The sequence below is a fragment of the Muntiacus reevesi genome, chromosome 17, assembly GCF_963930625.1.
Source record: "Muntiacus reevesi chromosome 17, mMunRee1.1, whole genome shotgun sequence".
NCBI lineage: Eukaryota > Metazoa > Chordata > Mammalia > Artiodactyla > Cervidae > Muntiacus > Muntiacus reevesi.
Window position 1 is genome coordinate 45,925,195 of NC_089265.1, and position 54,111 is coordinate 45,979,305.

At 36.4% G+C, this 54,111-nt stretch overlaps 1 protein-coding gene across 1 annotated transcript; it reads right to left on the bottom strand.

The window, feature by feature from the left end:
- Positions 1–1,560: 1,560 nt before the first annotated feature.
- On the bottom strand, positions 1,561–51,821 carry ALDH1A1 (aldehyde dehydrogenase 1 family member A1). The gene is made up of 13 exons (XM_065908211.1): positions 51,688–51,821; positions 37,358–37,462; positions 28,342–28,482; positions 25,776–25,905; positions 24,112–24,173; positions 22,455–22,583; positions 21,020–21,133; positions 16,629–16,731; positions 14,670–14,854; positions 11,386–11,550; positions 7,733–7,890; positions 6,375–6,449; positions 1,561–2,184 (listed from the first exon to the last, which is right to left on the bottom strand). Exons 1-13 carry the CDS (start codon positions 51,751–51,753, stop codon positions 2,112–2,114), a joined length of 1,506 nt encoding a protein of 501 aa, XP_065764283.1. The 5' UTR covers positions 51,754–51,821; the 3' UTR covers positions 1,561–2,111.
- Between the last annotated feature and the right edge of the window lie 2,290 nt (positions 51,822–54,111).

Below are 54,111 nucleotides of genomic sequence, written 5' to 3' on the forward strand. Positions count from 1 at the left end.
ATGTTCTGGTGGAACACCATTACAATATTAACTTGTCTATCAATTTATTTGTGTATGACTTTAAACATCTTTTCATAATGTAGACACTGTCTGGTTTTTGGAAAATACAACCCTCCTCTGTATTTGGCTTTTTTCCCTTCTCAGTGTCCTAACATCTTTCAATTCTCCCTAGACTTTTAATTCCTCCTATTTTCAAAATGGTCATTATGTCCCAAATTATGTAAAACAGACTGCAAATCTTACAGACCCATACAAATTATAGAAACTCTTGCAATTAGAAATGAAATTATTTCAGATCTAAGAAGGTAGTAAATTTCATTCATTCACACATTGTTGCACTTGACCATGGCAGCTATTACAATGTTCTAGTAACAGTGTCACTGAGGAATCTGTTAATGTAAAATGACAAGCTTAACCATTTATATAAAATTTGAATCTGGAAAAAAGGTGTTATCCTTAAGATTACTAGGCTTAAATTTTAAATTGCTGAACTAAGAGTTTTATAATATGTATGAAAGTGAAAGTGAAAGTGAAAGTCGCTCAGTCGTGCCCAACTTTTTGTGACCCTATGGACTATATAGTCTATGGAATTCTCTAGGCCAGAATACTGGAGTGGGTAGCCTATCCCTTCTTCAGAGGATCTTCCCGACCCAGAAATATACAAAAAACATTATATTTGGACTTAAGTCACTTCCCATGTGGGAGCATAAAAAGAGGCTCTTTGAGGGCAAAAATACGTAAATATGGTCCAGTTAGTTTTACAGATGATATTTTCCCTGCTGCTTCCCTGTGACCCCTAGATCTCTGATCAGAACACTCAGCACTACCTTGTTGCATAGAACAGCATCTTCCAACACGGGGTTCCTAATGTTCGTTGATATTAAATGAGTGAAGGGAAAGCAAAGCATTTGGTTAAATAAATTTGGGGAAAAAAAACGTATTAAACAAATCTAAACAAGTTGTAGGACTTCTCTCAGATCTTAGACTATACCAATGTGCAATCAGCAACTCCAAGAGGGGAAAATATTATATAGAATTTTTTTGATGGAATATGTCCAGAGGTACTATTTTGTAGGACTTCTTCCTCTTTATTCACTGCAAGTTTTCTCATCATTAATATTCATATTCAGTCAAATTTCCTTCATGCCATTCCCTAGTTCATCAGTATTGGTCACCACTACCCTTTGGCATCTTACTATAATCTTATGGTCTTTAATCCTCATTTACATTACATGCCCCATCTTTTTTTTTTTCAGACAGTATCTTTGTTCTCTACATATTAAAGCGTTTTGGATAATGGACCATCCACTATTAACCTACTTTCTACAACACCTAACCTAGTGCCCAGAACTCTATAGGAATTCAGTAAATGCTTGCCGCCTATCTCAAATGTTTGCTATTGATTTCAAAAATTCTTTCAGAAAATAAAATTTGTTTCTTTACTTATTTGAGAATGAGTAGATTAAACTTTATTTTTAAATACATCTTTATGCTCAATTTAACACTGCTTTTGAGTGACAGGGAGAGTAAATCTTTATAGCCAAAACTCTACTTAAAAAATTCACACTGAACAAGAATCATGCAAGGTTGTTTTTATTAAGCTGTATGTTTAGGTTACATCTAAGGATTTCAGGCATTTCTTCATTTGACAAGCAGACATGACATTCTAGGAAACATTTCAACAAATTCCAAGGACTGAACCACTATGGAGAACAGAGCATACCTAGTCTGAAGTTAACAGGTATGGTAAGTACTTCAAGGGGTCATCAAGAGAAAGATGCTAAATGACAACTTGCCCTCCTCTATAAAGTGATTATCCTAGGCAAGTAGCTACAAAGAGAAGCACATGACTATTACAGAGCTAGAGCAATTGCATCCAAGTCCATCATCTTTATTTCAGGGAGGACTTGGGTGTCATATCAGAAGGCTGATGATTCTTTTAGAGTAACGTACATGTCAAGTTTTCTATGTGTAGTATTGATGCTAATATGATTAGCTTATGTTTAAAGAATCAAGGAAAGAACAATTTTGCATTTAAAACCACCAAGATTTATTAGCCACTGAAGGAGATATGCTTAGCCATTGAGGAGTCCTCTCTGTACTCTCATAGTTTATGAGTTCTTCTGAGAAATTTTGATTGTGACCGTCTTGACTTCTGTGTATTCATGGAAACCATATTCTCCGCTAGAGAGTGGAGAAAAAAATGCACAGAATTTAGCAGAGTTGTACAAATACACTGTGGTCAATGACTTTGTACAAGTTTGTTCCTGCTTATCCGGCTAGGGACAATGGAAAATACTTTCTGTGGTCTGTGTACAGAAGCATTTCAAGAGGTAGCTAGCCTACCATAAGATATCTGGTCTTATATAAATCCCCTTTGGGAAAACTTTTTACATTTTTTTTTCAGGCTCTAAATTATCATATACACTTAGTTGACTTTTAAGGAAACTGTTCATTTTTGACATTTTTTTCTACTTGACTATGAAAATGCTCACCACACATAAACACAAGCCCAAGAGGAATTTTATAATTTCTAGTTTAGGTTCTAATATATAAGATAGGTATATTACTAGAGGAAATGTAGTTATATTCAAAATATAATCACCTGGGTAATATGGAAAAATTGTAAATTCAAGTTGTTTAGTGTATTCATCATTTCCAATTGGTCTAGAAATGAGGAAGTAGCTAAAAATGACCAGGCTTCTATTTTCATTCTAACTTACCCTAGTAGTGGTAGCAGTGGTAGTTGCTCAGTCGTGTCCGACTCTTTGCAAACCCATGGACTGTGGCCCACCAGGCTCCTCTGTCCATGGGATTCCCCAGGCAAGAATTCTGGAGTGGGTTGCCATGCCCTTCTCCAGAGGATGTTTCCCACCCAGGGATCGAACCTGGATCTCTTGTATTGCAGGCAGATTCTTTACCATCTGAGCTTAGCTTAAAACAGAATAGAATATTTTCTAGCTGTAGTTGTAGTAATATCTTTTGATTCTTGGCAAAGGCAAAATCGCCCCAGAATAAAGTAAAACAAAAAGTTTGACCTTATTGTTACAGGTTTTTATTTGAATGTAGGGTTGATTGTTTTGAGAGGGGGAGAGGGTTCATTGAGCTAAAATGTGGGACTTTTTTGTGGATTTTTTGATTCATGAACCCCCTGTCATTTGCTGTATAACTCTTAAATTCAACCCAAATGATCAGTAATTAAACTTGAGTCAATCAATCAAAACCCTGATATCTTGCTATCAGTTTTATTGAGACCTCCTACCAGTTTTAGAAACTGATTTACCCTTCCTTAAAGAGATAACTAAAAAAATTAGGTTAACTTACTCTCTATATTGTTTTGATGAAAGGATTAAATTACATGCACATAAGAGTACTCTTAAAATCATAACACTCATGCACATGTAGACTTACAGAGGAAAAAGATCTTGATCCTTTTCTACCCCTCCCCTTTGATGATGTAGACAGGTATGTAGAAGACATCTTTTTCTCCTGGTAACCTAATCCTCTTATACTGATTATTTTCTTGGACCATTAAGCTTCTGAAAATACCTTCTAAAAGCTTCAGTGAGCATGTTCTTCAAAGTAATTAAAGGGTTTAGCCCAAGTTGTCTGAAACCCATTAAAGGATAATATTTTAGTAAGTATTTTTATCTCACAAAGATATATTAACCCATGATTTTTGCCAATAGACTTTCCATTGTATTTTGGGTTACATGGACACTTGAAACTCTCAGGAGAGTACAAAGTGTGATAATTGTCTTACTTAAGCTGAAATAAACCCTGCTTCTTAGTATTCTGATGTATAGACATTCTTATGTCTTGATAAAACACAAAATACCTGTTTACATTTCTCTTTGTATCGCTAGTCTGTGAGTTATTGGTTCTGTGCTTCTAAAATTGTCAATGTACCAGTCACCTGGCACTTGATTCAAATACTGATTCCATTTAAGCAGGTCTGGAGAGAGGCCTGAGACTTTGCATTTCCAACACACTTTTAGATGATACTCGTGCTCCTATTCCAGGGTGCACTCTGGAGTAATAAGATGCAGTCACATATTATGCCTGTTTTTCACCCTGTATCCAGAAGTTAGCTTGGCACTAATTAATTAAGTAGGCACAGAGGAAATGTTTGCTGAACTGGTTTGGCAAATATAATCAAGAAAAAACTATTCATGTTAGCCCACCAGTTTATGATGCTTTATTTCTCCCCATTTCTGAAAGGGACAAGAAGAAAGAAAGACCTTGTGAGGTGTTAAGAGTCAATTAAGTTTGAAATGGCATGCTACTAAACTCTCAAGTGACCTATGTTAATCTAAGTAAAAATGAGTCCATTTACACACAGAGAGGGATTTCTGCCATTTAACTCATTCCAGGGCTAACATCACGATGGGAGTGCCAATTCAGCTTTGGCACCCAGCATCAGTACCTCAGTGGGGTTTGTATACTATTATTTTTAGCTCTTGAAGGACTCTGTTGATCAATGATAATTCAGATGATCAATTCTACCTTTCTATCTTTGAGGATAAACTGTACCTGAACTCTTGGGAGTCATTTGAGATTATTGCTTCAGCAATGCTCTTTAAACATCTTGCAGTGAATGACTTGTTTATTAGATTTGCCAACTTTGGTTTCAGATAGACATTAACACTATCATCCTCAGCTGGGATTTTTGAAGTAAAAATTACAGTATAACATTTTCCTTTATATTTTTTAATAAGGAAGTTATCTATACCCATATTCCCACATTTTTAGGGAATAATTTATGGCCGATTCTCCTTCTCTTATTTGATTTCCTTATGTCTTGAACATATAGTTTGACTAAATTGTATCTAACAATCTAACAAAATTTATATGTCTAGTCTGCTTTAATTATTTCATCCCTCCTGATTATTTTATTTTCAACATTCCTAGGGAATTATATTGGATATCTTGGTCAGCAATCAACTAATCTTCAAAATAATCTAACTTTCGCTATAGTTCTTTGTACAAAGTACTTAGTGCTCCCAAGGGACTCCCCAATAATGGCTATTATAAGGAAAAAGAACTTGGGGAGGATGAACTATTTGTCGAGTCCCCACTTTGTGACAGAGTACTAAGGAATGAATAGTAAGTATGTTCTCTAAACTCGCAAAACCATCTTAAAAGGAATATTAACATTCCCCTTTTAAGTAGAAGAAAACAGGCTCAGAAATTAGATAACTTGAACTGTGTGGCAAGATTAGCAAGTGGTGGAGTCAGGGTTCAAATGCAGGCTGACTAGTTTCCAATTATGCTTTCTCAGCTATGTCGTGCACTTTTGATGAATTGATCTTTTGCTACTCTACATCCCCAACAATATTCTAAAGCTATCCATGGCTTTTCACTGCTCCACTAATAAATGTAAGCTGATTTTCTTGAATTCAAGCCTTCCTAGTCTGTATCCTATTTAACTCTGAAATCATACTTCCCCCATAATTCCCTACCAGCCAGGCAAATTCACTAACCCCTCAATATGCCACCTGGAATGTTCCTTCACAAATGTCCTCTTCTCTACTTCCTAACATCTGACACTTGTTTCCTGCCCTAGATCAAGTCCTGTCTTTTCTGTTACATCATGATTGTAAAACATGTTTTCCTTGAATAAATTTTCCTTTCAGTTTAAATTTTAGAAATGAAAACAACTCATTCAGGTTATTTAAATGTTTAGAGTCACATGTCTAAAAATATTAACAATGAGAATCATTCCTCCTACACTGAAAAGTATTTTGAGATAAAGACACCTAATTTATTCTTTTAAGAGATATATTCAAATAGCTAAAGCATTCTGATATTTGTGCACTTTTTACAATCACCAATTGGTGGTTTCCACCTCCTTTCTGGAAATGTTTCCCAAATTACATTCATGTGTCCAGCAAACAAAAAGTAGGTGATATTTCAAGAACCAACGTAAGTGCTTAGTATGATCCCTTACAAAAAGTTTAATAAATAATATTTCCCTCTGCCATCACATTTTTGCACTTTTGAGAGTAAATCCAGCATTTAAAAACTATTTGACAGTATAAATCTCCAGGAAAGCACAGAAGCAGGTTTTAATTTGAATAGTAACTTCCTGGTGGCTCAGATGGGAAAGAATCCACCCACAATGTAGGAGACTTGGGGTTCAATCCCTGTTTTGGGAAGAACCACTGCAGAAGGAAATAGCAACCCACTCTAGCATTCTTGCCTGAAGAATTCCATGGACAGAGGAACCTGGCGGGCTACAGTCTATGGGGTCACAAAGAGTGGGACACAATTGAGTGACTAACTCTTTCACTTTCAAGGATTATTATAATTCCTTCAGAGTGATAACCATTTTTATCAAGATAAATATTTATCTTAATGAAAGTTATTCTTACAGTTCTCGACCATTTCCAGACATCTTGAATCCACCAAAGGGGCACTGGGCAGATACCACACTATAGCAGTTCACCCTGAAAAGGAAAGAAGTATGTTATAGGTCACATTTCACCTATTTAGAACTCCTAAATTTGGAATTTTTGGAATTCAGAGTTCTTTAACAACTCTATTAATTTTAATGTTACATGGTCACTTTTTAAAAGAAGTAGCACTATAAATTAGAATGCAGGAGTGTAAGTATATATATATATACTGACTAGAAATAAAGGCAATGATCTTACACTATGTATGGATAGCCATGTTGGCAGCACATCATGTCCCTGAGAAGTTGTAGCTTGAATTATAAAAGGTAGAATACCCAACACACGGTAAGTGGATGGACACCATTTGTGAGAGACTAGAGTTTGTTGGATGAGCGTTCTTTACTGCCTGTATTCAATACGCTTTGTAGTTCTCTTGTGGATTGTGTCCTTAGGCTAGAATCAATTTTTTGTAATTGTAATATATCTCATATTTCTTAGTTCACTTTTTTCATTAACTAATTGAAAAAATTGCTTAAACAGAGGCTGTGGCAGGAGTTGAATTTCATTATATAATTTTTTTTATCCTTTGCCATATTTTTAAAAAGTTTCAAAATGTCTATATGAACAAATATAATTATAAAAACATGAATAATTAGAATTTTTAAAAATTAAAAACTACATCCAGATTCAGTCACAATCACTGATATAACTGGTGGATTTGAAGCATACCCACCTCCACCCACATCAGTGTAGATATTTTTAAAGCTCCCCAGACCATTCTAATGTACAGCCAGTGTTGAGAATCACTGCCTTAGAGTCTGAAATAGTCTGAACCTCAGCGGTCATTTATTGTGTGATCTTGATCAATTACATGAGCCCACTAGCCTACTGTTTTTTTGTCGATAAATTTACCATACCAATGAACAGCGGCAGTAAGGTGAAATGAGATAATAAGTGTGAGGACTACAGTGGGGCGCTTGGCATAGAATACACGGTAATGAAATCGTGACTGTCCCGTTGCTTCCGAAAAAAAGATTCTAGAGATATCGAGAGGGACAAGGATTTTTGACTGCCTCTCAAGGGTAAATACTTTTCAACATCTCAAGGATAAATACTTTTCATGGATTTGGGTGTGACATTATCAGCACGAAAAATAATCTTGGGCTGTTACTGGGACTGAGTGGACAAAGTCCAATTTGATGGAACAAAAATAACTAACAAAGCAGTCTAGAGACTAGGGGCTAGGCAAGGGATTCAGTGTGAGAGTCAGAGTTCAGAGTAGCCTGCTAATGTGGTTAGCATTGAAAAGGTGACATTACATAGGTTTGACTTACCACACGGTCCCAGACTGCAAAGCAGAGGAGACTGTGATGGCTTTATCAATATCGTTGGTAAAAATTCCTGCTGATAACCCATAGAAAGTATTGTTTGCTCTCTTGATTACATCATCTAAAGACTTAAATTTCATGATTTGCTGCACAGGTCCAAATATCTACACAAAAAGAAATGAATGAAATAAGTCAAAGTAATAGATTACAACTAAATATTTGTATATAATGCTTATAAATATGTCTAAAAATATATGAATAAAATATTTATATTTATTATATTTAGTATGTCATGTAAATATACTTATGTTTTACATTGACTATAAGGCACTTAGCACATAGTAAAAATCACTAAATGTTATTTTGTTATCAATAAAAATAATAAAAGTACAACCAATATCCCTCAAACCACAGACCATTATAAGCTACAGCAAATATTCCTAAAAAATATTAGCAATTAGTGTTCACCAATACCTACAAAGAATTATATACCATCACCAAGTGAGGATCGTTCTAGAGATGCAAGGCTGATTCAGCATTCAAAAATCAATCAGTATATATCATATTAATAGAATGAGGAAAAATACCGCGTAATCATCTCAGTTGATGCAGGAAAATCATTTGATAAAATCCAACCTCCTTTTCCCCTCAACAAATTAAAAATAAAAAGGCTTTTCTGAACCTGATCAAAGGCATTTAAGAAAATAGTACAGGTAATATCATATTCAATGGTAAAGAATGAAGACTTTCCTCCTAAGATAGAGAGCAAAAAGACACCCATGTTTACTGATTTTATTTAACAGTGCTGGAATTATAGCAAGTGAAAAAGGCAAGAAAAAGAAATAAAAAGGCATACAGATTAGAAATGAATAAAATTGTCCCCATTTGTAGATGACATAATCGTGTACATATAAATTACCAAAGAATCTCCAAAAACCTTCTAAAATATCTTTGTTCAGTGATGTTATAGGATACAATAAAATATACAAAACTCAAGTACACTTCTATTAATACATACTGGCAATGAACATGTGCATATTGAAATCAGAAATAACCATTTACTCAAAAAAAACTTAGGTATAAGTCCAATAAAACATTTATGGGACTTGTATACTGAAAACTACAAAGTGCTAGTGAAATAAATAAAAGAAGATATACATAAATGGAGACCTACTATGTTCAATAACTGGAAGATTTAACACAATAAAGATATTAATTCTCTAACAAACAGACTGATATGTTTAACACAACTCCTCTCAAAATTCCAGCAAGATTTTAAAATGCATATGAACAGCTTATTCTAAAATTTATATGGAAGAGCAAAAGAATTAGCTTAGCTAAAACAATTTTGAAGCAGAAGAATAAAGTGAGAGAATGCCATCTTTCCAATTTCAAGACTTATACAGCTACAAAAATCAAGAGAATATATTCAATATCTTGTAATAGTCTATCACTGAAAAGAATCACTGAACCACTTTTCTGTGTACCTGAAACTAACACATTATAAATCAGCTATACTTCAGTAAAAATAATTACATTTTAAAAAGGAGTACAGGTGGAGAAATAGACACCTAGATGAATTGAAGGGTAGAGAACCCAGAAATTGATACACACAAATACACACAACTGAAATGCTGACAGTTGCAAAAGTAATGAAGTGGAAGAAAAACTGCCTTTTCAACAAATGATGCTGGAATGATTGAACATGTAGACAAAAACAGACAACCTTTACTTAAATCTCACACCTTGTATAAAAATTAACCTAAAATGGATCACAGACTTATGTGTAAAACATAGACTATAACGCTTTTAGAAACAATAAAAAAATTACACAGAAAAAGTTTTTTGGATCTATGAGTAAATAAAGAGTAGCTCATAAGAGTTGACACCTCATGAAAAGAAAAATGAATAAATTGGATTTCCTTAAAATTAAAAACTTTGGTCTGAGAAAGACCCTGGTAAGAAGATGAAAAGACAAGCTATATCCTGGGAGAAAATATTTGCAAACCACACAGCTAAAAAACAGTAAGTGTCTAGAATGTATAAGGAACTCTCAAAACTCAACAGTAAAAAGCAAACACTCCAATTAGCACATGGACAAAAGAAATCAGACATTTTATCAAGGAAGATATCAGATGGCAAATAATCCCAGGTAAAGATGTTCAAAATTACTAGCCACTGCTGCTGCTGCTGCTGCTAAGTCACTTTAGTCGTGTCCGACTCTGTGTGACCCCATAGGTGGCAGCCCACCAGGCTCCTCTGTCCCTGGGACTCTCCAGGCAAGAATACTGGAGTGGGTTGCCATTTCCTTCTCCAATGCACGCATGCATGCTAAGTCGCTTCAGTCGTGTCTGACTCTGTAAGACCCTATGGACAGCAGCCCTCCAGGCTCTTCTGTCCACAGGATTCTCCAGGCAAGAATACTGGAGTGGGTTGCCATTTCCTTCTCCCTACCAGTCACTAAGGAAATGTAAATTTAAACCTCAATGAGCCATCACACCTATCAGAATGGCTAAAATAAAAAATAGTCACAACACCAAACGTTAGCAAGGATGCAGAGAAATTGGAATCATTCATATACTGCTAATGGGAATATGAAATTGTTCAGCCACTTTGGAAGATTAGCAGTTTCTTAAAAAGTTGCATCTAGCATATGACCCAGGAATTATATTTCTGGGCATTTACCCCAGAGAAGTGAAAACTTACATTTACACAAAAGCCTGTATACTGATATTTATAACAGCATTATTTAAAGTAGTCTCAAACTGGAAACAGCCCAAAGTTCTTCAATGAGTGAATGGTTAAACAAATATGGTGTAGCCATACTATGAAATACTCACCTATAAATGGGAACAAATTATCCTTACATGCAACAACCTAGATAAATCTATAGAAAATTATGATGGGTGAAAAAAGTCAATCCGAAAAGGTTGCATGATATATGAATTCACTTAAGTCACATTCTTGAAATGACAAAATTATAGAAATAAAGAAGATATTAGTGGTGAAGAGAAAGCCGAGGATTGAGGATCGGGTGGCCTAGGAGGATATAGATCTGGTTATGAAAGGGAAACATGAGAAATTCATGTGATGATGAAATGTTCTGTGTCTTGACTGTATCAATGTTAACATACTCTTTGTGATATTATAGTTTTATAAGATGTTCCCCCCCCCAAAAAAAATAAGATGTTACCTATTGAAGGAAACCAAGTAAAGAGTACATGGGATCTTTCTGTATTAATATTTCTCACAATGACAACTGGATCTACAATTATCTCAGAATAAGGAGTTTAAATTTTAAAAATTGCATATCACTTTATTCTTTTCCAATTATTTTCAAATATATTATTTCCAAAGGAGAAAAAGCAAACAATCAATGAATGTGGAATTGTATTTTCCATTTAAGTTTGTGAAGGAAGCACCTAGCAACTGTTAACCATCCTTATCTGTGGTCATTTGGAAATTCGTGGCCTGACCAATGAATTCCTGACTATTTTTAGTCTTAATAAAAAATAATCATTTATCAATATTAGAAATGAAGAATAACATTTATTGAGGAAGGTGTTCAAAGAGCTGAGAATGTTAAAGGAATACTTTGTTTATATCCACGCAGACAAAATATGGCAAAAAAGAGAACAGAACAGAATGAAACCATTTACCTCCTCTTTGGCAATGCGCATCTCATCAGTAACATCAGAGAAAACTGTGGGTTGGATAAAGTAGCCTTTATTCCCCCACGGGCCTCCGCCACATTCCAGCTTGGCCCCTTCCTTCTTCCCGCTTTCAATGAGGTCAAGTATTTTTTCATATTGTTCTTTATCAATCTATTGGAAAAATATCACATGAAAAGTTAGAAAACAGTGGCAACTTATAAAGATAATACTTAGCCCAGCCTGTAAATAAGGGTTTCAAAATGCTCAGATATTGTTATTAAGTTAATAACATTGTTGGGCATTAAGTTAATAATCATTGTTGGGCATGTTTAATTCTCATGATTTTTCTGGAAAGAAACCTTGAAGATAAATGTCTGTATTTAGTATTTGTTTTACAGTTATACAAGAGAAGTATATTGACACTGCAAACGTGTATACCTTTTCATGTGTGTGTGTGTGCCTAGGCACTAAGTCATGTCCTACTCTTTGCGACCCTACGGAACATTCCCCAACAGTCTCCCCTGTCCATGGGATTTTCCCAGGCAAGAATACTGGAGTGGGTTGCCATTTCCTCCTCCAGGGGATCTTCCTGACCCAGGGATTGAACACGCATCCCTTGTGTCTCCTGCATTGGCAGGCAGATTCTTTACCTTGAGCCACCTGGGAAGCCCATGCTTTTTCATACAGCTGTCATTTACTTACATGGGAAGAAATGTCTGTTAATCATCAACCACTCTTACCTGGAAACTGTAATCCTAACTGAAATTAAAAGACAGAAGAAGAAAAAGAAAACTTTGATACTGGCTTTCATTAGACATGGCAGTTATAAAGCAGATGTTTTGTGACTTCAGGAAGACTTTTAGATCTTTAGACCTCTGGATGAGATTCTTCTCCTGACCATCCTCTGTGGCCAGGTCCATGCTGACCACAGCCTAGTTATCTCACCCACTTCAGGTCCCTCCAGGGCAGTCAATAGGTCTGGTTCTAATTTCTGACCTGTCCTGATTGTTGCCAACCTGCTTTGTTAAATGGACCACATCTAAATATATTTTAAGAACTACAGAACTTAAATACGTTATTAAACTATATTTTTATAAAGAAAAGAATGACACCAGATATCTAACTGGGAACATCAGGAGCACATACCTCTACTCCATGCACTGGAATTGGGCCTACCTCAGTTCCTACTTGGTGCTGGGGGAAGGAGGGGACTCCAAATCACTGGTGAAGACTGCCTTGTCTCAGATGTGGCTGGAGTTAAGTTTTAAAAGGAAAACACTAGAGATCCAGGAGTTAAGGTGAAAACCTCTCGCCAATTTACCTTGTCTCTACTCACTACTTAAAAATGTTGTTCTTTATCTTTCTCTTTGACACTACAGTCTTCCGTGTCTTCTAAATCCCAGGAAAGGGCTTCATGAAGTTCTCAATGCACACAATCCAACTCCTATATCCAATTAGATTAAGTGCTATGTATATATATATATAACAAATTCTTTCTTGGTAAAGCCCTTTTCCAATTTGATTTCAAAGACCAGAATGTGCATTTCCTTAAGGATTTGGAAATAATCAGTATTTTCACTTGAAAAAGAAGTTATAATATCCATATATATACATAATTTTATATTATAAGTTACAACACACATTAAAGCTTATAAATGAGCGTCTCCATAAGCTCTTTCTTATAACAGTAGAGAGTATTTTAAAAGGTAAAGACATCTCATGGACTTTTTAGTCTTTTCCTTCTCGAGAAGTCCCAACATATCTACTTTTTCTACTTATTCAATACAATCTGTTACAAAAATCTTTTCACTTATAATTATTATATAATTATTATATATTAAATTATTATGTTAAGCAGTTAGATTACTAGATTATTCACTTAAGAACCCTATGGATGGAAATTGACTGCAAGTCTATTTTAACTTCCTTCTCTTAGGAATAATGAAGTGTTCTAGCTCAATTTTTGAGCCTCTGGTTGAATCTTGCAGATCCCCTGATGGGGAGAAGTATTGCCCAACAACATTGAATATTAAGTTATCTTCTCTTCCCTCAGTCTCTCTTCTTCTTTCCTTTTTTCTTCACATATATATATTTCTATCTACCTACCTATCCATCTATATCTATCATCTATTTATTTATCTATGTCTATTTGATATATTTGTCTCAAATGGGAAATGTGCTTTACTTTTCCGTAGATAGACAGATATTTAGAGAAAAAAATAATACAGGTAAAACCTTAGAGTCTCATCCTTTCTTAGAATAGGAGACCAAGTCAAAATTGAATTTACTATATGTCTTGGCATCCATTTGAAAAGTTACCAAATATGATCAAAATTAGCAACTACTTCTATGTACTCAGTAAACACAAAGATAAATATAAAATATAACAGGCTTAGACTTAACAAAATGTATACATCCTTTTTACCAGTTATTTTAGGGCCTTTAGGTTTCAATATTTGGTATTGCCAAAGTCCTAAAATTTTCCTAGTTGGATATCTTGGCATGAGGTGGAAAATATAAGACAGCCTCTTAGCTTTCTACACTGTAAACTCTATGAGATCATGTAAAACCTCTGCTCTGGATCAAGACCTCAAAGAGCAGGAGTAAGTTTAGCACCTAAGGTCCAGGAACTTGAAAACAGACAAAGGACAAAGAACTGTGTAAGGGAGAGGGAAAGGAGAGCTTTAGACAAGAGAGACGCTCTCACTGACAGTGGTTCTAAGCCAACAGAAGAAAATGGGGGCCCTCAGGAATAACTGGGCTTTAATAACTAAAATGGGAAGTTTGGTACAAAGTCAGAAACTCAGGATATTTTAGGACACTCATACTATTTTTAGAAGGTCAGAGTGACTAAAGAATTTGTAAAGAATTTAGTCATGCCAGCTGCCTATATCAGTGGGATGGAAGCTGAAAAAAAGGATGGATGCTGAGGACGAAATAAGCGATAGGATGGTATAAGAACTTCCAAATGGATAGGAACTGTATATAGGACTTCAGAGGTGTACAGATTGAGAAAAACAAATTTATATCATTTGTTACTTTTCCTCATGTCTTTAATTTCCAACATCTCTTTAACTGTTTCTGGATGTGAAAACAGCAACACAAAATCAAGATACTTTCTTTACCATTGGGAGTTCAACTCATTATTTTTTTATTCACTAAACCGATTCAATATCATCACCAAGGAATATATGTGGATGGGAAATAATGATATTCAATTAAAACCAGACCTAGAGAAGATACTTTACTCTTATGCCCTGTGAACGTTATTCCAACTATTTTACACTCACCTGAGGGCCTTGACTGACTCCTGGGGTCAGAGGATTTCCAAGAACATACTTTTTCGCTCGCTCAACACTCCTTCGAACAAACTCATCGTAAATTGATTCTTCTACAAAGAGACGGGATGCAGCTATACAACACTGGCCCTGGTGATAGAATACTCCTTGGTGTGCAAATTCGACAGCATTATCCACTGCAGAGAAGACATTCATGTTAAAAGACATTTTCTAAAAATAATATATTTTTTATATATCTTTCTTAGAGGTGATATGGTGGTATTAAAAAATCATGAGTCACGTAATCAAACATAGATTCAATATATTCTACCTCTTACCAGTCAGGTGACAAATGAGCCTTTCTGATCCTTTATTTGCTAATCAAATGATAGTAAAATAGTAAATTCTGAAATATAATGGTTATCAGCACAACTTTAATATGAATAATTCCAAAATTTGGAAAGTATCCTATGACTAAATCTTACTTCAAGTGACTTTTATAAGTATTTCCATTTATAATTAAATGTCTGAATATTTCTTTCAGGTTTCAGGTTTTAACTAATGACAAAGAAAATATAAAGTATCCACTATGTTAAGTAAGAATGTAAAAACATTCTTATATACTCTGATCAATAGAAAAAGTGGTATTTCTAAGAAAAATCATAACCCCTCAAAACCCCAAACAACTAATATTCAGAATTGCTCACCCACCTTACAACCCTATTCTATGAAAATTTTTCCAAATTTATCTAAAGTGTGCCATGTTATTTCACATATGCCTATAAACTCTTATCTGTTTATTTGAAATGGTTACATGGGTCTTAAAAAGAGGAAATAGTTTGTTTCATTAGTAGATCCTAAACAGCCAGAAGAAAGTTTTCTTTGCATTTTAATTTTATGAATGCAGACGCTTTAACATTATAGCAACTGGATATTGTTATCTTTATTTTGGGCTTTCCTGGTGGTTCAGATGGTAAAGAGTCTGCCTGCATTTCAGGAGACCTGGGTTTGATCCCTGACTTAGGAAGATCCTCTGGAGGAGGGCATGGCAACCCATTCCAGTATTCTTGCCTGGAGAACTCTGATGGACAGAGGAGTCTGGCGGGCTACAGTCCATGGGGTTACAAAGAGTTGGACACAACTGAGTGACTAAGCGTAACATCTTTATTTTGTGAACTAACCACATGTGCTTAAGTTGTAGTGAAAGCATTTTACATGAAGGTTTGGTAAAATGAGAAATCAGGTCATGTCTGTAGAATGTATAATAAGGTAGTGTGCTCTAAAAAAATAAAAAGTTTATTGCCTCAAACCAATAATGCAGCTCTTAAAGATACAGAGGAATGTTTGATCATTTTCTGCTAACTCCCAGTTAGGAAGTAATTGTGGCATTCTACTTGATAATATGATCAGGATGGACTTAGGATATAATGGAGTCCCATCATAATTAGAGATTTAGTATATGTAAATTCAATTACACCTGCTAGAGAAAAAATGAAATTATTTAAATAGTTGGTGTCCTTTCCTCTGGCCATTTCATTCAATGAACGTGTGATCCAGACAGAAGGGACATGACAAATGCACAGCTTGCTGTTTCTCCAGCTGGTCTAGTGCAACACATCTAAGGGTATCTTACCATACTTAAGGTGATGCTAATATTTATGGTATGAAATTAAGAATAAACTTTATGACTCCTAAATGCATAACAGTTTCTCTAGAGTTCAGCTGAGAAAACACCAACTGAGCTCTGAGGGAAGCCCAAGCAAACAGCAATCTATTCCAAGTTAGGAATAAATCGTGTCTGTGTTGGATTTATCTAGGCTTTATAACTTTAGGACAGTTTAACAGATTTTTGAGAGTGATTTTGGACTCTGTAATGCCTTACACTTTGACATTAGAAGCAAACCGTTTACTGTATGGTACTGCCCGGCCAAAAAGGAGGAAGGGTAAGTGAGCAGAGTGGCGTTTACTCACAGTCGGCGTCAGCAAACACAATGCAAGGGCTCTTTCCACCGAGTTCCAGGGACACCCTTTTCAGATTACTTTTCCCAGCAGCTTCTTTGATCAGTTTGCCAACCTGAAATGGAGCATTACAAAGGAGGAGGCTTAATCTGCTCCCATCAAGGCAAGTTTATTTAGCAATTTAAATTTATATGATGTTTGTGGGAGAAATGGGAGAAATGGCATTTTTTCAGATTTGGCAGCTTCCGCTACCAAAGGCTCTTCCATCCAAGCATAAACATATGATATATCATGAAAACAGATATATTGAATGTAATAGCTGATTTGATGTACACGGTCTTGCTGTACATGGCACAACAGGAGGTTATTTTTCATTTTAACCAGAGCTTCATCTTTCTTCTGTTCAATCTGCTATATCATGACCCAACCATGACTTAATCTATTTTGACTTTTCATCCCTCTGTTGAAATACAGAAAACTCTCCATTATCCAAACAAAGTGGCATATTTACCACCCCCGAATCTCTGCTTCTCAGTATATGCTCACCCCAACTTGGGCTGCCTCCAATCCTATCGTTCCTTAGGGTCCAGCTTGTATCTTAGCTCCTCTTTAGCATTCAATGATGACTCAAGGTGAACGTGACCCTTTCTTTCTCTGATCCCCAGTAAATTCCCTCAAAGGAACTCTTTCAGAGTTTCCCGTGGATTGCATCATTTGTATACACATCAGTTTCCCCAAAGAGATGTCACCTCTCTGGTGGCAGGAACTGTTCTCCCTCACTCCCTCTTTCTCCCACTATCCTCCATACCTTGAATATTGGGACTTGGAGAAAGAAATTGGATCTGTACTCTGTGCTACTGCTTTAGTTAGCTGGAATCTTGTACTTGTTTCTTCTTTAATGTTAGTGGCCTATCTTCAGGGAAAGAGTTTTCTTTCTTTTTCCTCTGCAGATCACTTCCCATCAAGATTATTTTCTGTAGTTGTTTATGTTTTTTTTTTTTTGTTTCTGAAACCTGGTCTGTTTTACAACTATTTCCTCTTTATTATTTCTTGTTGAAGTCTTAGTACACTAAAATGATCTTTGCTTTTCTTTTTTACAAGATGATTCATTTTATCTTGGCTCTTTTATTCTCTGGATTACTTTTCTTTTTCAATGCATCAATTTTAATAACAAGTTTCTATCCTGACTAAATAAATGATAGGTAGACATTGCTGAGTGTGTGTTTAAATTTCAAGTGACTACTGAACTGACTCCTCTGTGCATTACAGAGTAAAGCATTAATTAATCTGTTAATATTTTCATCTTATGTAAAATTTACATGCACAAAATTAAACCTATAAATGTAAGTTAATTAAAATAATAAAAATAAACTAAAAGTAGACTGGCAATGGGGAAACCCTGTTTGAAATTTCTATTACATCCTATTTTGCTTCCACAACATATTAATACTTCGCATGGCCAGTTTCAAAGACTGAATTTTCATTTGAGGTGATTAAGAATTTTGTATTTCTTAAAAAATATTCTTTGTCTTTTTTCCTTTGAATTCTCCAAATTATTTCTGCATTTTTTTTATCTTCTGTTTTTTTTTTTAATTGGCTTAAAAAGATTTGCTGGAGATACTTTATTAAAGTAGACAGTTTTTGTCTTGGGGAAGGGAGTAAAATCAGAGGTATTTTTCTAAAAGCTACAGGTGTCAAAAAAACTAGCATGAAGAATTGTTAGAAGTATGAGTGAGAAAGAAAGTTTATACTTTTGTTTATGTAATTTGCAGATAAAAGGTTTGCTTAAGTTTTCCCAAGTTCAGTTCAGTTCAGTTCAGTTGCTCAGTCATGTCTGACTCTTTGCGACCCTATAGACTGCAGTCAAAGGTCTAGGTAAAGTCAAAATAAGGAAGAATCAGTCTTTGCCCCATAGTTTTGTTTCCTTATTTGGAAAAAAAGTAAAACTTCATAATTTTTTTTTTCTCAAAGAAAAGGTTATCACTGCAATAAAGAGAAGGGAAGCACTATTAAGACTATAGTAAAAGGTATGTTCCATGATATTGCGGTGTTGGCTTTGTGGGGCAGAAGTAGCGAATGCTCATAAAAATGTTCTAACTTAGCACATCTCATACAGTGTGGGTTGATTACTGTCATAAACGAATCTAATGGGACATTAAAATTCTAACCTTGCCAGAAACATTTTTATAATGAGCGTAGCTGCTATAATGAACTGCAAAAATATAAAATCCATGGTTTGCCTCTTTCATGGCATTTGGCAAGTTCACTTCTACCTGGTAAGCCACAAACTTGAAGCTAAAAGAGGATGACCTAGAAAGACTGATTTTTCTGTGTGACTTCTAAAGTCATCTTGCTACTGCTAAGTCACTTCAGTCGTGTCCAACTCTATGTGACCCCATAGACGGCAGCCCACCAGGCTCCCCTGTCCCTGGGATTCTCCAGGCAAGAACACTGAAGTGGGTTGCCATTTCCTTCTCCAATGCATGAAAGTGAAAAGTGAAAGTGAGGTGGCTCAGTCCGACTCTTAGCGACCCCATGGACTGCAGCCTACCTGGCTCCTCCGTCCATGGGATTTTCCAGGCAAGAGTACTGGAGTGGGAAGTCACACTTAATTCTTTAATACTCAATCAGAAGTAGTTACTATACTGGTTTCTGGAGATAAGAATGGATAAGATAGTCTTTGAGGAGAGTCAACAAAGTGGAGAGAGATATATAACAAAGCAAGGAGCAAGTGCTGTCACAATTATATATCACGGACAATGGGAGCACAGATGGAAAGCTTTTAAATTTAGGATGCTCCTGGGACTACAGAGAAAGTCCAGGTGGCCTGTGGTGTGGCCACACATGAACAAAAACTTACGGGAAGGAAAAAATACAAGGAACAATCAGAAAATGATGGGGCAGTGATGATGAAATATTATGTGGAGAGGGGACCTCTCCCCTCACACCTGAACTAGTGTGAAAAATTAAAGAGTAAGGGAAGGAACAAGAGAATGGAGATGACTATAGGACACATGGTAACCATGCCATTTAGAGGATAGTTGGTAGGATGCTAAATGCTTTGCTACTCATTAGCCTCTTCAGTTTTATTTGGTACAATTCAATAAGGTAGATATTATCATTCCCATTTTACATATAAAGAAACTCAACTTTAGCAAGGATACTTAACTTTTGGAAGATACACTGCTAGGAGGGATAGACTTAGCATTTGAACACAGATGTTTCTTAGTCTTCTAATATCAAAGTTTTGAGGGAGAGGGGCAGATAAAGTGCCCCCAAAGTGCTATAGAGTCTCAGGGATGAGCTAAGACAAACAGGCAGTGCTGTGGAGATGGCATCTGGGAATAGTAGCCTCTGACTCAGATTTGCTAGAGAGGTGTGTGGACCAGACCTGGACCATAAGCAGTGCATGGGCCCTGGTGAGGATGGTCTACAATACTAGGCTGAGGAATTTGAAATTTCAAGCTTTACCTCCTCTGCTATGATTTCAACCTTGGTTTCATCATTTTTCAATTTATTGCTCTATCTCAAACATTCTCAATTATTTTATCCCCAGACTCCTGAATGAAGAATTGGTTTTCTCCTATCTCAGTTAGGAATTTGTAGAATGTCATCTTTTTCTACTCTAAACAACAAGAAAAGGTATATAATTATCTAGCTTAAAAAGGATCAAGAAAAATAAAATTTTATTTTATATTACTTTAGTTCTCTATGTAAACTTTTTTTTTTTATATTGGAGTGGCTAATCAAGAGTATAAAATAATCAAATTAGCTTTCCCTTACTATCTGGAATGTTATTCCTGTTTCTCTCTCCACAAAGTTTTAAAAAGTATACATTTTCAACACCCAGAGCATTTAGAGAGCATTTACCAGCTCTCCTCTCCTCTGAAGTGCCTATGGCTGGGATCCTGTTCTTTCACCTTCTGGATAGCCACGCTGGAGCCAGTGAAGCAGAAGTTAGGATCCAGGAAGCTAAGCTGCTGGCTTCTTTTCGGAATGTTCACGGGAGAGCGCCAAATAAGGAGCTAAGGGTGAGGCTCTGCTCTTTGATCTTCCTAATCTACAGGTTAAAGTTACAATTCATTCATACACATCACTGTGGCCTAACTTATATCTTCTATCATAAACCTTACAAATCATATGCCAAGTTCTGATCAGTCATATTTCTCGTCACACAAAGTAATAACATACTGAAAACAGTTTACTCCAATCCTCCCACACTGGTAATAGGTGTTCCGTTTCATCTCAATGACATCTGCTTATGTTCTATAAACACATTTGAAGGCTAGAATAAGGAACAAATCATTAAAAGAACTTTTGTTTTAAGGAAACGTCGGCTTAAAGGCAGTAACATAAAACACGCTTCTGACTGCTTCACTACAGGCCTGAGTAAACGATGTTACCTCTGTCGATCCTGTGAAGGCCACTTTGTCTACATCCATGTGAGAAGAAATGGCTGCCCCTGCAGTAGGCCCATAACCAGGGACAATATTCACTACTCCAGGAGGAAACCCAGCCTAAAAGACAAATAAAATAGTTAGAACAGAGTTGATCATTTAATTCTACAGAAAAAACAGGAAGAGTATGGAGCCAAAGCTCCCTGTTGATGCTAATCTTAGGAGTTACTCTACAAGGAAACATTTATCTAAGTGGTTTTATCATTTATTATTATTATTATTTCACTGCTTAGCTCACTTAACCTCAAGGGTTGCATTAAAGTCCACGTTTGACTTTCATGGTTCTTTTCTTCAATGATGGCTGTCTCAAATTTCATACTAACTCAAGATAGTATGTGTGAAAGTGTTTGGTAAATTACTCACATGGAAGGAAAACAATGTCTTTTATTATCCATTCAGCAAAAATAAGAAGCCAAGGGATGTTAATATTTTTAGCTTCTACCTGTTCATTGTCAGGGCATACTAATTGGCTTGCAAATTCCTATCCACATTATTTAATCAGAAAAAAGTGTTAGGTTAAAAATGGTCACTGCATTCGTGATCAAGCATCACAAATTGATTCCAATCCCAGTTTTAGAATTATCAAGTATAAAGTGTGGCAAATGAAATGGCACATTAAAATTTCATGTTATTTGCATCAAAAGTTCTCACTTTGACATTTCTTTTGCCTACTTTTAATTTGAAGTGAAGAATATTTTTAAGATATGGTTCCAGATTTTCTAAATTTTAAATTTCTCAGAACTAATGCTTATTTTTAAAATATTGGTAAGATATGAAGGAACAAGGACAAGAACTTGTTTACAAGAAAACATATTAAAACAACCTGGATAGTCAGTGAAAATAAATTTTATGTTCTCTTTTGTCAGCTTTTGAGCAAGAAAGTAAATGCAAAAGAAACTGTAATAGATAAGAGAATATAAACTTATTCCCTCATGGGTGAATTGTTTAGAAATAATATAGCCCAATGCCACAAGCAAGCTCAGAGGATTCCAACCTTCAGATAGACTAGTTTAAACAAATATGCAGAATTTCCTAGTCATTAATAGCAGTTATAAACCAACTTACATTTCAACATTTGGAAGAAAATCATACCAATTTCAACATGAATTTGCGTTTGTGAATGTTGGGCAAAAGAAATAAAAAAGAGCTCATAGGTGACAGTTTGACATGAAGCTTTTGAGTCTGACTTCCTGTCTCCCTTTGGGCAGAGGTTCATTTGGGTTGACTGCCAGAAATCCTTGCCGATAGCCACGTGTAATGTGTCCCCACTGGATAGGCGCTGTTGGCAGATAATGTAGTTTATAGTAGCACCAGATGAGGCCTTCCTACTGTCAGTTAGGATTCCTGAGATCTTGCACACATTTTGATTTAGCAAACATACCTCTTTTATTAAAGATCCCATGTGAAGAGCAGTCAAAGGGGTTTGCTCTGCTGGTTTGACAACCACTGTGTTTCCGCAGCTAAGGGCAGGCCCTATCTTCCAGAGGAACATGAGCAACGGGAAATTCCACTAGAAAGCAATATATAACAATAGATTCTTTGTATTGCTGAAAGCCACATTTGCTAATCTAACTTCTACATTTTATGCTCCCCGTAGATGTTAAATAAGAATTGTACTTTGGTTTAATCATCTGGTATATCCTAATTAAGTTCATTGCTCAAAGCAACTCATAAATGCTAAAAACAGCAACAACAAACTGCAAATAAACTAGATACAGGAAGAGAGTAGGAGAAAGTCATAAAATTTTATCAAGAGCTGTTATTTTGAGTTTATTTTCTACCAGGAAAAAAAAATCACTGCATGGTTTAGAAAACAAGTCTTACTGTTATATTAAATATAAATATCTGTGTTTAAAAAGTGTAACTATTCCTCACTCCTTAATAGGTCTTTAATTATAACTATTTGCCCAATAATAATATTTAGTAATATTTACTTCCACTGAAAATAGCTTGCTAAAGGCAGAAGTCTAAAGTCTGGAGACTGACAGCTTGCTTCAAATCTCAGCTTAATCACTGAGCAGCCATATGAATTCAGACAAGTTTTATGCACTCTATGTATGATTTCATCATCTACACATGCTGACAACAATTCTCTTTACTTCAGAACGCTGTCCTAAGAATTCAAAGAGAAAGTGGTCCAAATGTTTAACATAATGATTGGTTCACCACAGACAAATGGTAAATATTAGCAATTACTATTCAGGATTGTGTAATTTTATGGGGTTTATTGGGAGTTTTGCACTAACAAGCAATTTCATTCAAAATGTTGGTACATGTATATTTTAGTCTCATTGGAGCAAAAGATAGTCATTGCCACTTCCTCATCTAAGAACATCAAGGCATTTTACCATCTGGTTTTTTTTTTTGGCCTTTTTGAATATGTCATTTAAAGTAAAATCACTGGTAGTCTCCTATTTGTTGGACTTGAAATCTTCATGATTCTGCTTAAACATGGTACTTTCTCAAAGAAGAATATGGAGTATCAAAGCCTTGTATCTAAAGGTAAAATATATTCCATACTGTGCTTCAAATGCCTCTGGCATGGTTTCTTTCATTTAGTTAAGAAATTTGATTCAAGAATTTGAACACTCTGGTTACTACTCTTCTGCAAGCTGAGAAGTCCCAGTGCAGGTATGTGAAGTGTTGGAGAGCAGTTGGCCATACTATACTTCATTAAAATGCCTGGTGTCTTGCACAATGACTGCTTTGCTATGTACATGTTAATCATAGGTCTTAAACAGAGTTTACAATACAGCTTTTTAAAACAAGCCTTAGAGGAAAAGGCTAAGATTTGGTGATACTGTACTATGGAAACACACTCAAGAGATATACCAGAGTATAGATAGGATTTAGATTACCTAGTTCATATTCAAAGGGTATAGTCACAGAGAGACCTAAGTTCAACAATGGCTATATTTGCTCTACATTTAGCAAATATCTAAGCATTCATTTGTGCCTGAGAAAACGTCATTACCAAATGAAATAGAATTAGAACTCATTCCTTTTGAGACTGAAAATTATGTAAGAGAACAACTTACAGGAATGATTTGGCCACACACACCAACAGGCTCACTTCTTGTATATGTAAAAAAGTTTCCATCTGGAAAATAAAATGTACAAACATTTATGGACAAATGTGCTTGACAGTCACAGAATGGTGGTTTGGGGTTGATATGAGAGGAAGATATAGACAATAATTTAAAAAGAGTTTATATTTCTCATTATTTACAAAATGAAAACCCTCAAATAGGGTGAGCCCTCAAATACTAATTTGAAATAAGAGGAACCATAAAACTGAGTTAGGTGCACAATTGGAAAAGATCTGAATAATGTTTATTCTTTCTCTGATCCTCCCAGAGGACTACTTTCTAATTCATACTTATCCTCAAAATTTCCTTTCTTTCATAATAAAGGAAATAAAAGGTGCGAAAATAGGAAAGAAACAGAGCTCTGTTTATGATGACTCTTAAGTTCTACCAGTAATTTTTTAAGTGCCTAATATAATTTAAAAAATAGTAAAATTAAAGCATAGTAGAATTAAAAAATAGCTTTCTATGAGTGGCAAGTTTTTCCCACTGACTTGTTCTAAAAAGTCCTCTTTTTTTTTGCCTACCATATGATAAAAGCAAATTCTCTTAATCTATGAAAAAGATGCCAGAAGTAGAAGATATTTCTTTTCAGTCTGTATCTGATTGATTCATATGCCTCAACAAATGACCACATGTGACCTTGATGTGCTCATCCTGAGTTTGCACTATGCTTTGTGATTTGTTCTGTTCTCGTTCCCACAAAAGTTTCCCGGCTGTCATAGCAAGAAGGCCCCTTGTCAAGATGTATTTGTACTCTATATGGCTTCTCCCGTTTTGTCAAAGGGTAAAACAAAAGTTTGTAAAACATCCACAGTTCTTGGTCCCACCACGGTCTTTCTCTTCCCTTTCCACTTTCTGGTGCTCACTTCTAACCTGAGGACTGCTCCAATTAGATGGAAATGCACATCAGAGCCAGTCCTGGAGGATAGTTTGATTTCATAGTCAGTAAGTTTATATGAATTAAATTCAGCTCCTGGTGTTTTCCAAATTGATGTTTTTCATATTCTTATCCCATTATGTGCATACTGTATTAAAATACTAAAAAAGCAAACTTATTCACTCACACAAATTCTTAAGCTATAAACATAGGCTCATCTTTCTTTGAAACTATTTGAAACAAATCAATGTGAATTAGTTTGTTTAATTAGCCTGCTTTAACTATACTGAGTTAGACCAGGCACACAGATGACCAGAGTTGACTCATACTGGAACATACAAAGAGGCTTAAATAATTACATTATAGGAAGAACATAAATGTCACCATTGGAATAAAATCCAAATAAATAATTTCAGAGGCCAGCTTTGAAAAGTTTCCTTAGAGAGACAACTGCTTAAATCAGTAATTGTGGGCATGCAGATGTTCTTACTCTAATATTTTCTAAAATATCTGTAGTGTTATCTTCTGCATGATTATGCTGAAACAATTTTAAAATCCATATGATGAATCTTAGCAGAACTTCCAGATTCAGAACTGCATTGTCTCAAAGTCAAGAAGAAAATAATTTTCCCCTACTTGGTTGACATCTTTAAAAGGGAGAGTTTGGAATTATTCATCTCTACAGTAATCTCCTCACCCCTACCTTCACTCTGGGTGGTTTCCTAAAGTTACTTACCCATGGGTATCGTACGGCCCTGGATCTTGTCAGCCCAGCCTGCACAGTAGCGTAATGTTTTTATGCAGCCTCCTAAATCCATCAGATATGCATTGGAAAATATTTTTCCACCATTCATTGCCTCCATTGTCTGAAAAAGAGATCATCCCAAGTCTAAAGTTCCATAGAAATTTTAGATTAAAAAGATAGTCAATATTTCATCACTTCATGGCAAACAGATGGGAAACTGGAAACAGTGACAGACTTTATTTTCTTGGGCTCCAAATCATTCAGATGGTGACTGTAGCCATGAAATTAAAAGACGCTTGCTCCTTGGAAGAAAAGCTATGACCAACCTTGACAGCATTTTAAAAAGTAGAGACATTACTTTGCCAACAAAGGTCTATATAGTCAAAGCTATGGTTTTTCCAGTAGTCATGTATGGATGTGAGAGTTGGACTATAAAGAAAGCTGAGTGCCAAAGAATTGATGTTTTTGAACTGTGGTGTTGGAGAAGACTCTTGAGAGTCCCTTGGACTAAGAGGAGATCAAACAAGTCAATCTTAAAAGAAATCAGTCCTGGATATTCATTGGAAAGACTGATACTGAAGCTGAAACTCCAATGCTTTGGCCACCTGATGTGAAGAACTGACTCATTGGAAAAGACCCTGATGCTGGGAAAGATTGAGGGCAGGAGGAGAAGGGAACGACATAGGATGAGATGATTGGATGGCATCACTGACTTGACGGACATGAGTTTGAGCAAGCTCTGGGAGTTGGTGATGGACAGGGAAGCCTGGTGTGCTACAGTCCATGGGGTTGCAAAGAGTTGGACATGACTGAAAGACTGAAATGAACTGAATATTTTGAATAGTCATGTGCTAGGGAATTTTGAAAATACTGGAAGAAATCCTGTGAGCGATCTTATGTAACTTCCTTTTTTAAAAAAGATTTAAAAAGACAATTAGTATGACTTGCTTAAGGACATAAGATCTGGGTAGAAAAGGTATTGAGATTCTGGTTTCTAAATTTTAGTGCCCTTCTGTCTCATTCTGAACACCCCTAGTAAATCAACTTTCCAGGAACTGGTCACAATTTGATATCCGCACAGCTTGTGAGAGTGGTGCTTTGTCTGTAGTCAGATCAGGGTTCCAACAAGATTTTACTTGTTGCATGATACAACAGCAGGTATCTATTTACTGTCAGTGACCATTAATAATGCCTAAATAGTCATTTTTAAATTTTTACATTCCATGTGGATATTCTCATACAATTCACACAAACTTAAGTGACCTCTAGATTTTTTTTTAATCCATAAGTTTTCTTCAACAAAATTTTGAATTGTGAAACTCTGAGTTTTGTCACTAATACCATAATTATTTGAATGGTTAGGCTGTAAAGTTCAACATTTTCTAGTCTAGTGCCCTAATGGTTTTAGGATGACTATCTCTTCTTTTCCTCCTTTTCTTAAGTAGAACTTTTAAGACTTTGGGGCCTGATGTTCTACTGATGCAAGAATGTACAAGTGATAAACTCTTAAATCAGTCCCTTATCTGTTGTACAATATTCTGTCTCTGTAATTCACAGATTAAATAAATTAAGGAAGCCAAATTTAAACATATTCTGCTTTTTTCCTGTAGGACATTTCAGTTAGTGTTATATTGTGTATAACTTCTAATTCCATACTTTTGCATATTTTATGCTGAATCTTTGATTGGATATAAATAACACTTTGATTAACTATAACTAACAATGTTGCTTTAGAAAAGAAAGCCTTCCTGTTACTGCAAGTTAAGGTTCTAAATGTAGTAAAAGTTTACTCTGAAATCTTCTGTTGCTGCTACTTTGTGTTAAATTGGCTTCTCAAGGAGAAAACAAGGAAACACCCCCTCCACCCATTATATGTGCTAATCCATATAACCGCTGAAAATTTTTTTTTAAAGGTGTATACATAAAAATGACATTTTTTAAAACACATGAATGGATTTTTCTTTATTACTCTCTCACCTGCAAAAAGAATATAATTTAATCAAGACCATTGTGAATGTGTATCAGTTCATTTCAGGAAGGGAAAAAGTGTCCACTTATTAAATGTTTTGGTGGGCTAAGACTGGAGAAATAAGAGTCATTTTAAAGAAATATTCTGGGCACCTTTAACAAACTCCATGAGATTTTTTTCACTCAGAGTTCAGTAGTCAAGTAAGTTCAAGAAAGCCAGTCTATAATCCTAGAATCTTCATGCTGCAGATGACCTTGTTAAAGACTCAGAAATTCTACAGTTAGGAACGAAATTTGTTTAATTTGTTTTAGTTCAGAATCTGCCAAAGTTTAGACTGCAAAATCTATTTTGGGAGTGGACATTAACATCATCTAGAACCCGAGTGTCGGGTACTTACCGTCTGAGAATAAGCTCAGTGGTATGGTTCGTATACCTGCTGCTAGAAGTTTTTGCTTTGTTTGTAGGAAGTATATTGTTGTTATTGTTTAAAGAGTATGTAGTGACCACTAACAACAAAACAACTTACCAATCCAAACCATGAATGCTTTCTAGAGATTTTGAATTCTGCCCAGTTCAGTTAATACCCACCGCCAGAAGCAGACGATCTCTTTCCATTAAGTCAGCCAACTTGTTTATCAGCCGTCCTCTCTCTGAAGCATCCATAGTACGCCATGGAGAGCCGATCTGAAAAGCTTGTCTTGCAGCCTTCACTGCTTTGTCAACATCCTCCTGCAAGTCAAAGTGAGTTCAATTAGTGGGCTAAATGTATTCACAAATCCAATGGTAATAACCGTGTAAAATAGACTGGAGTTCCTCATAAGCTGTGTCTTCATCAACTCAAAGTCCAGCACATTGTACAGACTCAACTACTGTGTGTTAGAATTACACCTGCTGCCTACTTTTTGGAATGATGAGTGCTATATACAAAGCACATGCATGATTTCCTAGAATAGAAATGTTATATTTTAATAGTTGCTATCATTGGAGTGTTTACCTTATATCAGATAATGTTCTAATTGCTTTACACATAATCACTCATTTAATTTTCAATAGTTTTATGAGACAGATAAATTCCCTATTTTACAGATGAGGAAACTGAAGCAAAAAGCAAGGTTGAGATTTGCCCAAGCTCAGTAGCTGAAAGTGGCTGAACTGTTTTAAACAGAGCCCAGCTGGCTGTAGAATCTTTGCTCTTCACCACTATATTTTACTGTTTTGGTGACTGGGTTGCCCAAAGTTCCAGGGAAAATTAAGATCTAAAACACTGAGTATCCTCTTGTATCTCTGTTGATTTTATGGGCTCTGCACTCTCATGAAGAACCTACTAAAGGGTGAATAAGAACCGTGTTTCTCTGTTGAAGAGAAAACATTATAAACATGTCCTCAGTCCTCTTGTTCAGAGGGAAAAAAGACACAGAGGCATAGGGGCTGGTATAAAGAAGGATCGCTAGATTACAACCTCTCATTTCCCAACTGGGTGCAGAGAGATCCTTTCTTTCTTTTTTTTTTTTTTATATTTTGCCCCCTCATTTTTTTTTTTTTTTCCATTTATTTTTATTAGTTGGAGGCTAATTACGTTACAAGAGAGATCCTTTCAATCCCTAAATAGGTAAAGAAGTCAGTTTCTTACTATTAAGGCTCTGCTTTAATTATATTAATTCAAACAAAAGTAATCAAAAAATTTCACACTCAGTCTAGGTTTCTTGTCTTCATTCGTGTGTGTTTACTTACACCTTTTCCTAAACTGATTTATTCCTCCTGTTCTCTCCTACTCTGCCTCAGTTAGATGCTCTCCCCAACCACTCACTCCCATACATCTTTGTTCAGATCCCACATGAACTCCTATAGAATCCATCTACTCCAAAAATCATTACCTCTTCCATTACTACTTCATGTGTCCTTTTTCCTTCCCCCATCAAATCAGTTGCAAACACTTTAAACACATAGATTATCCCAGTGTTCTTTTGTATATCAGTCTGGTCACTATGTGAAGCTATATAAGCTCCACAAAGCATGGTACCTCTTAGGCCAGTGTGTTTTATTTTGGGTAGGAATGATAGTTTCCTGAAAGAAACTGAAGAGAAAATTGTTCTGTTTTTTTTTAATTGCCCAAATCAAACTGAACCCATTCAACAATGGTATCTTCCCTTGGGGAGGCATGGATCTCAGATTAATATTCCCTGTCTTTGATTATATTTAGTTAAGAAGTCCCAAACTGGAAATTCCTTGGTGGTCCAGTGGCCAAGATTCTACTCTTCCATTTCAACGGGCACAGGTTTTATCTCTGGTTGAAGAACTAAGATCCATTGTAGTGTGGCCAAAAAATTTAAAAAAAAAGAAGTCATCCCAAACTTACAGGTCTGCAAATTAAAGTAGAAGCTAAGTAAATTATTTTTACATTTATTGCCACACTAAGATGATCTTGGGCCAGAGGAATATTTTAGAAGCATAATCTGGTTTAAGTGATAAGATTATCATAATACAGACTACAAGCACATATTCTTTCACTGTAAGCATCATACACTTGTATATATTGCTGTTTAACTTTTGAGGGAATGACGATTATATACAATAAAATACATGCATTATTACTCTCCATTCCTAATAAATGCATATATACATATATATACACACACACACATATATAGTTCATATTTTGAGCGTTCAGTTAACCACATTGATTAGTTATATTTAGACATTGTTTTAGGCCATAGGTTCTCACCTTCTCCAAATTATTTTGGAAGAGTGCTGTTGAAAAACATCAAAGGCAAACTGCAAGAATCCGAAATTGCCAGCATGATCTGTAGATACCACAGCTTATAAAATACATGCTCTGTGTTTAAAAAGGTCTGTATGACACAGCTTTCACTGGGATCCTTCTGCTCAGTGTTCTATCATCAGCCTTAGCCAAATATGGTTTATCATAGGCATCCTGGCCTCTCAAAGGGATATGGAATAATTGGCTTCAAGACAAGTCACTCTGCCATGTGGAAAATATGTTCCTGGAGAAAGCTGCTATAAATAAGGGCAGTTTTGTGGTTATGTTCTTTAGATCATGCTTCTCCTTTTCTCATATATTTTATCTTTCGGGCACAGAAATAGAGTAATGGTAGTTAATATACAGCTCTGGAACAAAATAACCCAGATCTGAATTCTGGTTCCTCACCTATTAACCTTGTAAGTTTTGAAGTATCCATCTATTCATCCATTTATGATTTGCTAAACACTAAAGATTTGCTAAATACTGTATTCTGTAGCATTCTTATCAGGTTGCTAACGATAAAATAGTGAAGTAAAGAGACTGACAGTTTGAAAATCCTAATTGTGTGGGAGAAACATACAACCACATAATCACGTCATTATTATAAACCATGAGAAATTTGGTTCAGTTCATTCTGAGGTGAACTATATTGTTGTATGACTTCTCTAACCTTCCGTTTTCCTATCTTTTTAAAAAGAATATTTATTAATTTAGGCTGTGTCGGGTCTTAGCTGTGGCGTGTGGGGTCTTTTGTTGTGGCACACAAGCTTAGTAGCTGTGGCATGGGGGCTTAGTTGCTCTGCTGCATGTGGGGTCTTAGTTTCCCAACCAGGCATTGAACCTGTGTCCCCTGCATTGCAAGGACCACCAGAGAAGTCCCTTCTTATCTTTAAAGTAGGGATAATTTACCTCACGTGCTTCCCAGGTGGCTCAGTGGTAAAGAATCTGCCTGCCCAAACAGGACACGGGCTCATTCCCTCAGTCGGGAAGATCTCCTGGAGGTGGCAACCCACTCCAGTATTCTTGCCTGGAAAATTCCATGGATGGAGGAGCGTAGCAGGCTACTGTCCAGGGGCTTGCAAGGAGACGGATACCTCTTAGCGACTAAACCACCACCATAATTTACCTCATGGAGTTGTGTTGAAGACTAAATAGGTGATACTTGAAACATTTTCTGTGTGACAGACAGTATGTTAAATGTTCATTAAGTGGTAGTACGTTCTATTGGAGTCGGAGCAAGTGAAAACAAACTTAACTCTCAGCAGTTCTAGTGTATTTTAATCCTTCCTTTCAGTTTTCACTGCCCTGTATTATTTTAGGCTATCATCTTGCATTGTTGCTAACCCTCCCAAGTCCATTCTCTTCTCTCCTCAGGTTGTTGGCCTACTGCGTGCTTCGTCGCTCAGTTGTGTTCAACTCTTTGCAACTCCACGGGCTGCAGCCTGCCATGCTCCTCTGTCCATGGGATTTCCCAGGCAAGTATACTGGAGTGGGTAGACACTTCCTCTTCCAGGGGATCTTCCCGACCCAGGGACCGAACCTGCATCTCTGTGTTGGCGGGTAGATTCTTTACCATGAGCCAACACACTGTGGTCTTGCCTATTACTACCAGGCTAACCTCCCTCAAATAATTTGACTATATCACTTTCCCTTCCCAGTATTTGCAAATGCTCCCTTTTGTCTACAGTCCTGAAGCTAGTCTCCTCTTTCTGATTTTCAAGGCCTAGCATTTCAGGCTCTAAGTCACCTGCTCAAACTTGTGTTTATACATTTTCTACCCTAGGTAGCCCTCTATTTCTCACATTTGCTTTTGTAATTTTCCTTCCAGAATGTTCTCCCAGCTCATCCCTTCCTTTCAAAATCCTTCTTATTCTTTAAGACCCAGCTCAAATATCACAACCTACCTAAACCTTTGCCAAACTAAACCAACTTGATGATAGCTACTAGTTAAGAGCTTACTAAGCTCCTGGCACTATGCTACTGCTATAGTTAAGCCATCACAGACTTGGTTTTATAGGACATGAGATGTAGCAATAGTAGAACCAAAATTTGATTCCAAATCTGACTCCAAAATCCAGTTTTAGGATAGCCTCAAAGCTATCCTGATAATGATCTCCTTTGCAACGAATATTTACTGCTACCTCTAGTATAAGCTATAATATTTCTTACTCTTTGGGTCTATGATAGGCAGTTAATAAATTTTTAAACATTTTATTATGTATCTTGTCCAACTCTCTGTGACCCCATGGGCTGTAGCCTACCAGGCTCCTCTGTCCATGGAATTTTCCAGGCAAGAGTACTGGAGTGGATTGCCATTTCCTTCTCCAGGAGACCTTCCCAACCCAAGGATTGAAGCCGGGTCTCCTGCATTGCAGGCAAGACGCTTTACCGTCTGAGCCACCAGGGAAGCCAGCAGGGATGTTCTTATGATGAGTTTTCATTATGTTACGTTGATTTTATATAAGGGTGCTCCTTATATAAATAATCTTCTTGTATTGATATTTACAAAATAATTCATGTCTTAATTGATTCCATTACATAGCATAGCTTTTACATTAATCAAACCATTAGGTATAGAGGTTTTTAAAAAATTATTATTATTGTCCCAAGACTATTATTGCTTGGATTTTTAATCCAGGACTAGCATATTCAAAGACATAATTTTTAAATAACCAGAAAGCAATTTGATACATTAACTCAAATTTTCTACCATCAGTAGTGCTTTTTACCTGATAGTGTTTAAAGTGTTGCTTTTTTAATGTAAGGGACCACAAGTTGAACAGAAGAAGTTAAGGAAGGACTGAACTCATCCATTGCTGTCAGACCACGTATTTCCATATTACATGCATCCATATTTGGAGAAAATAGTTATCAGACCAGTTTTACACCTGTCACAGACACTTACTGTAATGGACATTTACTTTTATCCCCACCAATTATTTGCTAGGTCATGCTGTAGTATTAAAAGCAGCTTGTGGGATTAGGCGATATAGCCTAAAAGAGCCACTGAAGTGAAAAGAAAACAGTTCCCACCCACATCTGTGCTTTGCTTTGTAACCTCCATTTGTTCTTGCCCCTCCTCCTCTCTTTATAATACCATTGAAAGGCTGTATGTAGCCCATTGTTAGCTCCATTCTACTCATAAATTAAATCCTTAAAACCTTTTGGCTCATTATCTAAAGAGTCAGTTCCAGAATATTAGGTTTACTGTGACCCTGTAATTTACTAGATTTGTACCTTCACTAAGCAACGTTAGAAGTTACTACTATACATTTGTCAGCAAACTTGTGAGAACAGCAATAATTATTTAAAAACAAAAGCTGGTAGATTATTTCAGAAAAGAATATGATGACAAGAGCACTGGATCTTAAGCAAACAGTTGCTTGCTATGGGCAGTTTATACCATAAACAGTCTAACTTGAGAGATAAGTATTCAGCCAACTCCATTAGCACAGTGACCTGATTTGAAGCTTTGTTGGACGTTAATGAATGTTTTTAATCTACATTTGCACAGACAGTTCTTCTCTTCGACAAGCAGCAGTAACCGTCAATAAGCAGACAGCAAATGGATAATAGGTATTTCTAAAGCTTCAGGTGTGATCATCAGCTTTCCCTCTCCACTTTAGAAAGAGGGTAAATCTCACCAAGGATGCCAAGTCCTCAGATGGCCTGACAAGGTTTCACCTGGAATTCCAGGCAAAGATTGTTTTACTGAGGAAACTCATCCCAGAAGATAGGGGCAAAGTGAGATGTCCAAGGCCCCAGGGCTAAAGAATTAAGAAATTTTTTTTCTTTCATTGATGCAAACTGCAAACGGTTCTGTGGTCTCCCTCCTGAGAGGCAGGGACACCTCTGGAGAGGAGTCCCAACCATCAGGGGCTCAGCTTGCCTGTTGTTGCTTTTCCCACCTCTTCAGGGTTGTCAGAGCCACTCAAGCAACTAGGATATTTGAGGTCATGTAATGCTGGGTTGGGGGCTTCCCCGGTGGCTCAGTGGTCAAGGATCCACCTGCAATGCAGGAGCCGCGGCAGATGCAGGTTCGATCCCTGGATTAGGAAGATCCCTTGGAGGAGGGAATGGCAACCCATTCTAGTATTCCTGCCAGGAAAATCTCACTGAGCCTGGTGGGCTACAGTCCACAGGGTTGCAAAGAGTTGGACATGACTTAAGTGATTTAGCATGCACAGAATGCTGGGTAGATCTCTAGGAGTCTCTGATTGAAAGCTATTTTTCTTTATTGAATGTGAAGAACCAGTTTTTCTCTTATTTCTGGGAATGGCTCATGGGACCCAGCATTCTGAGCTTCCTGAATACTTTGCCAAGGATCATCAGTATTTCTCTGCCTTAGTTCAGTCTTGTGCCATTTCAGAGAGATGCAGAGTGATTATCTTAGCATCAGTTTCCAATCATTAACTTCCTTACTTGTCAGAACCCCTGCCTCCTGTTAAATGTTAACAATACCTGAGAGGAGATACAACTTATGATTTAATATATTCATTCAGTGGTTCTCAAAGCGTATTCCTTTATCCTGATCCCAACAACATTAGCTTCAGCTAAGAATTTGTCAGAAATGCAGGTCCTCAGGTCTCACTCTAGAATTATTGAAACAAACTTTGGGATAGATGGGGCTCAAGGATCAGTTTTTTAATAAGCCTCCCAGGAAATTCTAAAGCATTCAAAATTTCTAGAATTACTGCTTTAGTCAGTAGTTAATTTAGTAGTAGATTTCTGAGATGTATGAAATATATGGAAACAAAACTTAATGAAGGAGTAAATTATTTCATTTATTCATTACTTATAGTGTATTAGATACCATGGGCATGAAGGTAAGGTGCAGTGTCAATTTCTACAAGAAGCATATTGTCTCGAACAAATTAACCAATAAGCAATAAAACACAAGGTTTAGAATATACATAAATGTCATAGAAGAGAGCAATTCTACCTGGAAAGGTTAGAGAACGCGTAAAGAAGTGTGAAACCTACAACAATGGAGGCTTCGTTGTATGCCTGGCACTATTAAAACACTTCAATTACTTGTTTTCTTCTTATTTATTTATTGATTTTTCAGTTCTTTTGTGGGGAGGGCAGTCAACCACAAGGTATGTGGGAGCTTAGTTTCCTGACCAGGAATTGAACCTGCACCCCCATGCATTGGAAGCATGGAGTCTTAACCACTGGACCACCAGGGAAGTCCCCCATGTTTTCTTAGTTAAATTCCCCCAAGTTTTTCCTATCTCCCTCTTTTATAGAAAAAGGAATAGAAGCTCCAAAAGGTTAAATGATAAATGCAGCTGTGGCTCTCTTGTGCTCTTATCACAGATGATGACTTGAACTTGGTCCCAAGGACAGCACCGTGGCCATCGTCTAGAGGCAGTTACAAACATGCAATGTTCGGGGCATGATAAAGATTGGAACTCCTACACTGATAGGGAAAAATGAAAGCCAGAAGCAAAGATTTTTTTCCCCTAGAGTCAATGAGAAGCCCTTGAAGAATTTATGCATGGATGAACTCTGGTATATAGAAAGTGAAATCTGAAAGCAGATGACATGTGTCTCCATTCTATTTTGCTTCTACTTCTCAAGCTGTTGACTCCTCTGTCTAAACTCTGCATTTTAACCCCTCAAGGCATGGGTCTTATTTCTTCTGATAATACTGCAACCTGAATCCAGGGCCTTTCCTAAATCCTAAAGAGCCCTTCAGGCCTATCACTGTTTTCAAATAGGTTTGCAAGGTGTAATGTCTTGAGATTAGTTGATTGGGAAGAAGATAAGGGAAGATTGGAGAAAGGACAAGAACACACGACTGCTGCCATGAGCTGAACAGTGTTGAGAGTAGTATTATCCTTGAGTTTGGCTGAGTTTTCATCTTCCAATAAGTAGTCTTTTCATGTAGCAAAATAATTAACCTCTTTATATCTTACATGACAGAAATTAAAATTTTGATAAGAGCTAGACAACTAAAGACCAGAAAAATCTTTTCAAATTAGACCATATTCTTTTTAAGATATGTGTTCAGATAAAAATTCTGAAGGCTTTTAATCTCTTCACTCCCTGACCTATTTAATATCACCCTCTCTTACTTTAATAATATTCACAAAGAAAGAGAGTAGCCCTGCCAGTCACAGGTTCTGGAGTCAGAAGCACAGCATTTGAATGCTGATTTTCATTATTTATTAGCAATATCATCTTGAGTAAATTACCCTTTTATTTCTGCTATCCTATCATCATTTGTAAAAGTGGCTAGCAGTAGTACAGAGGGTTACACTGTGTACTAAATTTTTTAAAAATCAGTATTAAAAATTATCACCATAAAAGTTAGCTTTTGTTGTTATATTATTAGCTAGAAGGAAACAACACAATTTGTGATTCAACTTAAAACCTTTAAAATTCAGTTTTTTAGGTACTAATTAATGCTAACTCAGTGATTGTTAATGCAATGACTTGGCAATCTATTGTTACTAAATCCCTGTATTAAAATTTTTTTTTAGTTTCCTTTGTCACTTAAGAAGAATGTTTTATATAAATAAAGGATTTCTCTGCTTTTTAAACTTATGACCACTCACTTCATACGCAGTCTGTTCATACAATAAATATAGACACTATTTCAATTGAAAAACAAGCAAGGAAAATAATATGAAAAGTATCTCCACACGCAGAAGAACAGGTTCATCATTATTATGTGACTATTGAGTACCCTTTATGTACCAAGAATATTTCCCCAGATGCCCTGGAAACCATATTTTCATGATATGACTATTTGAAGATGGAATAGGGGTTAGGTACTCAGAATGGTGAGAAACAAAGAAACCTGGCATAAAATGCAAATAGTGTTACAAAACTCACCTTATCTCCTTCTTCCACCTCACAGAGTTTCTCCTCAGTTGCGGGATTAAAGACTGGAAATTTCTTACCACTCACTGAACTATGCCATTCATTGTTTATGAAGATCTGTAGACAGAAGGTAAGTAAAAAGGCATTTAAATATCCAGCCAATTTCAGAAACTTTTTATAAACTTAAACTAAAGCACTAAGTAAAGCCAGTGTTACAACCTCACCTCCCTCAGCTACTTGCCTTCTCCAGGAATTTTTTGACTGTTTAAAACATTTTACACACAAAAATACACATGCATGCATACATAACACACTAAAATAAAGTAATACTTTACAATTTCACTAAGATAGGAGGTCATTTAAAGAACAGAAAATACAGACTGGAGAAAACAAGTTAGAAAAAGATGCTGTTATCTTAAATAACCATGAATTTGAGGCAAGAGTGAAGGCTTAATTGGGCTTGATCTTTATGAATCATTGTCCATTTTCCACTTCAGATTCTGAACATGCTCATCTTGGGCTACTGGTGATTTGGTATGGTAAGTGACTATTTTCTGATCCTTTAGTTTACTGTCTTAAAAGTAGCCTGAGGGAGGACTTTCAAAGAAGATTGCTTAGGAAAAAAATCAGTTAGTGACATTTTTCCATCGACTTTTTAAAGACATAAGGGTTTCATTCTTCTTTTTAAAAGATTATCTAGTAAATTATTTGTCCTCAGATGAAATCAGGTACTAGATTTCCTAGTTCTATCTATGAGAAAGAGACCTGCATCTAAAGAAACAGGGGCTCCAGAAAATAATTGAATTTTGTTCTGTGTTCACAAAGAGTAAGAATATTAAGAAGTGTTAGTACGTCATTTTAAAAGTCTGTTTCAATTTTTGCAATACTGAACTTACATTTCTTTATGAAAACTATAATACCTTTGATAGCTCATTCATCTTTTCACAGAATAAAAATATCTTATGTAGCCAAATTAAGAAGTACTATTTTTGTGATGAATAAAGTTATGTTTTGTTTCTGACAAAAGCTAGAATTTCTTCTCTCTCCTCTCATCCCATTATTTCTTGTTTATTCTCTTTTTTCTTATTCATTATTGAAATACAAAAAAATCTTAAGTACAGTGTTGAATATTATGTACTGTGACATCCTGTTAGATTATTTTTACAATATGAACTAGTTTAATTTTAAACCACAGGTAATTGACCCATGAAATTTAACATTAAAGGTAACATACACAGTGGATCTGTAATATATACCTTAACTCAGACACCTCCTCTTAACTTGATATTTAAAGATTAGGTATTAATTGTGCAACTCTGAGGGAAAATGTATTGAAACACTGCCCCTCAAGGTTTAAACTGGTTGTTATGCTAAATACAAATTACTGAACTATTAAAGATTTCCCAGTGACAGCTCTCAAGATTATACATTGTTGATTTAAATATTTATATTGTGTATATTTGAAATAAAAGTAGTCTTTTAAATTAACCTGTGAGTTTGCACTGACTTAGCTATTCTGTGCAGTGTCCAAATTTAGCTTAACATTCTGTCAAATTAAAAAGATATATATTACTATATATCACAAAATGCTTACATATAATTAATTCTATATTCTGTGATATACAAGATTGTTACCAAAAAAAAAATTATTGCAAACGCATTCCCTGTTCTCCTACACATCTACTATAAAACTTGTCACTTTTTAAAAACTCATTTTTAAATGTCTGCCTTGCCTCTTAAGCTGTAAGTTAAAATAAGGTCAAGGACAGTGTGTGTCTGTTTCTCTGATTTATCCTCAGAACAGAAAAATCCCAACCAAAGTGTTCAGCACAATCCCAGCCCTCAAGTGATCTTAACCTCAGTGAAGAGTGAAGAACTCTTAACTAAATAACTTAAAATTTGAATCAAAGAACCTAGAATCCAGTAGTTACCTATGGGTAGGATCTATAATACTCTGTACATGTGTCCACTCTGATATTTTGACTTGCTAAAAAAAACAAGAGGAAGGATACGTCTCCTTATTTGCCTATTCATGCCAATGTAACCTATGTATTTGGAGGAGTTCCAAAGAATTGTAGCGCTAGCCTGGAACTGACAGGAAAAAGATGTGGACATGAATAAATAAAAGGGGAAGTTGTACAAAGCAGTTCAATAAAGAGAATAGATGTCCAAAGACACAAATATGGAAGTCTGAGAAAGATAGAAGTATCAAGAAAATCCTTGTTTCTCTGATAGGGTTATATAATACAGATGAAGACCATAAAATTCCTATTAACCTCTAAGAAAAAAATATAAACATCTTAGTTGAACTTAAAGAAAAATAAATTTAGATTACAACTACTGCCTTGCTCAACATCTTTTGGAGTGAATCAGCATTGTAGCTATTTTTTTAATTTACAATATTTTATTTAATGATAAAATTCATTTTTAAAAGATGGCTGAGGGAGAAATAAAAAACTGTTATACCATTATTGTAAACATAAGATTTAAATATTCAATTAAATTTATCTTTAGATACTAAGAAAAGTTAGAGGAAATTTATGATGAACAAGAAAATATCATCAACTTATAGTCACAGCTTAATTGTGCATAGAAGCCTTGCTCTGATTGCTTACCCACTTTTTACCCTAGATGAAGTTTAAATGGTTTTAGCCTACTTGTGAAAATCAAATCTACTTTCAAAGGATAAACATTTATTATCTTTCGATAGCAAAAACATTAAAAAATAATTTGTTCTAAGTTCTAAAGGCAAATTTGAGTGAAATTCTTCCTTTTTTGGCCTAACAACAAATCTTAATCTCATACAAATAGTTGAAACAAGTATAGATACCTAAAATTGACTGCTTTGAAAGAAACAAATACTAGGCTGAATGTGTAAATTTTGGTATGTTTGCTAAAGAGTCCTTCACTATATATTATCTTTTTTTCCCTGAAGTTATTGTAGACTTTACAGTTCATATTCTTCAAGTTTACAGTGTTTTCTTTCCTATGTCTTTAGCCCTATTTTTCCCCCAAAGAGATCACTGGGAAGCACCTTAATCAAAGTGTCCCAAGTTCAGCTCATTGTCATTTCTAGCTTTACACTGCTCTCACTGCAAACTAAGGTTTTAAAACTTGTTCTTGCATTCTTTCTCTCTCTGTCTCTCTCTCTCTCTCTCTCTCTCTCTCTCACACACACACACACACACACACACACACACACACACACGTACACCTTCCCTCTTCTGTTAAAGACACACAGAACCCCTACTCATCCTTTTTTGTCACTGTGTTCTATGCTACCTGGAGAAGGGAAAGTCTACCCCCTCCAGTATTCTGGCCTGGAGAATTCCATGGACCGTATAGTCCGTGGGGTCTCAAAGAGTCGGACATGACTGACCAACTTTAACTCACTCACTCACTCTATACGATCATAAAAAAGAAAAACAAAAAAATCTTTCCCTGTTCTCCCTGACCCCTCTCTCTGCCTAATTGATTTTTCATCTTATAATCTTCCTAAGAAAAACCGGTTCAAATTGTGGCACCTTCTCAGAACATGTAGATTGTTCTCCCTTCTCAAACCCTTCAGCATGATGTTCGAGGTGTGTCACCACTTGTCCCCAAGATCATTTTCCAACCTTTTATCCCACTCTTTCCCCTTTGTTTCAGTCTCATTCTACTTTGTTTCTCAGACTGGAGTTTCATTATTTTCTTCTCCTCATACTTCAAATCTTTTAAAATGTCATTTCCTCCTGAGGAGTTGGTCCAGTTAGATTTAACCTCTTTTTTTTTTCTTTCCTAACATAGCATTTTAATATCCTACTCATAAATTACTTATTTGTTTTGTTTTGAATTAAAGCTAGCTAGCTACACATCAGCTCATCAGATAACAAACAGAAACTAAAGACATCATGTTATTTGCCCTAGATTCTTCAGTCTTGCAAATTTCTAATTCTGCATTTTCTCTACTCTAAAGATAATATGACCTCCTCCAATTTTATATCTCTAAACTAAGAGAGCACAAAGTTTTCCCGTCAGAAATATGCCCAGAACTCCACCCCTCCACAGTGCAATTTCACCAAAACTCTAATAAAAAGAAGGTACAGAATGTATTGTATTTTGTTAGGCCCGTGGTGAAGCTTTTCATCTCCCACCTAAGTCCTCTTACACTGATAATTTGTGGTTTCAACTTTTCAATAATATGCTCTCAATATATTACAACTTACTTTTTTAAAAATTTATTTATTTTAATTGGAGGCTAATTGCTTTACAATATTATAGTGGTTTTTGCCATACATTGACAGAAATCAGCCATGGGTGTACATGTGTTCCCCATCCTGAACCCCCCTCTCATTTCCCTCCCCATTCCATCCCTCAGGGTCACCCCAATGTATTACAAATTATTTTAATCCCTTCATACATTCTCTTTGGTGAAAGAACCATTATAATATGTATGTACCATCTATTTTCATTATCAAACTCTTGTATTTAAACTGTACATAAAACTCCCTTTTCAGATTAAAGTCAGTGAATATTTTGTAAATGAGCATTAAAGTAAGAACAGAAGCTTATCTATCTTCCTCCAGGCTACTAAAGAGATCAGTGGCAGATGATCTCAAATTACCAGCAATTACTCTGCATTATTCAGTTTCCACCTTTAATATAGGGGGACACAGTGAACTTAATTTTTGTTCGAATTTGTGCTTACATTCATATGACACAAAATGGTCGCTTTTGTATTATCAGAAAATTGTTGGTCAGATAATGAGTAGACACCTGAGAAATACTCTGTTAGTAATAGGGAAACATGAAAGATTAGTGAGCTATGACCCTGCTTCCAAGTGGCTGTGATCTAAAAGGAGAGTATATTACATCATGATCAGTCAGTAAAGAATTGAAGATTGTAGAGTGCAATGGCCAAAGCAGTGCTTTAATTAGTAAGTTGCACAGAGAAACTCATAGAAGAAAGGAGCATGGCCTGGAAGAATGCAGCCTTGAAAATTAGGACTGAATTGGTAGAAAGAAGGAAAACAAGGAGCTGAGAGAGGGAACCCTCTTGGAATATTTGCAACACAGTCGAGAGATCAGCCCTAAGCAGAGAATTCCAGTGGAAACAAGTCTTAGATAAATTCCAGTGAAAATGAAACCAGTTAGTGATGGATCTTGACACCCAGGTTACTCTATCCTGGATGTTATAAGACAGTGGCCGGATCAAATGGATGTTTTAGAAATACTGATTTTAATGTACCAAAAATGGATTTGAGATAGACCAAACAGTCCGGCTTCTCTGGTGGCTCAGTAGTAAAGAATCTGCCTGTCAGTGCAGGAGACACAGGTTCGATCCCTGGTCTGGGAAGATCCCCTGGAGAAGGAAATGACAATGCACTCCAGTATTCTTATCTAGGAAATCATATGGACAGAGAGGCCTCATGGCCTACGGCCCATAGAGTCACAAAAGTTTCAGACAAGATAGACTTAGTGACTAAATAAAAACAACAAACAGCGTCCAGGGCATTAGCCTAGAGACCATTTTAACCTTCCAGGCATGAGGTCTTAAGGCTTTAGTGAAGAGTGATGTATCAATATAGTCTGCAAACTATCAATGATATACATTCTCCCCCAAACAGCAGCCTTTCAGTATAAAAACAAAATTCGGCATAGATAATGAGATGAAAGAATCAGGCATTGTACCATCCTTTCCTTCCCCTTAACTGTGGAGAATTTATTGGTAGGGACTATCTTTATCATCTTTTTCTCTGTTTTAATTTTATCCAGTTTATATATGCCTTACAGCCAACTGTGTAGCTGAATATCTTTGAATAATTGTCCTTCCTATAGTTATATAAAATGGTTATATGGAGATGTATAAGTTAATAAATGTTTATTAAAATGATTATGAAACCATATTTAGGTCTGTTGAAATGTTCTATCCTGATTACAACTTCATTTTCCACTTGCTGTTTACCTTTAGCAAGTTTGGAGGGAAAGGGATCATGTTATAAAAGTAAAAAACAATTATTGGATCCTATTTAACCACTATATTAACTATATTCTAATTACGAAGTTTGGACTCAGGATACTTTTGAATAATATATAAGTGCAGTAGACTCCACGTTCACAATACTGATGGGAAATTATAGATGCTAGGCATACTCTTAAACTTCAAGTGCTTCTTACTTGGGGAAACAATCAATGGAAATGTTGAGGCAACTTAATAATTGATTTTTACTCTTTAAATTTTAGATATGTCAGATTGTAAGAGATACATTATATAAACTTTGATTTAAAAAAAGAAAACGGCTGTTTCCTGAATGTAGTTTAGTGTCCAAGAATAAGTCATAATTTTGAACGAAAGAAAGCCTTTCCTGAGCAAAAGTTCTTATATCTTAGTGTCTTTGGTATAAAGCTACAATTCTAAATACATAGGCACTTTCCTCAAAATATGACTGCTTTAGATGTAGTTAGATTTGTCTCATAGGCAAATAAAACCTATTATGTACTGAGATTTTGAAACCCGTTGGCTTAAAAGAGAAGCCCTGACTCCCTCCAAAAGTCCCTTGGGGTGCCCCAAATTCACCTGATCTATGCAGGACTGCAACCGGGCCAGCAGCTCTGGATGCCGTAAGAGAAGCCAGCACTTTTTTGGTGGCAGAGAGATTTTAACAGATCACATTTTCAACGCACAAAGAATCTCTTTTAAGTCACGCCAAGAGTGAGGAAGGTTGAAGGGATTCTCCGTTTTATGTCACCTGTGTGAAATTCCAAACCTGAGATCCTGAGTTTCGGCCGTGTGAAATAATGGGTACAGTTGAAAACGTATAGGAAGTGATGGATGTTGTAAATGTGTTAACTTTTCCCCAGCATTAGGAAACTAAAATGTACCAAAGACCCGGAGGGTGGGAAGTGGGGCAGGGAGAAGGAACCAAGATGGGAGCCGATAAGAGAGAGAGACTCAGCAAAAGCCAGGTGGGGTGTTAAACATTTAAAGGAATCAAAGCTAGATCTCCTGGCAGTTATTTTTAACCCAAACCCCGAGGCAGCAAAGCAAAATGCTGAGACTCAAAGTAAAAAAAAAAAAAAAAAATCCAAAAGGAAATTAAGGAGGAAATAACAGATGGGAGGAAAATGCTTAACTGCAGTCGAAAGAATGAAAACAAAATGAGAGGGTGGCCAAAACAAAAGTAGGAGAAATAAAGTTTTTCTTTTTCATTTCTGTTTTATATTACAGTCTGAGTTCAGTAACATGAGTGTATACTCTTTTCTTACTTGTCTTTGGAAGAGGCTTTTCATCCTTTTCAACTCAATCAGGGAAAAAGAAAAGATGCTGAAGCTTTCCTGTTTTGAGCCACATCATCATTTTGTCCCATAGCTGACAAAAATACTCATCAATAATTTCCATACATTATGTATACCCTATATCAGAGGTAAGCTGCAGAAGCACTCGAAAGTTCTGTAAATATTTAATACTTAACAATACCAAGACCCAATAATATAATTGCTTGCATGTATACCTTCCTTCTAAAGAAAGTGCCAAATGTAGAGCATAACTCAGCTGTTTGATATTTACATTTCTTTGACTTTCGAAAAAGTATTCGGAGAGCAGTGGAAATGGTCAGTTAATGGAATCAGGGTGAGGGAGAGAGTTGTTCAGACAAAATTTTAACAAGTGTGATGTTTATGCAAATGCCCAGTCAAGAAATTCACATTAATAATTCCAATATTACAATAAAGGTATCAGGTATAGATATTATAATATCAGAAAGTCAAATATTAACAACATTTTACATACCTTGCAAGCAATGCCGGTATTTGTGGGAACTTTTGACAGACTCACACACACTTACACACTCGCAGACACATTATACTCAAAATGTATCACTATGATGAAATCCAGTTTACACAAAAATTTACTTTTCTGATTTGTTTATTAGCAGTGGCTCTTAATTACATGTTTAATAATGAAGTGACTATTGCTCATATTCTTTGGAACAGGGCTCAATGTGGCCACTTCAATCTAATAAATGTATAACACATTTGGCCACAATTATAATAGCATCATGAATACCCAAATCACCACCACTTTAAGCTAGATAATTGCCACTTTAAGACAAGTGCATGGCCGTTTTATCAAGGCTAGTATTCCCAGGAGGGTTCTTTTATGCTGATCTGTGTTATATCATCCCATAGATTACCCAGGCCATTTTAGACATACTAATCTAACTTTGGGTTCCTCTTCAAATGAATTGTTTCTCATACTCTTTAAGAGTTTTTCTCACCCCACCCCCTTATTCTGGCAAGTAGTTATTGACAAATAGGTGAAGTCCAGTTTAAGGAAACCCTCTGAACACTTGTTCTGAGAGCCCTTATGAAATGGGAATAACACCCTCTTTTAGGGGCTGTGCTATTTACTTTAGGATTTTGTTGATAAGATTTTCTTAAAGCTAGGCAGGTACCTGAGAACAAAACAGTTTGCCAAGACACAATCTTCAAAGATGAGTTAAATATTACATTCTTAAAGAAGGTTTATATCCCAGGAAAAAAATCAAAGTTGGTTCCATCACTGGCTTGTGGCCATGATCTAGTTCTTGCTGGACTTGGCACTTTCTGAAGGAGAAAATAAATACTTCTGGTCTGGCTGGGTGTGAGTGAACTTTCCTATTTCTCCCAGAAAGTGTGACAGCCACTTTCTGGGAGAAACAGGACGTCATGTCCCTAATTCAATGGTGACCACTGTGTAGGTAAAGTTATAAGACTGACTCGATGCTTTTAAACAATTGCTGCTGGTCGACAGACCATGCTTTAAGTAGCATCAGCAAATCCTAGAAGTCCGTTAAAAATCCAGAATACCAGACCTCACCTCAGACCTATAGCGTTGGAATTTGCATTTCAACATGGTCTGTGTCACTTACATAATTAAATTTGAGATTATACCGCTCCGGAGTATCTTCTTTCTACCAGTCCCCTTGTTTAGGGATCTGATGTCCAAATCATCTCTCTTCTCTTATCATCCAAATTTCCATTCTCTCAGTCAGAGTAAGGGATGAATGATACAAATTAAGTAACAGATGCAAAAGCACTTACTAAAGACAATCTAATGAGATTCAAATATTAAATACTACTATTTTCAGTGTTTAAGGAAAAAAATGAGCACTCGTGGAAAAGAATCAGATCTGAAATGAGAAGATTCAGCTCATTCTGTTTTTGCCTCTTAAAAGCTGTGTGACCTTGAACAAGTCACTTAAACTATCTGAGCTCAGGTTCCTCAGCTTTAAAATGAGACACGAGAAACATCTTCCCTAGCTCCTTCCCAGCAGCTAATTATGAACTTCAAATGAGACCAACAGATAAATGTAGTTTTGAACTGTGACATGCAGTGTAAGCATTTGATTTGCTTACACTGCAGTGCTTACACTGGCAGCTAAAAATTTTTAGAATTCTAGGAGTCATCTTGGGAAGGAGAGGGTTAAAAAGAGCCTGGACCAAGGAGCTACTAAATAAGTGCCAGGCACTTTTCACAAATTACCCTAACAGCCACTTTCCAAGGTAGTCATTATTATTCCTAATTTACAGACAAGGAAACTGAAACTCAAGGAGCTTAGAAGCTTGGCCAAGGTCATATCATTAAATAAGTAGAAGAGGTGGAAATCGAAGCCAGACTTATCTTGTTAAGCTACCTCACCTTGCAGCCATCCCGCTATTTGTTCAACTGCTTCCCAGCCAAGAGCAAACAAAATATTGCATCAGTCAGAGGGGAGCTAAACCATCTCCCAAATGAAAGCATTGCCACGGCAGAGTCTTCTTTGTCTAGAACCGAAGTCCTGTCCCGTTCGAAGCACCCCTCAGTGGTTTGCGCAAATGAAACCCATCAGGCAGTCTGGCAGCAGCCTCATCTCCAGCCTTATGCATGCTCTTTCTTCCTCACCTCATGCCGACCATGGCCGCCTTTGGATGGTTCCTTGAATATACCACGCCCTTGTCCACAGATACCCCTGCAGGTGTTCTTACTCTGGGTCTTCGTTCCTCAATTCCATGGCCACCTTATGTCTGCCTCCCTCAGACTTCCCTTAACTGTCCGCCTTCCTAAAGAGGCTTTCCCTGACACCTCATCCAAAGAAAGCTCTTCGTCTCATGTTGTCTCAGCTTTCAGTTTTCTTCTTAGTTTTCTTCCCACCCGCTCCAGGAATGCAAGCTCCATGAGGCAAGAATCATTCTTGCTTTCTGATATCATAAGACCTAACACAGAACAAGTCAATGATTTGGTAAATAAAGGGATATAAAATGAGAGAAAGGAAGGGAAAGAAGGAGAAAGGAGTAAAAAGAATGGGATATTTGGAAATGCATGTGGCCTGAATTTGTTTGTTGTAAGAATTTAAAAGGAGATAATGGTGAACACACACATACACACATACTTTAAATTGTGCCTAGCACATAGTATTCAATGATTCATAAACATTCTTTATCAAAACCATATCTTTAACCTACATGGGTTAAGTGATAATACCAAAAAAGCAGGAAAATATATCCTCCTCCAAACAAAATTTATTATTCCCTAGGAGTTGAAGAAATGCAGTTCTCACAGGAATCGCACACCTGTGTCATAGTCTTCTGCATCACTGCCTTTCCCAGCTCCAACACCATCTTTTCAATCAAAGTGGAAAGTCTGTTTGTTTCCAGCCTTCCTTATTGTTCTCCTCTTTTTCTAAATTGGTGGCAAACTTCCTCCTGTTGGCCTGGAAACAGCTGAGCAACAGCTGGAAAGGCTCATAGGCATGTTGCCTCCAGTAATCAGGAATGGACAAATGAAGTCAGAATAAAGATAGGCTAGGATGCCAGCAACTCCCTGTCCCAAAGTAGTGATACTGGTCTTAACGAGTCACTTGGGGTGAGGGCTAAAGCTGCCAGCATTCCAAGTCTAGCTTTGTCATTTACTAGCTGTGTAACTTAAGGAAAGTCACTTAGCCACTCTCATCTTCAGTCTCCTCACCTACAAAGCAGGAATAGTAACATCCTTAGAGGGTTATTGTAAAGAGTAAATAAAATCATCATAAATAACTAAGTCATTGGCACAGAGTAAACACAATGAAATTTAGCTATATTTCCTCTCTGTGTGTTTGTGTGGGTATGTGAAATGTCATTAGCCAATGAAGATCTTTTCTAGCACGAATAAGTCATTCATTATTGAGCGAGTTACATTTAAGAGCCAAACTAAAGATCTGGGGGTTTGATTCCTGTCTGAGAAAGCTTTCTTCTTGAATTTTCTGTTTGTCTTTAAGGTATAAAACAGTGTTGTAAAGAGAGAATGGAAAACAAAGATACCAAATCCTGTAAGAGAAAGTTCTTGATCCCTGAAATCCAGGATAAACCCTTGCCACTTAGCTCCAATGAAATCCTTGTCGGGTGGGGCATGACTATGCAGGAAAGAGGGACAGAAAAGCTAGGGGATGACAATGAAATGAGAAGAACCCTTGTGGGAAACAGGTCTAGGAAAGGCTGAGGAAAAGAAAGGCTGGGAAATTGGATGGAATTCAGGAAAATAAATAGGACTAAGATGGCTGATGTTAATCGATCACTTCCCATGTGTCAGGTTATTTCAAGGGCTTCGTATGCATTAAACGCATGTAATGCTTTCTTCAACCTTAAGAATTCCCATTTTACATGTAAGGAAACTAAGGCAGAGAGAGGTAATGTAGTTTGCCCAAAGATCACATAATTTCCCAAGAAGCTCATCCTTTAAAAGAATGAGCAGAGAGCTGGCAGAGATAGAGTTTGTTTAGAATTGGAAAGGGGGGGATATAAGGATAGAGACAGACTCTGAGTTTGAGTGCATTTATACTGATGTTACTGAGATTTTAAATTCCAAAAACTTTGGTATCATTTTAGAAAGTATTTCTTAGACTCTGATCTCTGTTTTATGTACCTTAAAAAAGTGAGTGGACTGTAAAGTCATAAAAGTTATGCATCAATGGCATCTTTTGTTTGGACTAGAAGCAGCCTCAAGCTTGAGAGCGTGTATAGTTCTTCTGCTGTAGTTGCAATAGTTTTTTGTTACTCAGTCTTGCTTGTCTCTTTCCTCCACCTTGCCCCAACAACCAACCATAATAAACATGAACACTGAAATAGTGCAAGAAAAATAACATAGTTTAGGGGCTTGCTATAGAAGATAATTTCTCAGACACTATGAAATCCCTTGCTTATTTTGTTTGCAACCAGGAAAGTTAGTTAATAACCATCTTTTTCCAACTCCTCTTGCAAGTGCAAATCCAATACAGTTCTTCAGTTAGGCACAGTAAAAAGAAAATGCAAAGGCATTTGAAAAAGCTCACCCATTTAGATTTAATTACATACATAACTGGTGTCCTCCCAAGTGTGAAAATGCTGTAACTAATAAATCAGACAATAAAATGCTATCTGAGCAGAACAGATTTATAGAGAAGATGTGTGAGCAATCGAAATTCACTGACTTGCTTGCATTGGGTATTTTTACCCAGAAAAGTTCTTATATGCAAGAGCAAATTCCTGCTCTTGGAACCTTGCCTTCTTTTGAGCACTTAGGTCAGTTAGTTTCCCTAGAGGGTATTCTTGTGTAATGACTTGTAAATGAACAGGCGATTTTAATCTTAATATCATCTCTATATGTTAAAGAATCATGAGACCTGTGTCTGTATATATATATTTGAGGACTATCTCATTTGTTCATCCTTCTCACATGTTTAATTAAGGACTACTTAATGAAACTTAGTTCAGTAGAAAGAATATTTCATTTTTTCTGAAAATTCACAGACAAGGAAGACTTCAAACTTTTGCAAACCAAATTTTTAAAAGATGTGACATTCAGACTACCAAAAAATGTGACATTCAGACTATCAAAATATCTTCCCAGTATCATGGGAAAAACAAAACAAAACTGTGTTATAATAGTAGGGGGATGATTCAATCATTGCTAGTGGTTTTGATCTTTATGAAATGAATGCATTTTTAAATGTATTTACTTTGGATTGAAATATCTTGCAAATGACAAACAATAAGAAAGTTGGGAAAACTGGAGTCTTGTTATCTGTTAGGAGTGCTTTTGCCAAGTGCAAAATCTTTGGAGGGTATAGTCTCATCGCATTTTTCATGTTCCCATTTGGAATAAAATTAAACGGACAAAAAATATTTTCCCTTTTAATAAAACCTTGTAAAAATAATACTTTAATACACTTTATAACTGTTGGTCAACCATGTTAGAGGCACAATCTGATCTCTGCAGACACTTTTCTATGGAAAAGAGCCAGTCAGCTGAACAACTTCCTCATTTGTTGTGCTTATGAAAATGAAAATTTAACAAACTAGAATTTCAAAACCATCCATTGTTACAAGTAAGGAAATAATAATAGCAGGACTTTATCATTAACTTACAGTGCTCTTGGAATTTTCTTGGTTAATTCAGATAGCAAAGTGGCTCTCCCTGAATGGGAATAGTTCCTTTCTTACTTTCCTTTCTGCATCACACCATAAAGCTCACTTCTTAAATGATTTCGGTTAGATTGTTTGTTTTATTTGTTTCTCTAAAAATTCTAGGCTCTGACTAGAAAGCAGGAATGTAACAGTGTGAAACAGGCAAAGTTCAGAGATACTCCTGATTGACTCAAATAGGATCCATTTCCTCCTTCTCCCTAACTGTGGATTTTTAAGTCTAGGTCTGGCTCCTGCTCTTGTTTCTCTAAATATTTATCAGCTAACAATTACATGCCGGCTCCAATGGCAACAAATTTGGCTGAAGAAATAAATAAGAAGGCTTTCTTTTCCCAAATATGCTAAATAATGCAAGGACCATGTAGTGTTTTGTAACTGGAGTTTTCCTTCATCCAATTACCAGATTCAGGTCTTTTGATTTTAACACTTATTTGACATATATAAAAATCAAGCTACTTCAGTATGCTCTGTTTTACTTCACTATACTCTGTTTCTCTCTCTCTCTCTCTTTTTTTTTCTTTTAAAAAAACGATTTCCCACTTGTTTGCCTGTCTCCAGTAAGTTTCTCTAGTATTTGCCTCTCTTATACATGCTGGGTGCTCTGCCTAAAGTTAATAGAACTGCTTAGTAAAGTCCACTGAATCCTGGCACAAGAACCTATTACAGCGAAGAGCATTCCTTTTACTTAGAAATATTTTAAGAAATAAATTTCTGAAAAGTTGTCTGATACGATTTAGAATTCATTATGTGATCAAGACACTAAACCCAGACCTGCATTTTGCAAGCCTTTTATTTTTATATTTGCAAAGGGCTCTCTACACCAGTTTACTTAAATTGACCTTTTGTGCTTTAAATAAATGTAGTTTTTATAAAGCTGAGGCAAAGCAGCAAGCAGAAGTTGTACTAACCTTAGTATATTTAAACTTCACATTGGTGAGTGGGGCAGGTACGTCTGGCATGGCTGAGGACGACATTGCTGGTTCCGCTCCTGGAACACAGGTGACAGGCTCAGCGATTTGGTTCTGATAGAGCACTTGGCTTTATTTGTTCCTTTTTATCTGCATGGGCTAAGGTTTATTTGCATACTGGGATATGATTGGATGAACAAACTCGGAGCAAAAAGAAAACGACACTACTTATTTGTAACACCTAGAGCAGGAAGCCCTTGACTTTAAACTTAAATCCTTAAGAAACCAGTGCTCCAGCACTGAAGCTGCGTCCGGAGACAAGGCACTATTTACAGACGAATTAATTTACAAAGCCGAAACCTGTGATAAGGGTACAAAGCGCAGCTGCCCTGGCCACTAAGGCCAGTTATTATTTTTTTGGCTTTTCGTGCTTTTTATGTCACTGTGAAACTTTCTGTGTTCTGCCGGACTTGGAATCAGAGAATTCGAGGGTTGAAAAGGAATCTCAAAGGGCACTTGTTCTCAGCAAGGGCTGGTGAGGCAAGGACCCTGGCCAGGTGCCTTTGGGACAGTGCTCTCCACGAGTCTGTCCATGTCCCAGAAAAGCAGGCTGCTTTTCTTTAGGTCCCCTCTAGAGACCCCACCCCAAGGCCACTTGGAAAGAATCATACCCGTCGAATGTATTTCAGTGCTTGGTAAGCAGACCTACTAGGATTTCAGGAGCTCTAAATTATCTTTATTTAAATTATCTTTATCTTTATTTAAATGGTCTTTATCTAAATTATCTTTTATATGTGGGAACAGAAATGTCAGCAGGATTTTTTAGGGAACTCAGACTGTGCTGTGACACACTCACCACAATAGCAAATGGCAATATCGTCTGCTAAAACTCGCTTAAAATGAAAGTAACCTCTGGTTTTGGAAGTTGGCTGGTATTTATCAATCATTGACGCAGGCAGTTGTACCAAGAGTGAATTTAAACAGGACTCCTGAGTAATATAGGTTCTTAAAATGAGATTAATGTTTCAAGTTGGGAACATTCAAAAAGGACAATTTTTAACTGTACTACTCCCATTTTTAAGTATAAAAGTTTATTTTATCCAAAGTCCAGCAAAAGTTACAGTCAGTACAAGATGGTAAACCTTGGGTGCTTTTAACCAATTACTAAGAATTAATAGTAATAATTATTTCTTCTGGTGAAAAGTGCCAGCTTTTCCAAATATGGGATTTAAGTAGGGAAGCTAAGGTTTGTTGAATAGTTACTCCAAATCGGGGGCAGGAACCGTACTTTCTCTTTCTGCCCTCACTGGATTCCCCACTTTACAGACATAAAATAGCTTGTTTATGAATACCAATCTTATAAGTACAAAACCAAAATTTCATTTCAGGCCAGTGTGACACCAAAACCCTGGTTCTTATTCCAATTTATTTTCCTTGTCCTCCTCTCCATAAGAGCATTCCCAGATGGGCTCGAGAGTCGGCTGTTTTGTTCTCTGAGTCGTCACCCTCACAGGCCCTCAAGCGTAGCCTTTTATTTGTCTAAGATGGGGGTCAGCAAAATTTTTTCTGTAAAGAGAGAAAGATTATTTTCTGCCTTCTAGGCCACATAGTTTCTGTTTTGATTTACTCAACTCTACAGTCAACTGATACCATAATACACTTTGCAATACAATTTTATTTACAAAAACAGATTCAGCTCTTAGGCCAGGCCCCTAGATGCCAAGACAACCATCCCTGAGGTCCTTGCCTCCCCTGTGCCTCTGCCTGAAGACCAGATAGAAACTTCTGTGCTGTTTCATCGTTTTTTTCTCTCTCTCACTATCCCCCCCACTCACAATTTCATTCTTTTTGGAAAATCTAATTGTTTTCTGTCTTAAAAATATGTTTTGAATTAAATGCACAATTACACAACAGCTGTTACGTAACTCGCAGAGTGGTGCTCTGGTCAGGCCTAGACAGCTGTGTTTTGCTACTTTCTTCTGCTCTCAGCTTTGCAGTTGTTTGTAGAGTCACACACTTGTCCAGGCAGTGGAAGCTCAACGCTTCAGAGCACACTTGGTGTGCCATCTCACTATTTATATGCTCACTCTTAATCATATTTTATTGAATAATTACATAAGAACAGGCCCCTTTATGCCAGATATTACAGAATGTAGGTAAAAGGAACAGCTATGAAACAGCTTACCACACCTGCCCATTAAGTTTTTACAAATATTTACCAAATATCTTCTATGAGGAAAGCACTATGATTAGAGGATCAGGCATTCTCCCACCTTAATCTTACTTGAAGGGCAGATCTTTCTTATCCAGAAACCACAGAGCCTGAGATCTCTGCTTCTGAAGTAAGTATTGATATCATCCATCTGCTAGAATTTGTCTTGTGGAATAGCATGTTCTTAGGAGTGGTTGCATGGGTAAAAGGCC

Bases quoted from the DNA above. Each gene is read 5' to 3' on its own strand.
- ALDH1A1 (XM_065908211.1), bottom strand. From the start codon at position 51,753: ATGTCGTCCTCAGCCATGCCAGACGTACCTGCCCCACTCACCAATGTG. The intron at 16,732-21,019 runs GTAACATCGTTT...GCTCCATTTCAG, and splicing joins CCTTCACAGGATCGACAGAG to GTTGGCAAACTGATCAAAGA. The intron at 6,450-7,732 runs GTAAGTCAAACC...TTTCCTTTTCAG, and splicing joins TTGCAGTCTGGGACCGTGTG to GGTGAACTGCTATAGTGTGG.